This window comes from Zosterops lateralis, assembly GCF_965231275.1.
Source record: "Zosterops lateralis genome assembly, chromosome: 5".
Lineage (NCBI taxonomy): Eukaryota > Metazoa > Chordata > Aves > Passeriformes > Zosteropidae > Zosterops > Zosterops lateralis.
Window position 1 is genome coordinate 36,281,110 of NC_139766.1, and position 72,089 is coordinate 36,353,198.

Sequence of the window (72,089 nt, forward strand, 5' to 3'; positions counted from 1 at the left end):
ACTTTGTTGAAAGGGATTAATTTGCCACGCAGGCATTTGGTGTCCTGAATCCCACTACTTGCAGAGCACAGGCATGCTGTTGATAAAAATGCACCAGTCACCACATGCAAAGTACGATATGTTGATTTTATAGGCAGCAACAATTCTGTTTATCCTTAGCATTTATTAGACAATTACCAATACTCACACTGTCAACTACATTAACTACCTTCATTTTGCTTTTTCATAACTACTGATAACCTTGTTGCCTTTTTTTTTTTTTTTTTCCCATGTATAGCTAGCTGTATTAGCTATGAGTGAAAACCTTACAGAAGGAAATATTTTCAGGGAAAGTTAAGGTACATCATGAGAAGAGGTCAGTTTTTAATGAAGCTTCTTTAAAAACAGTAAAAATACAAGAGCTCTGTCACCAAAACAGCACTGGTCCAGCCACAAGAGTACTCAGTTCAGATCTAGAAGATCCTTTTTCAATGCCTTGCTCTGAAACAGGGCAGGACAGAACAGTAATTTGAACCTGAGCCTTTCACATTCCAGCTAAATGCCCAAAAATTTCCTGCCAGCTCTAATCTATGTAGAAAGAGACGAAGAGAGAGCACATTAACTACGTGTGGTTGCAATGAACAGTTTTATATATGGCAGTAAAACTGTGAGAGTCTTAGCTTAGACATACTTGACACAAACAGTCTAGTTTTGCAAAATATGACTTTAAGAAAAGACAGAAAATATGGACCTGTGCTGTTTTTACAGACCATTCCACAAATTTAGCCCTAAAAACCTTTGGTGAGAAAGGTAAAATCTGTCTTTTGCTGTCACAATACTCTGCTACCATCAATGAATTTTGTTTAGAATAATATGGCCTTAATGCCCCCATCTCCTGTAGAATTGCTCAGACTGGTAGTTGATTAGAGTGGAGAGAGGTGCCAGTATTATCTGTGTTAGTGCTCCAGAGGTCATCCTACACTAACAAGACCGCCCCAGTCAGGGATGACAGAATCCAGCTGTTGCGCCTTCAGCTGAATGAGAAGAATCCACTTAAAGCCAGAGACGTATCTCAAAAGATCAACTATTCTAACTAGTTACTTTCCACCTCTGAAAAACTGTCTGGCTCATCATTATTGTCCTCTTTTTAGCAGAGGCCTGTGGTATACATGAAACCATTTACCTTTTTAACCTCCTGAACTATAAGGCACCAAATACACATTATTTTAAATGGATAAAACAAAGTTCTAACTTCACTGCTATCTGCTCAGAGGTGAGCTCATGTAGCAGAGGGTATCACTCCATTTCAAGGAAATATGCAAATATTTTAGATGTTTAAACAGTGTGCAAGATGTGTCTGCTCCCTCTGTTTAGCAGCATCGACTCCTGATCTGAATGACAAGAGGAACACAACACAAGCATGCCTGCAGTCATTTACTAGCACTGCAAAAATATACTATGAAAATCTAACAAACATCCTTAGGCAGAGGCTTCATATTTTTAAAATACTTAAATAAAAACCTAGTGTTAAATATCTTAGTTAGTTGTTTGTTTTTTTTTTTTTAATAGCACTCTCTTGGTAGCCTGAATTTTTTTTCCTGACTAGCACTTTTTCATATGTTATTTCATGGGGGCTTTGTTTTGCTCTTTAAGAGGATTCAAGTCAATGGCTCTGGCGTCCAAGCTGCTTGCATGTCATCATCCGTGGGAATGTCATCTTGGCTCTGGGGCTACAGATTTATTGCTTGGCCAGCAGAGGGTACCAGAGTTTTCTGATGACTTCACAGACCCGAAGGAAAAAACAATCCTGAGGTCAAAGCATAGCTATTGTTTCCTTCCATTTCCCACCGAAGTTGATTGCTCTGGGCTGGTTTTTGGTAAGGCGGTGGGAGTTTTTTGGTTCTTGAATGTTACATTAGACAGGACCAATCTCTAGTTTTCTTTCATTCAAGTGATCCTGCCTAAAAGAAAAAAAAAAACATTAAAAACTCATTTTATAGTTGAGCGTGGTTTAACATGCAGAGGTTTTATTGACATTAGAGTTCTTCAAAAGTTTCAACACACTTTGACTCTTTTAAATACTTGGCTTCTAGAGTGCTGAAAATGAGAAGATATTTTCCACACTCAAAAGAAAATTTGTGAATTCTGTCATAACTGAATCTGAAAATAAGAGAACAGCTTCTGTTTCCCAATAGGCATTATCATTATAGATTGATAGAAGTCCTATTCCAGAAATAGATTCTATTTCTTTTTATCAGCATTTTGATTTTGCTGATAAAGCTGATGCTTAAGATACCAACCCAGCATAAATTCCCTGATTTATTGCCTGGTGATAACAGCATTAAAGTGAATGCAAAACCACAGATATGCATTCCCTTCAGCTCAATCTTGAAGTGGAATAAGCAAATTAAAGATGGTGGAAATTTCACAGGAAGGTTTTCCTAAAGTTTTGAGAGTTTTTCTTGTTTTGTTTTTTTTTTTTTTCATTAAAAATATAAATCTTGCCTAGATTGTTTACCCCAGAACTCACTTCAGTGGCTGGAGATTTAGTGAAATGACCATGCAAGCACCCAGGAAATGAAATTTGAGCAAATCAGATGTGATTTCATCTTCAGTTATTCATAGATTTTAGTGACATAAGGGATCGTGCCATCATGTAGTCTGACTTCTTACATGACAGAAATCATGGAATTTCATCCTGTAATTCCTGTGCTGTGTCCAATAAAAATGTGGTTGAATTACAGCAGAGTGTTTAGAAAGGCGTCTGGTCCTGATTTTCAGAGTCCAGGTAAAATGTTTGCTCCTAATGCTCAGAGCATTCTAAAATGGGATGAGCACCTAATTCAGACTTTTAATATTTTAGTTCTCTCTTTGAAAAATGCCTGCTGTGATTGGTATGGAGCCATGCCAACATGCAACAAACTCATTGCCTAACGTTGCTTACAATGGTTTTTTTAGAGAGGGGAAACAACATGGACCTACTGAAGAGTTTATAGTTTCTTTAGGTATTGTAAAAATCTTCACCTCTCGTTTATCCTTTCCATATGTAATTTTCATTAGAAGAGATTAATAATAATTTGCAGTGTAATAAGAAAAATAAAAGAAATCTTAGTCAGAAAAACAGTGAAGTATATCATCAACATTTATATATTAAAAATAACTATAAAAACCAGATTAATAGAAGACTCTAAACTTTGCCACTGTAGTAGTGGTACTGTGGAAAAACTGAACACCAAAGCTTTTCAGGTGTGTACCAAGCCAGGTAATTTTGAGAAGAGTATCTACATCCTCAGTGAGAAATTCATATGCTGTGATTTTCCTTTCTTTTTATGTAGTTTCTAATGGTACTTCTGCAGCCTTTGGTCAAAATTCTCAAAGAACTTTCCAGAGCTGTAGTTGACCATGCATATGTGATCAACAAATATCTATGAAAACAGTATCTGAAAACTGAGTCTGGGAAAGGACAAAGTGATATGTGAAAAGATCTGATACTCTTTCTTATCTGCGTCATCTGGCTGGAGGATTTCATGTTGAGAAGCACACGTGTTACACAGTAATCTTTAAATTCTACTCAGGTAAGGGAAAACCTGGCCTTCTTCCTACCACCCAGTTAGGACAGTCATCAATATTCACATTATCAAGTGCCTCTTGTCTGTAGAATGGGACAGAAGATGAGAAGCACTGCCATCAACTTTACCATTTTACTTGCACTTGGTCAAAAGTGCAATAAAAGAATGCATCTTAAACAAGAGAAATGTGTAGCAACATACACACTTGAAAGAAAAATAAAAGGCAAAGCCTTTTTTCCATTCCTGGTGTAGCTGAAGTTGAGTAGAAGTCACTGCTGGTGGGCTGACAAAAGCACAGTGGGAGGAATGGCAGCTGCTTGCAGGGATATCAACTCTGGTGTGCTGACACATGTTGCCTGCACCTAAGCCTCACCTTCCAAGTATCATCTCAAGGTGCAACTGAAGACTTTGAACTAAAAGAGGTCCAATGGAGCCTTTCTAGGGGAGCACAAGGGTCTCACAGAAACATAGCAGGATACACCTGTGTAGAGTGAGGGAGGTAGCAAATGCCCAAAACATTGTCAGATTATTTTTTTGCTGAGTCAAAGCCCTCAACCAATTTGTGCTTTAATTCTCCATCTACGATTGCCCGTATCTAGGACATTCAGTCATGAGAATAACCATGCCAAAGAGGGAGAGATCCTTACAGCAAGCAGTAATAAGAGACTCTAATTTCTTATGTACTTAGAAAGCAGCATGAAAAGAAATTTAAAAGTGGTTGTAGAGGAAAGATGCAGAGAAAGCACAAATGACATTAAAATAGAACTTTTCAATATGTAAAATAAGGTACTAAAATATTCCTACCCACAAACAAATATATTGTATCTATCCTAACTATTGCTTCAAAGTGAGATAAGAACTTAACTTCTGTTTTCCACTGATTGAGGATTTAGCCAGTTATTTTCATGGAGAATTGCTATGTCACCATTTAATCAGAAGAAACAACAGATGGCAGAACAGGCAACGTTTGTTGTTTATTTCCTTAAGACCGGTAAGAATGCAACATGATAAATTGGAAAATTAGACAGTTTAAAATGTTAGCTCGATAAAAGACATCACGTATTGTTTATGGATTGCAGTGAGGTTTTGCTATTATTTTTTTAATTGTTCCTGCGTTACTTGTGGGCATGTGACATAATTTATGCTGTTATGTTGTCAGGCTTCTGATCATGGGAAGGACTATTTGTTTAGACTGTGTAGCTCTTCACTTTAATTCACTCTGGCTCCAGTGTGACATGCTAAAACTACTATCAATGGAAAATCCAAATTTCCCAGAAGGACTTAAAAGAGCACCCTCAGTGAACTGAAATTATCTCCTCTTAAAGCTAATTACCTCAGTATACTTAAGAAAGTAGCACTATAGGAAATCTGTTTCTTTAGACTTTCTTCTCTTTCTTTAAATGCCTCAGGTCAGCATGAATAATTATTGTTTGCTTTTATTGCACTTTTTTTCATTATTCATCTACATGACTCTGAAAGGACATAAAACTAAAATAATCCAACAAATTAAGAGTAATTTTTTGAGACACACATTCATTATTAAAAAACAAACAGAAAATATTTTCACTTTTCAGTTTATTTTATTAGAAAAAAAGTACTGTGAGGTTTCTATTTAATAGGAAGCTTTAAAGCATTAATGAGTCTCTCAGGGCAGTTATTATTGCAAGTAAATATGGAATGTGCCCAAAATTAAATACATTCTACAATTATCTGTTACCTAAGGGCTGGATGTAGGAGAAACATGCATTAAAGGTTGCTTGCTGATGAAAGCAACACAAGATTCTGCTTTGTATGTCATCTTCTTTCAAGACAGTCCACCTAACACCATGAGCAGTGTGGCAATTTTCCCAGTCCACAAGAATGAGTTTGGAGCAGTTTTTTTTATTTTGACTGACCCAAACATAACTTAGGCAATTGTTTTAAAGCCCCACATCCAAGGATTTTATGACCTCACAGGAGCTGCCTTTCATAAGGGCCAACCAGGGAGACAAATCAGGAAGCTCCCATACTCCAAAGCCTTCAGTGTCTTTTTATAAATTTCTTTTTATTTAAATTAGGCATTGTTTTCCCAGACTTATTATTAAGAGAGTTCTTTTCCTATTAATCCCATATTATTCAGCTCATCCTTTGTGCAATTCAGTCATGAACACATGGGCTCCCCTACCCCTATTCAGACTGGAGTTGTGTTCATCCCTCTCTAGATTTGTATTATTGAGACATGGCCAAATGCACTTTATCACAAACACCTTGTACTGATTTCATTTTAGCAGTTAAATGTAACAAACAATTAAGACATGAAAATAAATAAAGAATTATACAGAAAAGTTGATTTATTTGAAATTAATGAACAATAAGTCAGTATTCCTACACCTTTTCTAATCCCAGATTAGCCATATGGAAAATAACCATTGCTCTCTTTCATTGCCTATTTAGTACAAGTTAAGAAAAAATAATAAAATTTTTAAAGTAAGTTTTTAGATACTATCTTATTTTTGATTGTCGTGCAAATAAAGAAAAAACATTGCCACAGCAAATAAAAAATCAAAGCACCTCCTAAAAGCAACATAATTGGTCACATATCTGCTTGTCTGTTCATCACCCCAATATCATTTGTCAAGATCTTTGGACGAGGATTAATTGTTGGCCCCAAAAGCACCAACATGAAACCTCTAAATATCATGATAATTTTAGTGATCCTCCCAGTAATATTACTGCTTATCCTAGATTTTGCTTATGTAGTCATCCTTTTTTCTACACAAAGGTATTGATCATGTTGTAGGGAGCTTGTCATGTTGAATTTCTCTCCCCTAGATTAGCTAGTTTAGAAAAACTTTCTTTTTAAAGGTCACTATTGATGTTCTAGTAGAAAGAGAAAAAATTTTGAAGTAGAAAGTCTGCTGTAGAATAAGACGTCTAGAAAAAAAGGCTCTTTAAATCTATGTTATTTTCAAGTAAGTTAAAGATCAGCAGTCAAAGAGTTGTGAATCTCTTGTTATTTGAGCCCTGACTACACAGGATGTTTTATACAGCCAAAAATTCTCTTAGGGAAAATCTCTTCATGAACTCCTGGCTACAGTGCTCTTGCAAAAGGGAATAACTCTGCTAATTGCATAGGAAAATATTTCTCCTTATCAGTATCCCCTTTTGGTTCTATTCTTGTCTTTTTGGTTTAGGGATGAGAATGACACTTCCTAATAAGCTGTATTTAATATGTTTCTCAGTAGCATGATAATGGAGAAATTGATTGATTTTCTGTGCCTTCCATAATGAAGGCTACCTAGTTTTTATCTTTATGTAACAATGATAATGATAATCATTTGCTTTAAAACCCTTGTAACAATGCCTCTATTTTATCCAATAGCATATAATGATGAGCTTAATAGATTTTGAAATATTTTCTTTTCAGATAAATGTCATCCTTCTGAACAGATTCAGAAAAGAAACTTACATGAATAAGAATCAAAACAATCTAGACCATAAGAAAAGTTTAGGAAACAAAAAAAATTTGGACATTTTCTTGAAAGGCATAATCCAGAAGTGAGACGTACAAGCTAAAATGCTCCCTGCTGCAGACAAGCCTCAAATCTAGTGTGTAATGAGTGCTCATTAATGTTTCCAGGAACCAGTTTGGGGTTTTTGGGTTTTGGTTTGGGTTGCATTAGGATTTTTTGCTATTTTGTATTAATTAGCTATATCCTGTGCTCTTGTAGCAAAATTTTAAAAAAAATCCTGCAGCAAAAGCAGATTTCTTACCATAAAAAAACAACTAAAAACTAGACTTGTGTAAACTAGGGAGTAGGGTAAGTTATTTATTTTAATACATTTTCAGTTTAGCAGTTCAAATATTTATCCTTTTTTAAAAAATTTGTGAGTATACACACAAGTATTCTACATCTATATATCTGAGCAAACATACCATGTGTTCTACTGATTATCATAAGTGTAAGCTTAACGTGTAATATTGCAAAAATGAACTACTGTAAAAATTAATTTAATAAATATTATTGGAAATTAGGATCCATTGGAGTTCTGTATACTAGAGGTTAAAGACATGAGGAATCAAATATATACAGATATTCAAATTTTCAACAGGACTCTGAAGGTTTATTCCTTTTTCCTTTTTTTTAAACAAAATCAAACATTTTAATCACACATTTTAATCAAAATCATACATGCATCACACATTTTTGGGTCTTTTGAAAACGCTTTCCCAAATATTTGGACACCGTGGTGGGAAGGTTTTTCCAAACCAGAAAAGAGCAAAGAGCAGATGGAACTTCAAACCTGAAGTAAAGTAGCAGCAAGAGAGAGCTGGTGACATCTGAAAATGACAGGACTGCTGATTGTCATAAAGCAAGGTGCCTAAATTTTATAGAGAATATAAAACCTGCTCATTCCTTTATTTTGAGGAGTTTCTGACTTATTAAAATGTGGGGGGTTGCATGTTTTGACATCCTGATTTGCAGACTTTAGTAACTTTGCGAAAGACCTTTACACACAATTCTATCAGGGCTAGTTCACAAAAATGTTGGTGTCTTGCTTTGAGGTAATGAATTAATGTCTGACTTTGTGATTCTAAAGGTCCTTAAATGGGAATGAAAGAATAACAGAGACATTCTGGGGTAGCCTTTGGTTGGTCTTTGACTGACCTCTTGGAGAATGACTGGGTTTCTATTGTGTGGACACCTGTGGTTGGAGCTAAAGAAATGGGAAAGTCTGAGAACAGCTGGAATATGGTTCCACAGATACTGTGACAGTATCCAGAAATATCTGTGGTATGACAGAAACAGTGGAGGAGTCATGAGATTATATTATGCACAAGTATTACAGCTCTTTTTTTCTGCACCTCACCTTAATTTCTTGATGAAACAGACCCTGGGGATCCATTGTTTTGCAATATTTCAAAAAGTAAAATACAGAATTAAACATCAAGTTTACCATAAAGAAATCTCTGAAAAAAGATCTTACAGTCAACACAGGAAACACTTTAAAATATAAACTTTATAAGTCCTATTTAAAATAACTTTAATTAGAACATTGTGGAGACTGGATTCACTTGTATCCATTCTTCAAAATTTTGTACTGATGTTGATTTATTTAAATTTAAATGCATAGTTGAGCACAACTAATACATTCCCATATGCTTAATTTTCAGCATCTTGTCCAATCACTTCAGGTTTCTCATTCTCCAGTCTCATGGGCAATCAGAGCATGCATCATCTGGTTTCCTCCAAGCTTGGAAAAACCCAGCAGCTTCTCAGTCCTTTACGAATTCTTCTAATCCCATTCAATAAAGAAGTGCCTGGACCACCAAAGGCAGCAGTATTTGAGCCCAAGTGCTCATAGCTGTGCCAGTGACGAGCAAGACCAAACCTTTGTAGCCCCAGCAGTGTTGGTGCTGCCAGTGCTACAAGATACTTCTGTAAGCCTTGTTCAGCTGAGGCTCCTGGTACAATGATAGGTGAGAAAGACCAATTGATAGCTCTCTCCACCTATATTTGCATATTTGTGTGCTGTCTTTACTATAATTAACTCACATCCCCAAAATAATGAGGTATTACCTGCTGGGCAGGTGTCCTTTACTGAGGTCTCTAATAGTCTTTTACACTGTTTTCTGCAGTCGTTCTATCCAACTTCTGTTTGATTTTCAGCCAGTTTAAACTACATTGTCCTGCACTGCCACAGCATAGAAACTGGGAATTTCTAGTCTACATCTGAATTTCTCATTCTCTACTCTTTCTTTCTCTGGGTTGAACAAATTCAGGATAAATCCTGTGAATAACATTATCGATCTCAGTTCATTAGCCTTACCTTCTCCTCAATTTTTTACTGATTTTTCATTATCTCACTTAGGCTGATGAATTAACAATTATTAAATTCCCTCAGAAATTTCCTGTGCTGACAATTATTGAAATCTTCATTATTTATAAAAGAATAGACCAATATTTCAGTCTATCCAGACTATTCAGTCAGATTTGGAATCTTCTGCTAAAATGGTGAAGCTTTACTTTTGGCTGGGTCCTTCCTCTAGATTTGTGTCAAATTTATATTCAATCTATGACACTGCGATATTATTCTGAAATTATTTAGTTATTTCTAATACCTATAAAAATCTAATGGTTTGCAGAACTTTTGTTCTATTAGTGAAAAAGAAAAAAAAAATTAATTACCCATTCAAAGAAAAAGAAAAAATAAAAGGTGTTCTGCTAAAGGGTGTAAATGCCACAACTTGATGGAAATTTACTTTGGTAGGTGTTATACAAACCTCCCAACAAGTCAATTGTGTTGCTAAAAGACACTGCCTAAGTTCTCATTAAAAGATTTGGCCTTGGTCTCTAAGGTCAGGTCCCAAGAGGCTATTTGATTCCAGATGCAAATGTAGTCTAACCTGCATCTACTCACTCCTTATACCCCTTTCCAGGAAAAGAAATCTGATTTCAGAATTTTCAACCTCTAAAAAGAATTCATCCATGAATGCAGTGAAGAGGGGGGTCAATGTGATGCACAGTATTAAGAGCAGAGCCTTTGTTAAGGAGACAGCTGTACACCTTGACAGCCCTTATCTCTGCTGACACCATTGTCCAAACTTGAGTCACACATTATCACACACCTGACCAACCCAAGCTTTTCAAAAAGTCTAGCACAGAAGTGAGCTGAGAGGTATCAAGGTGCCAAGGTGCCAAGGTGCAAGGAAATGGTTGGAAATGGTTTGGAAGAGGTATCTGTGTAGTGTAGGCTTTGAAGATGAACAGATTAAGTGAAAGAGATTAAAGACAACGCATAAACAACCAGCTTGGAAACAGGGGAATTATTTTTATGCTATTATTCCAGCAGAACCTAGTGTCTCTCTACTGAAGACTCCACAAACTTACACTTCTGGCTCATTTTTTCCTACTCACTAGGCTATATAACTTTGCTCGTGGAACTATTCCCAGTTAATCCTGTACTGTGGCACAGCTACTCCTTCCTGTCTGGAAACAAACATTTTCATGAGCTGTGGATGCCAAAACAAGAGGCAGGAAAGGGTAAAAATGGATGAGCATGCTCTGGGCTTAGATTAGGCCTACTAGAAGCAGGCAGAGGATTTTCCTAACTCTTACAGACAACTTTCATCCTTGGCCATTTATCATCTGAAGACACCTTGATGAAAGTTCAGGCCTGCTCTTCTAAAAGCAGCACTGGTCTAGTCCTCTAAGACTGAACTCTATAATGCACAACTCTCACAAAAGCATAAAGTTCTTGGGCAGGTTGAGAAAGAGGAGAACTATGAGTCAGGCTGGATAGCCAAAGGAATGAACTGCATTTTTCATTAGGAAAAAAAAAAATCAATAATAAATCCTGCCTCAAAGGGTTTCTGAGCTCTGAAGCAAGAAGTGCAGCTCTGCTGTTCTGTCTTGTGAACACAAGTGTCCTTCTGTTCCACACTCAGGTGCTGATGGTCAGCTGGACCATGTCCTGTTATCGGAATTTGGCCAAGTATAAATATTTCCTGGAATTTTTGTTCTAGTTTTAATACAAAGATCGGCATAAGAGAATAGACTATGCATCAGTCCTTTTTCCTTCTGAATTAAAGCTCCTTTCTTAGTTTGCAAGAACTTGACCATGTAAGATTTACTTTCCGTATCTTCGAAGAAATGGCTCTCTGAGTTCTCCAGCTGACTAATCTCAAAGAAACTCTGTCAACTTACTCAAAACCTGTGTCTGACCAAACCACAGCAAACTGTGCCCCCTACACCTTATGAAAGACATGCTCTAATAAAGGAGAGGGAATATTTTGTCATGTGTAAGCATCAACAGAAGCCTCTTCATTGATACTGGAGCTTTCAGTCAGCATTATATCAGCACCTGGAACTAACTCCACTTGGAATGCAGATCTCAAATTGCAACTGCATTGAAGCAAACAGAAAATCAGAAAGAGGCTGTTAGGGAAATAAGCTCCCCTTACCTGCCAGCTGTGTAAGAGCACATGTTGTACCTGCACCATCTGTGGATACAGCTTCACTGTAATTTAAAGTGTAAAAGCCATCATATTTTTCTGTCAGGATTCAGGACTCCCTAGTGTACACTAATATGTAAAACACTTTGTTGGTATAAGGTCCAATTGCATGTGCACATATGTCAGCCTTTACTGAGGCTCACTAAGTCATTGTCAGGCAGATGTTGTTTTGCCAGCTGTGCTTTTGTAGAACTGACATCTGGATAACTTTCCCTGAGAGGATTTTTAAATTGGAGATGGGCAAAGTCAAAAGGTTTAGAGATTCAATTAAATAAGCATCTAAAAATCTGGATTATTATCTGAACCAAATCAAGATTCCCTAAATAAGGGCATAGGCCTTATAGAATAGACAAAAATTATATTATTTCCCTGCCATGATGAATTTTTAAATTTGTAGATTATTTTAAGTCGGATTTTTGCAACCTACAAAGTTTCGTTCAAGTCTTGCATAATGCTTCAGGTCAGTTTTATTTTAGCCAAATCATTTTCCTAGTCCATCATTTAGACCTTGTGAACCATATTGCATTCCACTTAACCTAGGTGGAAAATTTCCCATTATTTTGAATAAAAAAGGAAGCTTTGAGCTATGCATCTTACAAAGTATATCTAATGCAAAAAAGCAGAAACTATATAGAAATAAGACTTTAACTTGCCCATATGTTTTGATGGGAGGAATGGGATATTCCTACTAATACCAGTGGCTCAAGAGTCACTTTTTTGTTTCTTTGTGAAAGCACATTACATGTGAGAGTTCAATAAAATGTCTCACTTTTCTAGTGTAGAAAACTAACCTAAAATGAGAAGTATTTGATAGACTTGGGCACTTTGGAAGGCTGGATTCTGTTTGCTGCAGAAATGTTTCAGGGTTGGTTTTTCCCCCACAAAAGTAACGTAATTCTTTCCCTTCACATATTAAACATTTTAAAGTTCTTGACAGTCAATAATAAAAGTTTGACCTGACAATTGGATTTGGGAAAATAATTAGAATTTTCCCCCATTCATTACCTTTTCATTAAATAGGTATGGATGATTTCTTTATCTAAAAATATTCCTTTAGAGGAAGGAAAAATTAGCAATGAAATTTTCTATCAAGGCTAATAGAAAATTCTTTTCAAATCAATGAAATTCCTCAAAGTAATTCACTTATTGGTTATTTATAATTCTGTGATGGTAAGGTCTAATGATACTGCTTTATCATTAACGTAACTTATTTTAAAAGTCCAGCATTTTTTCTGTGACTTGTTTTTCTTGTAAGTAAAGTTTTTCTGACAGAAGATATATTTTTAAAAAAAAAATATGTGAGAATTTCACAGAAAAAATATTCTAATTCACAGAATACTTATTGTGATATATTACCAAATACTTCCAGAATATTTTTGTAGAATGAAAGCAATTAAACTGGAATGATTGCCAATGAATCCATTGGCTTGATTGGGATATATAAAAATACAATGATTTCTACTGATACAAAGAGTCATTAGGAGAAAATAATCTGGAAGCCACATAAATGTGCAAACAGGAATTCCACAGTTCTCTGTACTTTTGACTACATTTGTACCTTTACAGTAGGGCATAAGCAGACATTGTGGGAGAACCTTTCTTTTACTCCACGTGTTCTCAAAGTTCTCAATGCTGGCACCTTTCAGACCATGTACAGATCGCCAAGAGCTCTGCAGGCTCTTCTCATTTGACAGCTAGACTTTATGTTTCATTATTCAGTACATTAATGCTGAAAAGATGTGAAATACGGTGGAATCACAGAATTATATAGGTTGGAAAAGACATCCAAGATCGTTGTGTCCAATCTCTGACTGATCACTCCCCTTTTAACAAGACCATGGCACTAAGTGCCACTATTTTTCAATCATTTCCTGAACACTTCCAGGGATGGTTCCTCCAACACCTCCCTGCAAAGTTTGTTCCAATGCTTAACAACCCTTTCCCTGAAGAAATTCTTCTTGATGTCCAACCTTAAACTCCTCTGGTACAGCTTGAGGCTCTGGCCTCTTGTTTTGTCACCTGGGAGAAGGATCCAACGCTCACCTGGGAGAAGGATCCAACGCCCACCTGGCCTTTCAGGTGATTGTGGGGTGTAATAAGGCTCCTCTGAGCCTCCTTTTCTCCAAGCTAAACAAGCCCAGCTCCCTCAGCTGCTCCTCATAACGCCCTTCACCAGCTTCACTCCAGCCCCTCAATGTCTTTCTGGCAGTGAGGCATCCAGAAGTGGACACAGGATTGGGATGTGGCCTCGGCAGTGGCAGACACTGGCTCATGTTCAGCCACTGTTAATCAGCACCCCAAGGTACCATGTTGTCTTGAGCTGCATCAGAAACGAGTCCTATTAGTCAAGTCTTCATCTAGCAAGGTGTTTTTAGGGGTTCTGTTTGCATGTTTATTGGTTTACATTTATTCTTGTAGTGTTTCTCCTAAAGACAGACTTGTGTTAAGCAACTTAGGTAGATCTCCTTAAGCTTTTTAAAGGAGATTACCATTAATGCCTCATGCAGGAGGTTCGCAGAAATATCTTTTTCTCTCCTGAATTTCCCACTTCTGGTCATTCTCTAATTCCTCTCTTGAAGAAGTTCTGTGGAACAAAAAGCATAAAGAGGTACAGAGGAAGTTTCAGCAATTAGTTCACAGAAACATCTAAGAAAAGCTCTGCAGCCAATAAATACCCTGAATATAAAAAAACCAAAGATTGTAAGATTTTTATATAGTAAACTAAAATTATTTAAGATATCTTAATTACAATAAACCTATGACAAAAAATTTAGAAACAAATATTTAAGTTTATAGTTGACCAGGTGTGTATTTTGAATTTATGATAAATTCCAAACCAAGAAAGTATCAAAATGTTTCATTGGCTTTTTAAGCCACCACTTTGTGGTAATTCCTGATTAGTCAGGATTTGAGCTTTGGGATTATGTTCCATGGGCTGCATTTGGTTCTTATATTTCACTACCCATAATGTTAATGTTATCTCATAATTTTTTCTGCTTTTTCATGAAACATCAGTAATAAAATGTGATGCTTAGGTTGGTGGCATAGTGTTAGCTTCTTAACGTCAGGTTGTAATAAAGTTAAAACCTAAAAAGTGAAAATACATTCCTGTAGAATAAATGTGCTGTGATCAATTGTGAGAAATAGATACCCTTATTCATGAAGAAGCCTAGATAATTTTCTCAGTAATTATCTTATTAGTTCTGATTTATTAAAACTACCCCTTCTCCAGGATAATTTCTGAATTTCTGAATCCACTGATGAAATGGCTTGCCTGCAGGGAAGTCTATTCTGGAACTTCAAGACTAGTTCTCTTTTATTAACAGCAGTTTCATCACACAAAGGTAAGCCTATTCATAGGGAAAAAAACCCTAAATTATATATATATATATATATATATATACACACATATATACCCCCCCTAGTTGTTATGATAGGTGCAGGATTGACAGCTGTAGAAAAAACCATGCCTGTATTCTACTGAAAAAATACACCAATTGCATTTGCTTCCTTTGCAAAATAAAATATTGTTTGTTTTTTTCAGAGTTTGCCTTATTCTTACATGAAAAGTGAACTTTAAGATAAGACTATATTTTCAAACATAAAAGGGTTTTCTTTATCTCTCTTCCTGACACTCTGCTTTAGCTGCTTTTTCTTTAAAATAATCATTTGACCTTTTAAATTATTAGAACTGCAGATAAAACATCATAGAGCCTTTGGAGATGACAGACAACTGACCAAATAATTTTCAGTTGCTCTATCTATATCTTAATATATGAGTTGCAAAATCTAGCCACATTTGAACAGCATCAATCTGGCTTTCTGTCATTTACGTACAGAATATTTTATAGTCACAGAAACCCTTGGCAAAACTGACCAAAAATTAGTATCTTTTTTCCAGATTGTTATGAGAAAAACAAAACACGGGAACTTATCTCATTACATTGAAAATTAGTTGAACTACAAGTCAGTGTGCACCTGTTAAAATAATTGTCTCTTTTTGGTATTTTCCATATAATGCTCCTTCACTGTGCAATGCAGTGTAGGTAAATCAGCTATCTTTTAAGTAGAACTGATGGCAATTAAACTTGATGAATAGCTGCTGTGATCCCAAGGTATTAGTCTTTTCTTCTTTCAACCTTGCTATTAATATGAATTTTCAACCCAAAGGTAATTTTGTGGAATGATGTGGAATCTGAAGACAGCCAGAAGATGTTTAAGAAGACAAAATGAGATTATAGGTCATAGATATCCTTTTAAAAAGTTGAATAAAAATGAATTGAGGTTCAGGAAGAGCAGACAGAAGAGCTCCATCTCCTCTTTTACCAGACCTAGGGCTGAGTCTGTGTCATGCAGTGATAAATTTGATTAGATATGCTGGCAGTGTGGCCAAGATGATTAAGACCTTCTTGTGACAGATTCCTATGATTTATGTTACATGCAAAATTCTGGTCCAGATAAACTTCATTTAAAAATGCAGCTCTACCATTTAATCATGCCAGATACCTGCAATGTGTGCTAAAAAGCACTGCAGAAAGAGCATGGACCACTAGAGGTCTGAGCATGAAGTCAGATGTGTTTTGTTGTCTATCCACACAACCTCCAAAGAAGTTTAAAGGAAACACCTTGAGAGTCGTGTGGATTTTTATTAACCCTGCCCTGTGAATTGATGGGGTGCTGGGGAAAAACAAGCATAGGCAGAGAAAACATGAGGGCTGCCCTGCACAAGAGCTCTTTATTGATAGTTTATGACATGGGCTTGGAGTGGCCCAATATTGTTCTATGACCTTTGCCTCCCAAAACTTACAGGGGTTTTGAGACTTTGTTCACCCCGTGAGGGCCTTGTCATTGCAACTTTCTTCTCAGTGTTGTTCTGAGGATTATTCACGAGCACCAGAGACAATTACAAGTGCTTTTTGCCATCCTTTGACCTAAATTTCTGCCAGCTTCACTTTCCTAATCTGCACACAGACTTAGCTCAGGATTGTGACGAATTATACAGGACAGATTAGTAACAAGGTCTACAGTTAAAAATTTGAGCTGGCACCCAAATTCCACCCCTATATTGGCCCACATTCAAATGTTGAAGGTTGCAAGGCTGCAAGAGAGGAAAAGACATGCAGCCTTTACTTTTTTTTCTTTTGGTCTTTCCCAGGTGTAAGGAAAAGTATTATAAGAAATAAAGCTGTCGTGAGATAGTTTGGTTTTCTATGTTATCTTGCTATTAAAAAACTAAGTTAAGCATGGCCAATCAGGCAAAAGCCTATAGATATATATTTTTAGTAAAGAAAAAACTAGTACAGTTCAGTTTGTTACCTATTTGAGTGTCAAATTTGTTAGGTTAGGAAAGGTACCTCCCTTGATCCCAGTATACCCTTCTGTTAATATTTTTTGCATTAGCTTTCTTCTCAATTTTCTCCATATCTTATAAAAAAAGCTGTTAAGAAAGTGGACACAGAAAAAAAAAATTTTGTCTAAATACTCTAAAGCCAAGAGCAGACAAAAATATAAAAGATCAAGATGAAAATTAAACTTGCTTCAAAAGAAATCCAACATTGCTACCAGGCTTCATGTTATCTAACAGGACTCATTAAAACAAAATTGAACAGAGCAGTAAAATAGATAATAAGTACACACTAAGTTCTAGGGCCAATTTTTCTGAGTGATTTTGTTCTTCAAGAGTTTGCAGAGATTAAAAGGCTGCAATCTATTTTCCTTACCAGAGTCCCACTGCTGCGTCTTGCCAAATCTGTCTTGAGAACTAGAACAGGAAATACCCTCCCAGAAGTTGTATCTGTAGATTTCTCAACTTGGGCTTTTACTCCCAAACAACATTCTGCAATTCTGGGGCATGGTCACCTTTTTTGCTTCTATTCAAAAAGTTCTCAAATACATCACTTTGGCAGTAGGATGTTAAATATCTGATGTCATTCAAAAGAGCCAAAAAAATGGAGAATTTCAACCAAGCTGTTAAAATATGACAGCCAAGAAAGGAGAGTCGGTAGAAAACAAAAACTTTTGAAGTATCAATTCAAGCACAATAATAAATCCATACAAACAGTAGTAATCTTGTTTCTGGTTTTTTTTTTTCTTGCCTTCAGCTTCCACATTAAAATATTTGCAATATAATAGATTTTTTAAATCGTTAAGTAGATATTAGGTTGTTAGAACAAGCAAAAATCATCTGTCAGGCAATTCTGTGAAGTGAGCAATTACAAGAAAGTACTACATACACTACTTATGGTCCATATAGGACACTTGGTCTCCAACAGTGGAACACCTTAAAATCTTCTGAAAATGAAGATAAATTCAGAATCTGTGCGCTTTTTTTGCTTTTTTTTTTTTTTTTTTTAATTTAGGGATTAGCTAAGAAATTGTTTCTGTATATGTAGTCACACCAAATAGTTGCTTCTGGAATATGTCAAACTTCTCCATAAACCACAATTTTTTTCAGCATTTGTTATATTCTTTGGTAAAGAGTTCTCAGTTGATCTATCCATCTGCATTAAGAACCTCTTCTCTGTTTGGTTTGATGATCCTTGGTTGCAAGGAAATAACAGAATAATTAACAGAAATAACAGAATAATTAATATCTTTTTAACTTCTTCATGCTAGTCTCAAGCTTATTGGTCTCTTTCATGTTCTGCCTCCCCCATTCTATTTCTTTCCCAATTTTTTTTTCAAAGCAAGAGTTTCTTTGAGCTGATACAATCCTGTCACCCCTCTCTGAATATTTTCCAGATCTACTTTATTTGGTTTTAAGATTCAAGGTATCAGCTGGATTTAAACAGTTGTATAATGAAGTAGAGGTTGAGATATCTGTGCAGAACCCTTTATCCATGGTGTCATCTGAAATATGGGAAAATCATACTACAATACCAAGATATTCCTAAGAACTACAAGAAATAAGGTTAAAAAAATTTTTAAGTCCAGGTTTTCACTTTGGGCTTTGTTTTTGGGGTTTTTTTTTTAAAAAAACCTTTATTTGCATTGTTCTTTCCTATGGAGGTTCAAAGTACCAAATTTAAACAAAAAACTTTGAAATATCAGTAAGTGACTGTGAACCATTCCCATTTGGAGTTTGAGAAACTGCATATTTTAATGATTTCTGCTCATATAAGAAAATTTCACAGAATTCAAGAAACTTCCACTAAACGTCCATAGTAGTTCATTTTTTTTTTTTATCTCTCCCAAATCATGCCATTAGCTTCTGAGTAGGATGGTAAAGCAAACTCCAACACAAGCCTCAGTTGCTCTTTTTATAAGATGACAATCAGGAAGTGGTTCAGCTGATAAGTGCCAAAGTGTTCCAGAAACCCACAGACACAAATGCTTTGATTTTCATGCAATTTAAAACACAAGAAAAACCTTGCTTGGGGAACAGCCCTGCTCTCCAGACTGTTTAATTCTACTATTGCTGCTTTCTACTGGCTGCATACCTCAAAGGCAGCAAATTAATCTTATGTGTGAGCAGATAATGGCTGAGAGTAAAATAAAAAATAAAAGGAGTTTTCCAGAGCAGCCTGTGGGAAGAAACAAAAGCTTCAATACAGGAAGACAGAAACAGCAGGCAACAAAGTGACAGCGGATGTGGGGTAAAGAGGAAGCAATGAAAAAGTGGATTTGGAAACATGAAAAAAAGGCAAGGAACCAGAGAACAGAGCAGGAAGACTCCATGGAAAACAGGAAAAAATTTATAAGTAAAGAGATCCAGAGTCAAGATGTCAGAAGAACTAGCAACTTGGCCACCAGAATAAAAAATGGGGGAGATGAACATCCTACTTCTGTAAAAGATGGAAGCTGGGGTGTAATTGATTCATAGGAATCTTGGCATACATGCAGGAGTAGTTACTGAAAGGAAGAGCTCCTGAAAGGCATGCACTAGGCACAGAGATATGAACTCTGATGAATGGCAGGGAACATGGGCAAGGCTGGCTTCTCAGACAGCAGAATAAATGCACAGTTCCTGTGCCATCACTCTCTCATGAAGTCCTGCAAGTTCTAATCCCAACAGAGACGAATATGTAAATTGTTTTAGAAGGGATGGAAGGTGAAATAGAGCCCAATGATCTCCATGATAAGTTGTCCTTCACTGCTCTGTGTCATGTCTTCTTGGCATTAGGAACAATTGGAAACTCTACAGTTAATAAGGTAATTTTATAGTAAATGCTTCAGCTTGTTAAATAAGGTTGTAGGTGAGCAGGAAGGAAAGTCCCACACAGCACACAAATTTGTGTTCCTTGTCAGCAGCTGTGGGAAGATGACTTAGGAACGTCGAACCTCTGCCAGTTTGTGTATAAAAGCAGATGCCTAATTTTGCAGCAGCACCCAACTTCTCAGTACTCAGTGTGAAGTGAGACACCAAAGAGCACAGAAAGTGCTGACAGGGACAGCACCACATTCCATGCTCCTCATGCAGCAGGGCTGGTAATTTCACATGCTAATGAACAATTGCATAATTGGGAAAATGAATAGGATTGCCTCACCACAGAAGTTGCACTAGAGATGGTACATTGTCCATTGTTTGTCTTGTCATTGTTTGGTCCTTATCCAGTCACCTGCATACCAGTTATCTCCTGAAGCTTCTGAGACATGAAGTGCCAGACAGTTGCCTTCTGCTTCACACTAAAAAAAATTACACTGGAAGTTATTGAAAAGTATAGGAACCAAAAATCCCTACCAGCACAAAAACACTACTTTCATATTATATAATTAATTTTCACTTTTCAAATCTTCAAGTTCCATCTTGAGGTCAAGCAGCCTACTGAACTTCAAGGCAAAAAATACTCTTCATGACTCAGAAGAATTGTGGAAATGCAGCTGAAAATTTTAGACATTGCAGTTCCAAGTAGCTGGACATCTTGGGCAGCTGGACAGCACTTACGCACTGCCAAATGTCTTTATTGAGTCACAAGATACAATTTTAGGAATTATTATTACACAAGCTGTTAAACAAAGTTGGTTATGGACAGTTCAGTTTTCCAAGCGTTGCTTTTAGTGACCTAAAAATGAATGTTTATAGCCTATCATCAGATGCATACATTATGTTGGCTTATAAAAGTTCTGGAAGAGTCTACTAGAGCTAAGCAGAATTTAATCATTAGGAAAGTATTTCAAGTCATTAAAAAGAGCATATGTGTCTTGGAAAACTTGATATGTAGAATTCTAGTGGAGGGAGGGGGAGAAACAACAATATTTTACTCATTAAATAACTCCTCTGGTGTTGTCTTCTAAACTGTGCATGGATACACAGCAGTTCACGGAAAACACATTTGCATCAGATTCCAGGAATTGGATTCTTTTTAGCATTCTTTGATGGAAAATGAAGGCTTGGCTGCTTACCAGATTATTTGCTCTATGATAAATGTACAAGTTTTACAAGCTCTGAAGGATTGTGGACAATCATTCCTGAGAAATTTGATCATCACTGAGGCTGTTGCAAAAACTGGAGATATGCTACCAGCTCAGTAAATCCTATAATTGAGATATGGATGTAGAAGTTGCACGAGAAGACTAATGTAAAGCATACTTAATAACAGTGAATAAGAAATTCAATTGCATACCTCCACAGCAAACAAAGTCTTCTGGAAATATCATGAGAGTGGCACACTTTCAGGAGATCAGTTGTATTCAAGCTGAGCTATCAGTTGCCTTGCTTGAAGTACACTAAAATGATAGAATCTCTAGAGACAGACTCTACAATCTCTACTGACTACTGCCAAACTTTTATTTGCACCTCTGGTTATGTCTCTGATACCCTAATCTTTCACAACAAGCTTAAATACCTTCTCTGGGATGTTATTTTAGCGTCACTGGTTTCAGATTTAATGTTACTGAATGGTATCAGCGTTTCCAGGTTTCTGCAATGTTACATAAATTTGGACAGTTCATTCCAGTATTAGAATTATTTCATTCTTCTTTTATGCTGATTTCTGTCAACATGCTCTCATAGACATTCATAAAACAGCAGAATTACTTTGGGATGGAAATCTTTGCACAATGCTAGAAATACAGTGGGATATGTGTTGCAGAATCCTCACAGCAGTACTTTCATGAGTGGATATTCTGAAGCTTCATGCTGAAATTATTGCATCAGTGGGACTGATAAAAGACTCTGTTTCCCTACCCAGACACATATTTTGACAAAACTGTGGGGTTTTTTTCCTCTTTTCTCCCTCTACAAAATTTTGGGTAAAATGGAAGTTAGTGAAGAAGTAAGAGGGAAGGGCAGGGTTTTTTCTTACAGAGATACAGACACAAAGCATAAGTTAATAAGACGTTTCCTTAGGAAAATTCCAGCCCCTTTATCTCTCACTGAGTCACTTTTTCCCAAGAATGTTTGTGTTTTCTCTGTAAGCATTTAGGCTCTGTTATCCTCGTATCTTTCCTGCAAAGATTTACTGTCACAGTGGAAATTCATAGAGGAAATAGGCACCCAGAAGAGAGAGTTTTTCAGTGGAGACTGCGTGACTTCAGAGGAATGGTTTGTAACAAGTTGTTTGAGCTTAGAAACACACAAAGTGACCAATTCCTCTGCTGAGTCATGATAATAGTGCATGCTAGAGCCCTGCACAGACAAGGCAGCAGCATAGTGGGGGTTCCAATGAGATTGTGGAGGGGTTATTTTAAGTAAACTTAATAGATAGATCCGAGGTCCAACCAGAGTTCAAGTGGGTTTAACATGTTTCACTCTGGGTCTTACTGGAAATAAAACAACATAGACCAATTGAATCGAAGGAGCAATTATTTATAACTAAGGACAGTTATTTTAAAAGTCTTGAAATTCATGTGTTCAGTTTTTCTCACCACACCTGCAAAGAATTCTAGCTACCCCCAGTGTTTCTGACACAGTTTCAGTCTAGCCAAAGAAGGTAATAGTATGCCTGGCATCCATGCAGCATGGATTATCATCTTATGGCAGCATAGCTGACATAACTAAATTAATTTGACTTAAGAAATCAGAGAAGTCTTGAACTGTTGTCTTGTAGATGACAAACCAGTGCCTTATCAGCTGAGCTACTCAGATCCAGTCTGCAGTACTCTTAAGTGTGATTTCATCTAAGTAATGTGTTGCTGAGTCTAACGTCAAATAGATCTATCACATTACAACCTTTTCTAATTAAAGGAAAAGAAGATTAAATGTATATGATCAGTCATTTAAAAGGCTGTAGTAGATTAATAACCAGCATTTTTTTAACAATTTCAAAGTGATTTTATTATTATTCCTTTGAGCAGAAACAAATATCTTTTACTAAATTTTTGCAAACTGCATGAAGATAGGGAAGAGCCTATTATATTTTCTTGCAAAAATAAACTGCAGCTCAATGTATAAGTCTATCTGTTTATTTCACTGGTTTTGTTGGAGAATCAATGTTCGAATTGCACCAGTTTAATCCTCCATTAAATCTTAGCATTTCCCATTGGCTGGCCACAAGCCAAATGATACAGAATTTAGACCATTATATTTCAGTATTTCTTAGAAATAGGTTCTATTTTTCCTCACATATATTTGTACAAGAAGAAAATAAGACTCATCTGAACAATTTCACTTAAAGCCATGTCCTTTGTTTTTTTCCCTTTTTAAATTTACAATGGCCTGTATCACTTTATGGTGCCAACAACTGTGCTTTCAAGAAAAAGTGCCATGCAAATGCAGTACACATCCTGAACTGCTGGCTTTTGGTCATCTCGACAAAGTCAGTGCCCAGATATTGTGGGTCAGACCATCATTTAGCATCAGAATTAAAGACTTCCATGACCTAAAAGTGCTTGTTAAAACTATATGTAACCTATGCTTTGGTAAGTGTTGCCTCTTTCCATTGTCAAAACCTTAATTCCTCTCTTTGACCTAAATCCTATTCCCAAGAGGATCTAGGCACTGGGAATTTTACTTCCCATTAAAACTTATTGGGTTTATGCTTCCCTGTCACCCCTGGCAATGTAAATGTTTCCAAATCACTTCAGCATCAGGTATGAGAAGCACTCTGGAAGTCTTAGTTGTGGATCTGAATCTCATACCAGTCTAAGATGGGTCATAGTATAATAGATATATCAAGCATTAAGGCATCTGTGCAAGGAAAATAACCTACCATATTCTAACTTTAAAAGGAGAAATTGAACAATATTAGCAAAAGTCGCTTGTTCAAAACCAAAATTGGGGCACAGATTAACAATAGATTTAAGAAGTGGAATTATAAAAAACATTATTACGTCATTCCATTTATTCCATCGTAAAGAAAATTACTTTACAATATTTTTCAGGCTGGTCTGTAAGCTTTCAAAAAACATCAGGCTAGTCAGTATGTTTTGCAGATTACTAGGTACAGTGGTAACCTTTGTGGATTGCAAAAACCAAAGCAGAAATAGTGGAATTTATCCCATCTCAGACCGATATCGCAAATTATTTTTCACTCTACCTGTTGAAAACTATCTTTTTTTTTAAGGTAGCAAGAATACCTCAAGCCTCATAACTTCTTTTTTAATAAAAAAGAAATTTAGACCTAAAAAAAGACTGATTGTTTATTTACATGTAAAAAACAGAAATCTATTCACATGCTACACAGATATTTAATTACTTGGTTTTGGCAAATATGTGATTAATTTAATTTCTTAACTTTTTTCTTTTTTTTTAATTTCCTCCATATTTGCATTTCCTCACACAGAAAGGGTATCTTTATGTTTTGCTGAACTGATTACATCTCTCTTTGGAGCCCAGTATATTTTTAATTACTAGATTTTCAAATATTTTCAGAAGATTCCCATTAGAAAGATCGTCAGCCATTTCCATCCTCGTTCTCCGAAGGAAACTTTGAGCAGACGCTCTCACCCAATGGTAACATTGACACATTAACTTTCCTCAGCCACCTCTCTCAGACTACTTAGGCTGGCTCCACCAGGGCTGGGAGCCTTGATCAGATATCATACTAACGAAAGCTATGTCAGTAATGATGGCAGATGAATGGTGGTCACACTGCAACAGCCTCATTTGAAGCAAACAGTGCCACACTTGTTTTTAGGCTACTTTATGACTTGGCTGAAAAATGACTTTGTTCACAACAAAACGCCACTAATGTATGAGCTGTTACTATAGGATTTTAGCACGTCTACTATTTTCTCAACATTCTTTTAATATACCTAACTGGACAAACAGTGTAAATATCATTAAACTACACATATTATCAAAGTCATCAATCAGCATGTAAGCTAACCAGATGAAACACTGGCAATCACTTCTGGCATTTTGAATCCTCAAAGAAATGGTATTATGGAAAATATATAAAGAAGAAAATATTTTAATTTTGCATTTTGATTTGGCTTATATCAGATTCACACGTACAGAAGAATAGGGAGACACAGTCAGCTCTCCTGCTAGGTCCCAGAAGTTTTTTCTTTCCCTGCTCTGGATGTCAGTGGGCTGGTGGGATATACAGAGGGCAGAATAATGAGACTGCGGAGAGAAGAATTTGCCCTCTGGCTCCACTCACACTGCAACAAAACAGAAGCCCCAAAGTCTCCTGTCACTTATACTCCCTTTCCTTCCCTGGTTTCTGAGGTAAAAATGCCCCTTGCTATTTCTTATAAGCACTTCAGTTAGTGCTCTTACTCCCAGCATGGGATTCCAGGCAAGCATGACTTTTTCATTGGGAAGCACTGGAAAGCCCACTGATTTCTCAGGAATTCTGACCATGCTTGGAAGCTGACCACACCAACACAGCAGTACAGCTTGGTTAAAAATTAAAGCTTAAATAACTGGTCATAGACACTTGCCCATAGACACTCGCCCCAGCCCTGTGAATGTGTGTCACTGGCTGTGCCCCAGCCCTGTGAATGTGTGTGTCACTGTGCCCCAGTCCTGTGAATGTGTGTGTCACTGTGTCCCAGTCCTGTGAATGTGTGTGTCACTGGCTGTGCCCCAGCCCTGTGAATGTGTGTGTCACTGGCCGTGCCCCAGCCCTGTGAATGTGTGTGTCACTGTGCCCCAGCCCTGTGAATGTGTGTGTCACTGTGTCCCAGCCCTGTGAATGTGTGTGTCACTGGCCATGCCCCAGCCCTGTGAATGTGTGTGTCACTGTGCCCCAGCCCTGTGAATGTGTGTGTCACTGGCTGTGCCCCAGCCCTGTGAATGTGTGTCACTGTGCCCCAGCCCTGTGAATGTGTGTGTCACTGGCTGTGCCCCAGCCCTGTGAATGTGTGTGTCACTGGCCGTGCCCCAGCCCTGTGAATGTGTGTGTCACTGTGCCCCAGCCCTGTGAATGTGTGTGTCACTGTGTCCCAGCCCTGTGAATGTGTGTGTCACTGTGCCCCAGCCCTGTGAATGTGTGTGTCACTGACTGTGCTCCAGCCCTGTGAATGTGTGTGTCACTGGGTGTCCCCCAGCCCTGTGAATGTGTGTGTCACTGTGCTCCAGCCCTGTGAATGTGTGTGTCACTGACTGTGCCCCAGCCCTGTGAATGTGTGTGTCACTGTGCCCCAGCCCTGTGAATGTGTGTGTCACTGGCTGTGCCCCAGCCCTGTGAATGTGTGTGTCACTGACTGTGCCCCTCCCTGTGAATGTGTGTGTCACTGTGCCCCAGCCCTGTGAATGTGTGTGTCACTGGCCGTGCCCCAGCCCTGTGAATGTGTGTGTCACTGACTGTGCCCCTCCCTGTGAATGTGTGTGTCACTGGCTGTGCCCTGTGGGTGTTTTCAAGTTTAATGTATTTCACAGTTCTTTGTACCCCTCTTAAAATGGCTTCCAAGTTTCTTCCCCTTGGGTTCCATCTTGTTGTTTGTCTCCCTTTCGGTTATTTTTAGACCCTCATTTGTTACTTTCCCCCTTGCCGGCCCTTGGAGATGGCTCTCCATTGGCTGTCTCTTCCCGCCACCTGCCCTGTCCATCACCTCTACCCCCCATGCCAATCACCCTGAGGCCTGAGCCTAGGGATTGGCTGGACCCTGACCCTCTCTCCTCCCCGTTCTCAGTAATTGGTCCTGTTGATGAGTTTGCCACTCCCTGCTGTGTTACCATTGGCTGTGCTGCTTGTTCCCGCCCCTGAGTTAGCCCGGTTTAAAAGCTCGTGTTTCGGACCATTCGGGGTCTCTCATCTTGAGGGCTCCGGACAGAGAATAAAAGTTCCCTGTTCCACCCTGCCGAGAGTCCCTTCTCTTTCTTTCCAACCCCATTGCGACTGTCCCTGGAGGTGGAGCGTGGCAAAAGACCCCACAACACACGGTGCTGTTCGGTGTGCCAGGGCTGGCCGGGTGAAGAGGTGCACCGCAACAGTGCCCCAGCCCTGTGAATGTGTGTGTCACTGTGTCCCAGCCCTGTGAATGTGTGTGTCACTGGCTGTGCCCCAGCCCTGTGAATGTGTGTGTCACTGTGTCCCAGCCCTGTGAATGTGTGTGTCACTGGCTGTGCCCCAGCCCTGTGAATGTGTGTGTCACTGTGCCCCAGCCCTGTGAATGTGTGTGTCACTGGAGCAGACAGGGATGCCAGGATTGAGGATGGGGTGCTGGAGGCAGGGAGAGCTGCAGTGCCTCTCACTGGCTTCCTGGGATGGTGTGGTTTAAATTCCCCATGAAGCTGTGGTGCTGGCTGGCAGTGAGAGCCTGAAATCCAGCTGGGGTCACAGGTCTCTCTGTCTGGTCTGTAGTGATTATTGCATTTAAATGACTGATGAGGAAGGGAAAGAATTTGTGCTAAACCAGCCACGGAGCAGGAATAACAGCAAAGACAACAAAAAGAAGCTAAAAACCCCCTGAATTTAGGACAATGAGTGGTCAGAAAAATTTGAAAAACCATTTCACTAAAACTCTATCCTGGATGACTGTGTGGAAATGAAGAATCCTCAAACAGAAAGAAAGAAAAAAAAATACTCAGATATTTTCCGAGAATAACTCAGTTACTCCTACCTGCTAGTCTGAGAACAGGGACTAAGAATGAATGCTATAACATATTCTATCTGTAAGGGAGGATTTGAATTTTAACTAGTGACCCTGGAGCCTTGTTGGCATAGACTTTGGATTAACAGATGTTCTGAAAAATCTGGTTTTTAATCCTGAAGTTCCAACAAACTATAATAGATTCTGGGCACAAACTGCATATCATTCAGACAGTTAGGCCTTTAGCACTGCTATTATTTTCTGTTGCCTTCTGGCACCACTTAGTTAATTCCAAATGACTGAATTTTCTATCCACTGATATATAGTGGGGGGAGAAAAATGCAGACTCTCTGCACTAAAAAATAACATGTATGCTTCTCTTACCTTCCCCTCTCAGCTCCTCTGCAACATAAATAGCTCTCAGAAAGATGAACTGATTTCACATTTCTAACAAAAAAAACCCAACACTCCCCCCACACCCCTAATTGTTACATTTCTATGGGGCATTTTATTTTTAAACACATTTTTACAGAGCATGCAAAATTTTTTGAAGCCAGAATAAGATCAGTCTTTCCCACCAGGGCAGCACAGATCCTACTTTAACTAGGCACATTGGACCTCCTGGGCTGCACAAAGTACTCCTGGCTGAGGAAAGTACTGTGGAAATCAGGAAAGAAAATATGTGAACTAGAAGAGAAATAGCAATTTATACCTCATGTAGAAGAGTTTAAAGAAGGCATAAGGTGAAATGGAGCAAATGTCATCCAAAATCTGCCCAGAAGAGGTGAGGTCTCACCAATATGGTCAAGACATTATTGTGAATCCATATGAGCTTTGAAAGGTTGTGATCCAGCTCTGAGAGAAGGAAGATCACTTACAATTCCAATAAGGTTTGCTTGGTGAGTAGTCTCACAGATGACTAGAAGGAAGAGAGCTGCAGTGACTTCTTGTTTTTCTTCTTCTTCTTCTTTTTTTTTTTTTTTTTTTTTTTTTTTTTTTTTTTTTTTTTTTTTTTTTTTTTTTAAGTTAAACCACTAATCAGCTAAACTGCTAAAAGCTAATCAGCATCTTCTCTTAAATAAAATACTTTAGTCATCCATTTTTGGTCCTATATTTGGTTCTATCCTGCAAAGTTAGTGGCAGCAGCTGCTTTGGAACAAAACAAAACAAAAACCATGATTTTTTTTTTTTTTTTTTTTTTTTAAAGGGCAGGAATAAGCGCATGAGCAGCAAAGTTAACCACGTCAGGGCAGACCAGAGGTTTACACTAGCATGGGATACTGATGCCTGGTAAAGGAGATAAGAACAGGCATGCACATGATGAATAATGTCTCTCCAGAATAATTTTCCACCTTCCATTAAAAAGATTCGTACATATGGTAGATAAAAGATGGCAAAACTTCACTGAAGTGATGCAAATGGCAGAGGAAAAGGATACCATTAGTCCATCTTGCATTTGTTGCTCTACACATACTTTATACATCCCATTGAACTTGTGTAAATTGCACAGCTAGTGAAGTCTTACAGGAATTATATGCTGCCTATACTGAGATTTTTCTTCCTTTTTTATTCTGAGAACCATATAACAGGTTTGAGATTATGTTTATGCTTACACAATGAATATAGTTCAGTTAAAAATCCACAGAATATTACTGATTAACAGGACCAGTATTAAACATCCTTTTTATGTGATCACTGGCTGTTCTCCTTTACCAGTACACCATATAAAAATTATCTTTTAATGGAAGAATACTGTACAGAGACCAAAATAGAAACTGCTAAAACAAACAAGACAATTATCTAAATGTTATAATATCACTCATAAAACGTCTGCCTTTTCCCTTTATGAGCTTGATAGATTAAATTTAGGGCAGATGTTTCATATAATTTACTCAGAAAACAGGAAAATTATTTTTAAAAAACTCATAAAACCTACAAAAACACAAATGACACTAATCTAAAACATGTGCAGTCTACAAATTTAAGGGAAAAGTTAGTTGTTCCTGAAGATATGGATAAGGATTCTTAAAAGATAAAGCCACCTCTCCCACACATTTTACAGTATCAGATATTCTGAACTGCTTTGGACAAACAAAGGCTCCTCTAAATTTAGGGTGCATGAGGTAGTTCTGGCTACTTTTCCAAAAACAAAGAGGAACTTGCAGAAACACAAACCCTGTTCCCCAGTGCACAGAAGCCAATCTGTGTTATCTTAATTCAATTATAGATGTACCTGCTGTAATGTGAATGTTATGGACCAATACCAGCTAAAAGTATTATGTATTATCTGTTTATGCACTACAAAAAGAGGAAAAGGAGCAGGTGCAATGTCTTTAATCCTCCAAATAAAAAGATCTTCACTGTCAAGAGATAATGAAATCAAATACTCTTTTAAATGGAAAGTATTTATTGTCAGACCAAGACATATAGAGGCAAGTTTCATGAACATTTTCAAAGATTTTGTTTTGAAGGCTCAGAAATCTCCACACCACAAAACTCAATTTTAAGAATAGGTCAGCTATAGAGATCCCAGGGGGAAAAAAAGTATATGGTGTGCTGTCTTGTTGCAAACTCTTTTAGCCCAGACTCATCTGTCAGAACATAGTTTATTTTTATCTGGGTTTATATATTAACTGTGTTGTGAGATCCAGTTAAGAGAGCGTAAGGTCTGGCAGTGCTTCTGTGAGTGCTGTTAGTGGTGGCAAGCAACATTTTGTGTTCCTCTGTATACGGACCCTTAGTTGCTGTCAAAGGTAAAGGACTCTAATTTTTTGCATGTGTGACTCTTGTAATGCAGGAGGAAACAGAGATGTATTTTTGAAATAAAATTTTCCCAGTGTAGTGCTGGTTCCTGTGCTTGATGAAAGCAGGAAAGGAACTGAAGCACTATACCCAAATGAAGGCTTCTGAGTTATGTCCTTGGTTTTCAGGATAGAACAAATTATTAAGCCAAAAAAAATCATAATAGAAAAAAATATCTCTTCTAAGATTATCAGAATGTATAATAATTTAAATCCATCTGTATATTATTATTTGCTTAGATGTTAGTAAAAAGCACTGAACCAAAGAATCTCTGCAACACACACAAATCACAGGAACAAACTTTAGGCATAAAAGAAATACAGCTACTATGCAGACAGTAGTCATGGATTTCAGGATCACAAGAAAAGCAATAAATATTCTAAGCCAAACTATATTCTTTTAAAATACACAAAACAATAGGTAAAGTACCCATTTCTCAGTCCCCCAAGTTCAGAGAGAAGGGATACTGTGGTGGTTCTGCCCAAATCTTGCCCTGCATTGAAAGCAGATGAGCTAGAGAGCAGATCCTGCTGCTGCTGCTGCTGCTGCTGCTGCTGGGTATAAACACTTTCTGTGCAGAAGCAAAGCTTTCCTTTCCAAGACTTTACCCCATTGCACTTTGTTCCTGCTGGCAACACATCACAGCCTGTTTTTGTGAGCTTGATAAAGAGGATTTGGCATTGGAGATACATACTGTGTGTGAGATACCAAATGAAAGTAGCAAAGGAATGGATGAAAGCTACCAAGTGTTGCTCAGCCACCCTGTGTATCATCTGAGAAAGACAAGCCAGCTGCCAACAGAAGAGCAAACAAGTCTACCTCAGACTCTTGGGGTAGCAGCAATTAACTCAATGAACTAAAATGTGCTGTGATTCCCTCTTACGAAACAGAGGTCCTTCAAAAGCTAACAATTGCCCTCCTAATCTTGAATCAAATATTTTCAAACGTGTCACCTTAAAAAAAAGCTGTAGGACAATTCCTCTTTCAGAAAACATCACAGGTTACAGCAATGCAGGAAGAAAAGTGCAAATGGTTTATGATGGGTAGCATCAAAGCAATGCAGAACAAACTAGCTCAAATACCTGATTTGAGGCAGGAAAAACAACAAGTTTGCATTGATGTGGCATAAACACATGATCTTGAATAGATATGGCCAAGGCTCAAAAAAAGCTGCAAAAATAGTTAGCTTAGTTCACATGTCAGTTCTTCCACAGACCATAAATAAGCTTCAAAGAGTTATAAAACCAGGCAGTAGACACCAAATGCATGCAATCTTGGAGTAGTGCTAGTAAAAGTACATCACCACCTCTCTGCTGCACAGAAAAATTAGGTAAATACTTCATTCATATATGCATACACACATTGCACTCACACATTCACTTCAGAGCATTTCTATATTTTATTAGGTACTGGCACTAAATAAAGTTTTGTAAACATTTTCATTTCATGATTGTTAGTGGTAAAGAGAATATTTGTGGTGCATGGTCACTAAGCAAACAGAGTGAAAATACTTTTACAGGGAATATAAACAGTTTTATGGAGTATCAGAGAGCAAGAGGAAGCTGCAAATATAGAGCACCAGCAGCTGTTCTGGGGCAAGGCAGCTGCTCTGGATCCGTCTAGTAGCAAACTGTATTTGGGCAAACAAGTGGGTGGGGGAGACTGTGTAATGGAATATAGCGACTTTTAAAGTGGCATAACTCATAAATGGATGAGAGGACTTCTTTCTTTTTTTTATTATTTTTAATAAGAATTGGGAAAGTGGCCCAAAACTGTTCCTGGATAATCAGTTGAAAAAAAATACTGGATTTATTTCAGTGTTATTGACACCCTTTCTCAATCTATTTTCCATGAATATTTAGTTTAATGGTAGGAAAGCTTGAAAACACAGACACCAGAGCTGGTGCAAGAACATATGGCATTTCCACATTATGTATTTTTATAAGATCCAAATCCTTAGAGATTTATTTGTTCTGCCACAAATAAATAATAAAAAACTGGAAAACTATGCATGCAGGCAAATTTATTACAAGCACTGAAGATATATTTCCCAGCAAATACCTGGGAAAGAAAATATACTGTAGCTTAGCCATGTTGGCTTGTGGGAAATGTATCAATTAAAAAAAAATAGATTATGTTCATAAAATATCTTACTCAGGTCCAGTCCAACAAATATACTAGACTGTTATGCTGAAGCCAGGGCTGCTCATTCAGCAAGCAGTTGTTTCTTCTCTTGAGGTTGCTAGAGTGACAATTGGTTGCCAACAGTATATTTTTTGTGGTGACTAATGACTACAGGTTTCTTTGATCCTCAGAAACATTTTTTGGGTGCAAGCAGCAACCCCACTGTGTATGTTGCCATGAGCTGGTATTTCACCCTGCATGCAGGGCACTGTCTGTGGGCCTCTGTTCAGAGGGCAGAACTTCAGTTGCTGTAAGTTCTGAGGCCTCTCCTCACCCATGGGTTTCCATAAATGCTTCTGTTTTGCCTAGCAGTAGATTTCTTTCCATGATGACCAGAAGTAAATAGGTTACATGTTCTCCAGACAGCTGCTGTAAGTTATGGTGGAATACAAACCAAACAGCATCAAAGCTGCCCTACAAATAATGTAACTAAAAACTAACTGGAAGGAAAATTGATTTTTAACTTCAGCTAGCTGAAGAGAATGGACACCACAATGACATTTTCTGGTTCCTGCAACACACCCACACAGCTCAGCTGGCCCTTTTCACTTGGGTGAAAGAGGTGCTGCACTCTCAGGCCAGTCTGTCATAAGTACATCTGATCCAGGGGATCTCTCATAATGACTGTGAGAGAAAAATATGCCTTTGATCCATCCTCATGGCCAGATCTCTCTGATCTGAAGCTTTTTATCCATCTGGGAGTCTGCCTTATTTTTTGACATGACAAAGAGAGGCTGGTGGTTCTAATTCATGGCAGCAGCCACTTTTACAGCAAAACCATCTTCATTTCTTTCTTGTATTTACATTGTTGGTATGGTTTTATTACAGTACATTTGTAATTGTGAATAATTATCTCTATGCGTGAGATGGGCCTTTGGGGATTCCTTGGAGACAGCTTTGCAAAGAACCCAAGATTCATAACTGTCATCAACAAAAACCAGAAATAGTCCCTTCCACCATTTGCTCATCTGAATCTTGCATAACAAATGGCCACCACACTCCATAGCTGATATCTCTGGTTATAGGGATTTCTGCCAAATCTTGTGTTGTTATCCTTGGCCCATTTGCCTAGAGATATTAAGCTCAACCTTTTCAGTCCAGTTCTGCTGTATTCCAGTTGGAGAACAGTGATTCATTCTACCATTTCTCTCAGGAAGAACAGGTCGGCTATGGGTATCATTTACAAAACCTAATGAACTGCAGATCTGGCTTCTTAGACTAAAGCATTAATTATTTCTTTTTAATCACCCGTTTCTCAGTAATCAACAGATTTCTTGACAATTGGTATTGAGTAGCAGCACACACAGACTTATGGACAGCACTAATGCTGTACTGAATCTGCACCATGAAAGCATCCTTGTGCTGTGCTTTCATAGCTGTCTTTTATTCTTGTTTAAAAGAGCACAACAGTCAATAATGATTTGTTCTGTACGTGCCTATATAATAATGTATATGAAGCCATCATTATGGTGTTCACTGTGGAAATAATGCAGTCATACAAAAGACACATTGCTCAAAATAAAACCTAAGATAAATAAAGGAAGCTATAAAATGCTCTGTTGGGCCCGCTTCTGGACCTATTTAAAGTCAATGGCAAAGTTCCCACTGACCTCAAGCAGGAACTAGCCCCTTTTTCTCTTTCTAGATTTGTTTAAAATATATATATAATGACAGACTTGAAAGGTGAGATTAAATATTTGGGCAGAGGGAGAGAAAGAAAAAAAAAAAAAAAGGAAAAGAAGTCAAAAGTGGACAAAAGGAAAAGAAAAAATATGTATTTTTAACACTGCATAGGATGTAACAAGAATTTCTAAGGATGGATTCTTTCAGATTTTCCGTGTTCTGGTTTTGCCAGAATATTTTAATATTTTACTGCTTGCATTTCTCTCCCAGCTCTTTCCACCCTCTTCTCTGTGGGCACTTCTACTGGCCCCAAAAAAGCATGTGGTGCTTCACAAAACTAAAAATGTGTTTGCCATTAAATATAATGTGTAAAATCTTACAATGCTTTCAGAAAAATAACGCTCACATATCCAAAATGAGGGGGAAATGGTACCTAATCATACATATAATTCACGACATTTATTTCACCGGTAATGAATGTTGTCAGGTTTTTCCTATGTTGAACAGCCATACCTGAGGGGCACAGCGTTAAAGGGCACATTCACTGCTGACATAAATGGCAACTCCGGCCACTTCAGTGAAGTTATCTCCAATTAAACCAGCCATTACATTCACTTCAAGGTATGCGATACATTTTAAATGATAGAAGCAAGTCCAGGAAATGCTGAGTACTTCTACGAACCCTCTTTGGTGTGTGACTCCCCCTGGACTCAGGCTCCTTTCCCAAATCCAGTGGTTTTGTGGTAAGTGGCGCCTGAGCAGAACGCGGCGATGGTCAGCGCTTGTGTCCTGTTTACCGTCGCAATTAACAAAGCGGCATTCAGCGAGAGACACCAAAGAGCCTGCTGCACTTAAAGGGCTAAGGAGAGGTGATAACAGCCCTGGCTTCGTTAAGGCTCGCTGCCCAACTTTACTGAAAATGTAGTGACAGATAAAACATAAATCAACATCCTTATCGTTCTGGCTTCCTTGCCTGCCAAATGGGGGTTTAGTTTATCAGCGACCTGCAGGCCCACTGGCGGCCTTTACACTTAGAGCTGGTCAGCGGGGTGGGACAGGGTGGGAGCTAAATGGCTGCTCTAAAACGCCTTGGTGTAAACAACCCGGGGAAGGACTTCCTTGAACTGCCAGTTACCTGAGTGTGATCCATCTCACTAAAGTGTCTGCCCCAAGAGGCGTAGTATCACCCAGAAAGAAAACAAATAAAAGGCACCCAGCATGTCGCAGTGCAGGCAGAGGCTGGGAATGCTGTCCACTTAATGGGGTGAGGGATCCTCAACAAGGTACACTTCTTATGGCATTGCTCAGGAAGCAGGCAAGTATTTGGGAAAAAAAGGGATTCATCAGCACAGATTGCTTCCTCCATTTTGTGACCAGAATGTACAGCCTTTACATATATATGTATGTATATATAATATATATGTAAGTGTATATAATACACGGTGTGTGCTTTGACTCCCTGCGAGCCTGATCATGGGAACAAGTCTTCCTAAGGCACCAGTATCCCCCAAGGTTCAGGAGAGGATTTTATTGAGGGCATATTCATCCCCCCTTGCAAGCCAGCTAATTTCTTTCCCTGTGTTACGCAGAGGTTGCCATATGCATAAGGACTTTAAAGCTATTTGTCCCAATTCATTGTGTCACAGTTACATTTGCATTAAGTTCAGCTCATAAAACAAAACCCATTTAAACTGGGCCTTGCTCGTGTGGAGGCTATGAGTTTGAACAGGGGAGCCCCCAGCTTTTGCTAGTTATGAGACTACACTGACATAATCAAATCAGCCTCATGGGTTGATTGGGTGAGGATGAAATTAGCATTTAGGTCAGTGATTTATTTCTCCCATGAGATACACTGCAGCAAGTAATTTCTTAGGAGTTTAAAGTGAGGCAACTGTAATGGTGGGTTTATGTCACTATCAAAGGAGTGTCAAATGCAGGTAGATTTGACAGACATTAGTGCAAGGCTTGTGGGATTTTTGTAACTAAACTTGAATTTATTTTAAAAGTGGTTTTTTTTTTTTTTTTTTTCCTGTCCTTTAGCTCTAATGAGTCAAGCTACAGCATTTCATTTAGATAACAAACTATTCCATATTTCTTTGGGTTTTGAAAACCCAATCTTCTGGCAACAACTCCATAGAAAATGATGTGCTGAACACAAGAAAATCACAGGTGGAAAGTGAAGACACAATGTTGCACCCACACTGATGTGCAAAAAAATGCAAATATACACACTGAACAGTGTTATATACATTGGAGCCAAACCTTCTGGCAAAAGAATGTATGTTTTACAATAGACATTTTGCTTATTAACTCTTTTTTCACTTAGAAACATTTTCTAAATGTTTCAAATATCTGGGATATAAAGAAAGATATTCTCTTCTTTGTGTATTTGTTTGTTTAGCAGTGTATTTTGATAAGGTTACCAAAGCAGCAGCAACATACTTGCACCTATATTTAACCAAAAGTCTTCACAGAAGCCCATATTGTACACGCTCAGAGTGTACATACAAGAATTAGTTAGTCCCCAAGAAGTCCGTCAGAAGAGCATGTTTCAGTCTAGAGCTACAAGGAGCTGAACAAGGAGTTTTTTGAAGGAACAGATAGCAAAAGAGCAATCTCTGGAAAGGACAGAGATGAGAGCAAAGCCCTTCCACTCTCAGCACATTCCAGACAGAGAGGCAATGGAGTAAAAGAAGCAGCCTGCACAGCCAGGACAAGTAGAAGGCATATTTGGAAATGCATCATGTTTAGAGGAGTTGTAAAGATGGGAGGGGGCAGAAAAGAGGGTGAGAAGGGAATGAAAGGCAGAAACCAAAGTTGTAGTCAAAAAAAAAGAGAAGGGCCAAAGCCAGAGTGTATGAAAGGATGAATGCAAGACACAAGTGGAAGTAGAGGGAGAGTGTCATTTTAAAAATGCCAAGAAAAGAGGACAGAACCAGAACAAAAAGTTGGAAATATTGGTGAATGTTCAACTTTAGTTAAAAGTTTCCAAACTACCTCTTGTACTTATAAAAATGACTGGATTTCCTCTAGCTGCTGAAAATAGCCTAAAAAAGGCAAATCACCTTCTACTACAGCTACCAATCACCATGTGGCCAATAACTTGTTTGTTCAAACACAGCACAAACTAGGTTTGGAAAAAAAATCTGCCGGTGGTATCTGTTGGTATTTTATATCATTCCACATGACAGAACTGATTCTGAGATGGGGCTTTTTAGTTATTTCTAACTTAAAAAAAAAAAAAAAAGGTAAAAATACATTTTAGACGTGACCACCCAAAGTCATAAATCTCCAGTGTCCAGATTTTCCAGATGACTTAAATTCCTCTCACTTATTCCCATGTTTCATGAGAACATGTCCCTATCATTTTTTCCTCTGCAGCTTCTTCACACACCCAAGTGTAACAAGAAGGACCCTGTTGTGTTCCAGGGGCTAAGGATCCCATGATTTGGAAGAGGCCAGGAAATTTTCTTTCTCATGGAGGCCCAGCTTAGCACAGGATCTGCTGCAGACCACAGACCAGCCAAGCACTACTAAAGACAGCCCATTATGTTGGAATGCAGACCACAGTTTGGAAACCACTGGAATATGAAATTATCAGGATAATATTTTAATCTGTACTGTCAAGCACATTTTTCTCGGAGGACTCTCGGGGCTGTGTAAGAAATAGGGTCATGTCCATAGGACTGTCCTAGAAGCTTATCGGAAATACAGTGAATTGTGTTCTTCCAGACATCATCAGAAACATAGACAACTGAAAGAGAATGGTAATTTTCCATCTACAAAGCCTGCAAAGGTGATTCAGATGTTACAGCCAGAATTCTGGAGTTTTGCGTCATTAAAACCTTCGTTAAAAACTAAAATGTACGTCAATGTATGATAACCAGTACCGCAAACTATGATTTCACTTCTCACATGAAAATGTCTCTCTGGATGTGTCACAGGCATGACCACTACCAAGTTACTATTTATCATACATCTAAGTATGAGAAATTAGTGCCAAATATTTCAATATCATGAGTTTGAGCATTCATATGTGAACTTCTTGACTTTAAAGGTAAGGAAAGAGAAGTTATTATAGCAAATGGAGACATTTCCTGACAAAGCCAGAATTACACAATTTTGAAAGATAATATTTAACCTTTGGAAAGGCCAAAATTCTTTGGACTGATGCAGAAGTTATAAAGACAGATCTTGCCAGATGTCGAGTAATTTTTGAAGAATTACTCTTTTTCACAATGCTAATACAAAAATCCTTGGACATAAAACTGAGAACTCTGGAACAGGAAGGAGAAATGATAGATGATTTAAAAAAAAATCCATTTAGGAGCTATTTGTCTGAATTTTGTAACGTCCAATGACAATAATATATTTTCATTCTTGACTGTATTTTACAAGTTCATTTCTTCATGCACAGAAATCCGTGTATTTAGCCTCTCAAAATACATGTTTTAAAAGTGGATAGTGATTGCTTGCTTCCACATTTTATAAAAGAAAATAAAATAAATAGGATGCTCTGAGAAATAAAGCAAATATATACACTTACAGCCACACGTATAAACCTATTCATATATTTACATTGAAATTGATTAATACAATTGTGAAGAAGTGGAATTAACAATGGAGTTTTTCCTTTTCTGCAATATCCCAATTTTAGTATAAGGAACTCCGTATATATTTGCTTCTGCAGATGGTTAGCTATGCTTCCTCTGAATCAGATCTTCCTATGCAGAGCTTCTGCTTATAGAAACATTGAACACAAATAATCCTCCTATTAACTGAATAACTTCTTTTTGGTTTTGTTGCTGTTGAATGATTAAACCATGACAAAAGCTAGAGCACTACACATTAGTAATGTGAAATCAAATTCTGCACTCTAAACTCCAAAAACTCGAGATTTTCTAGGGTGCTTGCATTCAGGACATGTTGAGGAAAATTACACACAAATGAAGAATGTCATAATAGCAAAGAAAAAGAGAGAAACAGGGAGGAAAGAAACAGCAAATACTGAGAACACAACATCTGTAAAATGCACCAACAATTCCAAGCTTACAATGGGCTGTCACTGCACACGCAATGAGGAAATTTCATTTAAAAGTTACAAAAATGACCTTGCTTTGAACCAAGTGAATGTGATTATTTCTGAACTGAACGGAAAGTAAAGAAGTTTGGATTAAATGTTTTACCAGTGCCAATGTCCCAGAACTTTCTTTGGCTCTATATTCTCTTTTCCTATGTTTGTCAGCTGAATCTAATGTTCTCTTCTTTTTGTCTCCTGGTCTCTTTGACCTTAATGTGACATTTTAGTTGGGTGATTAATTACTATTAAATGGCACTGCATTTATTAAATGGAGTCCTTGTCTGTGTAAGAGCACAGTCACAATGCAACGATTCAGTTTGATAAGCTTAAATATACACAGTTAGATGTGGTAATATCTAATTTGTCAAGGATCTTGCGGCTAGCTTTTTTGCCACACAGCTAGAGAGCCCATATGATTGCACAAAAAGCTTAATATTCAGAGCTTAAATGTTCTCAGTAAATTGATCTTCTCCATCATGTAATCTTATTTCAGAGTGTGCAGGAGACAGCAAAGTTCCATACAAGCCTAAGTTGCCTTAATAATAGGCCTGAGGGTTCCTGACCATAGAAATAAAAGCTATGTGACAAGATTTGTATGTCTCTTTTCAACAGACAACATCTGACTTGCCTTGCCAGAAGCTTTCTTTCTGGGTTAATTGAATAAAAATAAGAACTAATGTCAGTAAAAGGATGAAAAGTTCATTGAGAAAGAAAAAGTACATCTAGAGTTTGGACACCTAAATGAAAAAGAGATGGTGAATATTTAGCTTAGTAGGTGAAACACCAACACCTAAACTTGTAATCAGCCAGGTTATTACTCTGACAGTTATGTACTCTGAACACTGCTTTACTCTGAACATTGCTTTACTCTTTGCTTATCTAACAGCTGATTTGGAACTTGTTTTCAGACTACAATGAATCATCAAAGTGGAACTTCTCACAAGCAAAAGGTTGGTTTTAACAGCTGCTAGGGAAAAAATCAGGCTGTACAAAATAAAAATGTGAGAGTGACTTTCACAAAAACTCAGGAGTTCTAGGTACTCATGGGAAAGACAGACAGCAGCTGGGGGTAGTTGCTGCCTGTTTCTTATATCAATTCTTTTCCCCTTTGGTTAAACACAACTAGGCCAGCAAAAAGAATAACAGAAGCTTTTCTCAGGTTTCACACTCAGCCCTCATGTCTTCCACTTCCCAAACATTAATTCTCACTCCTTCATCTGCAGAGTCAGTGGCTGTCTCTATAATGCTTTCCTACTACACACAAAAAAATCTAGAAATTAAAATATGAAACAGATCAGGTTAATATAAGAAACAAGAGGTCTTCAGCCTTATCTCAAACCTGCAGGTACTTTCTCACAGTGCGAATTGTAAATGCTGTAAGAGAAGAGTCGCATATCTCATCTGAAATTAGGAGTTTACAGAGATCTTGTATAGATATTGTGGAGTTGTGGGCAATATTTGGGCATGCATTTCAGACCTTCTTTAGATTTGAGATGAATACCTACATATCAACCACAGTGGGACTCCAGATGCAGAGACACATTTACACATGGTCAGGGAACAGCTCCCACCTTTCTGCTGGAAAAGTGAATCACAAAGCATCCTCTTTGCATGATGAAGAGTCAAGCTGAACTCCATTCACAATAAGATACTTGAACTTGTATGTTCTGCAGGTTGGCAGACACTGTGCCACCTGGAGATATCAAAATAACCCTTCCTTCAGGCCAAACAGCAGTAGTGAAGTGAATCTAAATGAACTGAGAAAGGCCAAATCTTGACTGCCTCTAACAGGATTATATTGTTGTCTTGACTACTGATGAGAGTCTAATGATAAGATTTCACAGGAAAAACATGCTTACAGTTCTCATTAAGGATTAAGTCAGTTGCTCCTGCACAGGTTTGTTCACCTCCATCTTCCATTATCAGCAACAGGGAAAGAAGCACATTCATATTGTCCAGAATCTTATGGGCTCAGGATTACAGACAGGAAGATTCACCAGATGTGTGCTTTAGCAGACTCAAAATATAAATCTCTTCAACATTCTGAATGCAAGAGATATATCAGGCATGTTTTCCTGAAAACTTTATAGAAATTATAATCAACTGCAAAAAATACCCTTTTAGTCTGGGCATAGAATCTACTTAAAAAGCACTTGACTCTACCTTCTTTGCAGAAATATATTTTTATTGGTTTAACTTGCTAGTTTTAGGAAACAAAACAAAGGCATTTAGTAGTCTGTCCTCATGATCCTCAGAACAAATTTCTAGAAAACATTGAGCAACTTTGTAAATACAATTATTTAGTGTCAAAAATAGTGTAACTATTTTCAAGTGACAGATTTCTCTACTTCTAGAGCCAAGTTAATCTTACTTTATATGATTAATAAAAACTGATTAATAGCAACACGATACATTTCATGTTTATCTAAATGAAATGTTTTAATTTATCGATCCAAAGGAAAACTTTACTTTGGGGAAGTATCAGAAATATTCATACAAGTCATGAAATTCATTTTCAAACAATGCCTAAACTTTCAATTTGGCAGGTGATGAAATACTATATTATCTTCATTAGAACATTTATGGGATTTCAGGCTATTGATAAAACATATGCAGAGAATTTACCATATGTGAAAGAAGTGGTAAGAAAAGGTTTACCTTATTCACTCAAAACATAAGAACACATTTCTGCTATTCAAATCACAAGACATATTACTTAATAGAGATTAAACTAAAAGCACAATCTAACATACACTTCTTTCTATATGCAAGGATTAAACCCCCACAGATTCGTAGTATAAACTGCTGATCAGCATGCTAATTTTCAAGTCATAGTTTAATGATCTCCTTGTGCAGGCAGGCAATCAGGGAAATAACTGTAAAGAGTCTGTAAAATGGAGGAGTATAATATTATATGACAACACACCAGTAGTGGTTTCAAATTACAAGCAAATCTGAGCAGGGAAAAAAAGTCTTCTCCTCTTTCTCCCAAATGCATGCACAATTTCCTCATGAAGAAAAACAAGAGAAATAAATGCATTGCTTGCACTTTCTCAAAGGTATATCAAATGCTGATGAATTCTAAATCATCTGAATTGTAATGCGACCATCAGAGCAAAATGTGGCCTTAGAGTACTTTCCTGTAACTCAGAGGGCAGTACAAAAGTGACTGTGTTGAAAGAATTATAGCCAAGGACATAACTGTAATGAAGTATTATCACAGACATATAATATTATCAAAATATCAAACTCTACACGTCAACAGTCACCCAACGTGATTAGAGGCAGATCTGGTTTTCAGTTTAGGTGAAAGTAGGCAGTTGTTTATGTTGGCGGATCGCGGGGAAAGGGAGGAAATGAAATGCCCCCATCCAGGGTGCCATGGCCCCACAGCCTGTTCCGAGGGCCCTGAGAGGAAGACAGGCAGGGACAGGAGCTGCGTGCCCCACCACCAGCAGATCAGCTCAGAGAGGGAGCACAAGGTTAATGCTTCCCTGCCCACCAGTTCCTAGTAAATCTGCTCCCTCCCAATAAATCCCTGCTTTATTTCTCCAGTCCTTCACATTTACCTCCGGGGATGGGGCAGGAAACAAAACAACCCCTCTGCCCACCTCCACCTCCAGACTGGTGGCGGCTCCCTGGAGGCCACAGTCAATTCTTTTCAATCCCCTTCCCTGACAGCTGCCACTAACCCAGAAAAGGTTTGTGGCAGGTCCCCAAGGCTGGTGACCCCCTCACAAATTTGCATCTTCTCGCAGAAGCTGCCATAGTGCTGCCAGGATTTGCCCCAATTTTTTTTTCCTCCTTTGCCCAGTGGATTCTCCTTGGAAGGCCTTGCCTACCAGCCTGGGTGTTGATTCACCAAGCAGGCAAAATTAACTTGAAACACACCAAGCATTAAGCATGGCTAAAGGTGAGCATGTCAAGGAAAGGCAGTGTCTGCTGTCAGATTACAACCCTTTTGAACTGCAGCCTCATACAACTGTCCTTTACTCCTATTATTTATGGGGTGAACTGAGGATATGACAGCCTCGTCTGCTGATGTGACAGAAAAAGCCTATTGTTCCCTTTGAACCTTGCAGAAACGTGGAAAGCTTTCTTGCACTCCTTTCAGCATAGCCCCACTCCAAGAACTATATTGACTTGTAATAGCTTCTGTTTATGCAGTGCAATGAGCTGAGGTCAGTGGGAAAGTGTCAGCTGCAGCGTATGACTTTGCTTTCACTGCATCATGGAACTTGGCACGGCCCCGCAGTGACAGATAACAAACTGCATTCTATAGCTTTCCAAACCCTCAAAGGATATGTGGCTGGGAAAGGCTTGCAAATGCCTTCTCTTGATTAATAGTCACAAAACTGAAGTGATCATAATTTAGTCCTAGCAAGGAGATGTACTTCTTTCCAGAGGCAATAAAGAAAGACACAAAAGCCCACAAACCTACCCAATATAAAGAAATTGTCTTTAAAGAAATTCACAGCCATCACGCCAGACACTAAATGAATTATTTCTCTCATTTCTTGTCTCACCACAGTTTCCTCCCACTTGGACACACATGTTAGGCATTCAGTTAACCTCAAGCATAGCTCTCCTGGCCCTATCACTGTATCTGCACTCCCCATCAGGAGGGTATGCTAGCTTACATTTTTGCAATGTAAAAAGAGTGACATCATTTTTTTTCTTAAAGTAGCTTGTCTGTAAGAACACTTCAGCTGTACTCAGCTCGGCTCAATCCCAGAATATGCTTGTTCCTGTGCACTTTCCTGTCCTGTGCTCAGCCCAGTGTTCAGAGCTGCTCTGACTCACAGCTCTGTGCTATACACCCCATTCTGAACCTCTCAGCTGCATTTGCTTCCCCATCTATAACTTTCATCGACCTCCTGCTCTTGCACTGCACTTCCTGGGAAGTGTTTTGTTCAAGGACCCAGCGGAGGAATATGTTATGACAATAGAGTTTTAAGGAAAGCTTTTTGTTTTGTTGTGTCATGCACTTTATCCGTCCCATTTTGTCATCTGGCGGTTTTCCTTTCTTGTTCTAGCACATATTTCATTGCTAAAGCTATTTCACAAGCGGTCTTGGAAGTCAATCCTTTTTCAGATAACAATTTTTTTCAGCTTATCCACCTTCATGTGTATTTCCAAATCCGTCAGAGAGTACTTTATTTGGCTACAGTCCTACATTGTACACTGGAATATTTATAGAATAAACTACACTGCCATGATAATCTGAATGAATCACAGAATTTTTAAGTCTTTTTTGCTTTCTTTCCAATCAGAAAATTCAGCTTGGGATACTAAGACTGAACTTCACTGATTGAGTAGAAACAAAAAGCTGAAAAAACCTCAGACTACACGGGACCTTCATTTGGGAAAGAGTTACCTTTCTTTCTTCAGAAAATTTTGAATTTTGAATTGTTTGATCACTTTTTAGATTTAGTAAGTGTCTTTTTCTGATATTTTAAACATTCAAGAGAATATACTATGAAAATTTAAAAATGGATTAATTTCTCCTTACAGAGCCTCTGGTCACTTTTTGGAATCCCATGTTACAAAGTGCCATCATTCTGATTTCACTGAAAGAATTTCACCTGCATTTCACAGCCTTCCCCACTTATTGTTTGGTCTCCTCTTAACTGAACTGCCTTGAATATTGGGTTAACAAGCCTCAGTGAAATTTCTCTTCTTTCCTGTATCCTGATAATATATACAAGTAACATGTGGCTTAAAGTCTAGAAAAAGTTTTTAATTAAAACCAAGTGCTAGAATTATTCTGTCTTCGGGTTTCCTCATGTTTCCTGACTTTTTTGTGTCCAGTTAGTAGCAAAAAAAAAAAAAAAAAAAAAAAAAAAAAAAAAAAAAAAAAAAAAAAAAGTTGAGAGCACAAATTTTGTTGTTACTGGTGTCTTGTAAATACCTTGATACATAAACTATTTGTTTTGTTGTTTATTGCAAGAGTACTGTTACAGATGTTCAGTTTTAGGATATTTACAGTAGGAATGGGAAATTTTCATACTTTTAAAGATACATCTGATTATGAAATTACCATTGAAATACATAAAAATAAATACTACATTCATTGCCTTTTTTCTTCTTTTACAACATGGATTTTGTTTTAAACAGGAAACAGCAAAAACCTGAAAGTAGGTTGTATAATCCAATATGCTATATTTGCCTTCTGATAACCCTCACCAACATTTAAAAGTAGTCTTTTGACTCTTAATGACAGTCACCATTCATGTTATATCTACAATTTTCCTTCTTAAAAGAGCTGGTTCTCTTTCTGTTGGGATACCACTGCTTGTGCATGTACAAGGACAGAGAGGGTGTAGTTGGCCTGGATTCAGTTCTTACATAGCGTCTGCAAGGATTTAAACACATCAAAGTGTCAGCTAGATAGAATGAGGCAGAATCTATTTTAGAGTAATTGAAAGTTTGATTTCCATTTGCCCAAGGTCTCTATTTATTTTAACTTTGCTAAAATTTCCTGGGCATTATAAAATTAATTACAGTCTTGTTATCTTTCCCTCTTTGCACCCACTTAATACAGCAGACTCTGAAATGTTTCTTGCAAAAATCTCAGCCCTAAATACCTGTTTTTTGCAACAAAACAGAGGCACCATCTTGTATGTAAGTTCCTGAATTTCCATGTTCAAATGGATATAATTCCTGCTTATTCTTCAACTCTTGGTCGCAATAGGAAAGCCAGGAAGAATATCTCTCATGGAAGCCTTTTGAACAAATTAAAAAATAAATTGCATTTACTTAGAAGTAATTTAAGAAAACCTCAATTCCAGTTTTTGGTCCTACCACATGTTTTCAGGCCCATGACATCACCTGAAGAGCTTTCTTTCATTAAAAACCTCATTGCATTTTTTGAGATGAGATTTATATCTGCCCAGATTTAGAGAACACAAGGCTGATCCAGACATGATGTCCATTCTTTTCTACCAGAAAAGAATGTAAAGACCAAAGGGTACTTCAGTGGCACTTTGGCATTTCCATCACACTGCTCAGAGGCTGGGCTTGTCTTCTTCACCCATTGCTTCCTATAATCTATCACCCCCTCTTTAAGAGCACATGCACCCAACAGGATGTTTCTGCAAAATCCTTTGATAGTCAAACTAAACTCCCTTGATTGCTATGAAAAAGAGAGAAAATAATTGGATCTTTATTCAGTTATTCTTATTTTAGGAAGTGTATAGAAACAGACTCTCATAATTAGGGGACTGGCTGAAGGCCAGCCCCTGTGTGAAGTTTGAAATTGTCTTGCCAAATCTCACATATAAATTGGTAACAATTTTAGCAGTCCATTTAACAAGTATAATATTCAGGAAGACCTGGATTTGTATTTATTTTGAAACTAGTTACCTATATTTTAATATCAAAATATATGCTTTTGCCTTGCCGGTATTCGAGGTCCCTGAAACTCACACGAGCATACAACTTTCCTGTCTTCTTCAACCCTCAGCAAGAGAAGTTTTAGAAATACTGCATCAGTGATTCAAATACTAAATATACACAAGAGTAGAAGATATGATAAACAGTCCCCAAAATCCACCAACTAATTAATAAGTCCTTCACCAAAAAAAAAAAAAAAAAAAAAAAAAAAAAAAAAAAAAAAAAAAAACCACAAACCCCCACCTCAAGAATGAGAAAAACAGAAAAAATTCTGCATCTGTACCAAAAGTCTGGTCTTATTCCAGAAGGCTGAGAACTATGCTTTTTACACTGGCTTGAGGATATTTACAGGCCAGCCTCAATTTTGCCCCATTAGAGTCATAAGGGCTCTAACAAGCCCTTTCATGTGTTGTCAGGGCATAGGCAAGTATGTTCAAAAATAAACAATGCCTCTGAACAGATTACCTTCTTCTTCACCATGCTCTTCAAGGCCAAGAATGTGTGCATAATAGGACTTCTGTATTAATGGAAGCCCAAATTTTAATTTATCTAATGGAAAATTATGAGAAAAAATGGATTATTTAACTTCTCTAGTTTGTGTCTTTTTTTTTTGCCCTTAAAAACTCTCATCAGAAAACAAACACAAAACCTTGCTACTCATACAGTAGACAATGTCCCCTTCTACGTCTGCTTCTAATAACATGAAAAATATTATTCTCTCCTACAAGCTGTGCTAAGAATTTCTTTTGAGAAGTAATGACATCCTTGCATTATTAATAGCTGATTCAATCTGACTTGCTGTTGTAACAGCTTTTACCATTGTGAGATTAGGTTCAACTAACAGCCTTACAAATTTCAGCATGTCTTTATCTAGAAGAGTATTATAACAGTGTCCTTCTCTGCCCAAGAAAAGTAGCCAAACAGAAACCATGCCTGCCTCATATCATCAATCATGAGCAAGCAATTCTCAACTACACTTATCCCCCTTTTCAAGGCATTATTAAGGAATTACTTTTGAATCTCAAAGTAAAAGACTAAACAAACATTTTTATGACTTGTCCTAATTTTATTCTTTTCTATTTCTTCAAATATCTCAAAGTATGTCTTCCTGCCTCTTGCTAAAGAATATCTATTTCTCACTGACTTCCTTGCAGTGCATTTTTCAATCTTTCTCCACCTTTGTTTCATTTTTCCTTTGAGAATATATTTATTCCTCATACTTCCACCCACTTTTATCTTCCCATTCATGCTGTAAGAATGCCTGTAATACTATTGAGCAGATATTAGGACTTCTTTCATAGATTTCTAACACTACAAGGGGCAGGACTGGAAGAGTGACATTTTGACCTCTGGTTTACTGCCAGATGAGCTATTGGGTGTTCTGGATACATTGGTTCTCCTTTTCCTGTCAGGGCAGCCCATTCTTTTGCAGGTATTATCTCATCAGTCTTTCAGACAAGTGTGCACACTAAGCTGGTCTGCTTCATCAGTGATCATTTGTTTTCTAATTTTGTTCATCTTCTTCATTAAGTGAGTTTAGATGACAGAAAAACTAAGTTTGCGGGCAATGAGGATTGAAGCACTTGAGTTTACAAAAGGTTGCTGATTCTATACAAAATAAGAACTTCTAGAGAAGATTTAGGAGACAATTTGAAAGAAACAGAAATAAAAGTAACAGACAGATAGAAACTAGAAAGAACGGGAGCTTTTGGAATTGTCATTTTCTACTCTAAGCCTTATTGGCTTTATTACTGACACTTTATTTAATCTTAGATGCACATAAAATTTGTAATTTTATTTTCTTTCCTTCAAGGTGAGTTTTTCCTGTTTTAGAAAAAATAATGAGTGCCTACCTTTAAAGCAAGAAAATAATTTCCTGAAAAGATGAAGAGAAAGAAATACCTAAAACAGGATGACAGTATAAGATGAGTACTAAATTGATTTTAAAACATCACAAAATCAGTCTGTTCCTCAGAGAGTCTGATCAGGATACAAATTATGGTTGGCAAGACAAACAAGGAGCATCTGCTGAGCGGCTAAGCCAAAATCAGCCAAACTAAATTCAGACCAACAGCATAAAATTGAAAAGGTTTCCAACACTCCTCAGATCTCAATCACTCATTCACATTTGCCTATTTTTTGGTTCTAACTGTGTGTAGCTGACATGTTGATCTCATCTTTATAATACTAAGGGGTTTTGTTTAAAAAAGCAGAAACTGACAGAAAAGTTCCCACGACATTGTATCTTTTTCCCCATTTTCAGATTATCTTAACAACCAAGATTATTATGAAGAATGTTTTTGGTTTTGCTCAGCAGTATTGATAAACAATTAGCCACATGTACTCCACAATAAAATACATTAAAATATTGAAAAGTTGTTTAAAAAAATCAGGAGAGATTATACTGCAGAATAATATTTAGATTTTTCACATTCCTCAGCATAATCAGAAAATTATTAAGACAGTGTTTCAGGTTTCATAGTAAAGCTGTTTTTGGGGAGAAATGAATTATTGCAGGCCTAACAGCTCTGTGGCTGCTGAAAGACTACCAACCTATGATGGTCCCTCCATTCAGATGAGTGCTCAAAACCATGGTAAAACCTTAATATTGAGCTGTAAAACTCCAGGGAAAATATATTCACATGAAGTGATTATCTCTTATGTTTCTAGACGTTCTAAAGATACATTACATTCTCCTAATAATACCTGCCTTCTTTTGGATATGATATTTTAGAAGAACAGCTTGCACTTATAATCAGCACAATTTATCACCTATCCCCAAAGTACCCTGCCGTTGAAATGCCTGACATATATATTAGGTGTTGTGGATTTAGCAAAAATTGAATTATAAATTGCCTTGCCAGCTTTTGCCTCTGGAAATAATGAAAAAGTGAGCTAAAGAAATGTCTTCCTGAAGGATTTATTTTTAGTGGCAATAAAGAAAGAAGAAACAAACATGGATTGACCAGACTTTATCATTTTAAGAATTGAGTATCTTTATCTCAAAAAAAAAAAAAAAAAAAAGAAAAGAAAAAAAAAAAAGCTTTTTCTTTTAAGAAAAAAAAAGACTGCACTGAGATTGCTTGAATGTCCTTGAAAATAACCCATTAAGTAAGGAAGAAAAAAAAACCAACCCTGAGAAAACATTGATTTGTATTCAGTGAGCCCTCAATTTCTCAAGATTCTCAGATCCTGAGAATTTCAAGATCTCGTGCCCAAATGAAGTCAAGTTAAATGTCATCCAAAATACTTTCTTTTCTCTTCTCTTCTGCTAAGTGCTGTTTCTGAATGAATGAAATTATTTGCAATGGCCTTTCAGAGTTTAACATTATTCAACTCCCCAAAATAATAGCGCCTCTAATAAGTTATCCCAATTGGCATAGTGATGCAGAATCCATTTCTAGCAATATTTCAGTATCAAATGTGCATAGTTAAATTATTATAAAGATAGTCATAAATACAGTAAGCTTTTAGTATTCAAATTTAAACCAACAACTAACATTTCTTTGTGAGGTCTGTGTTGTCTCTTAACAAGTTCCTGCCAAGAGAGAGAAGGAACTTGTGTTCATCCACAGTTACATAATTTAAAGAAAAAACAATCTGAATGAGCATATACACAAATATATATATATATATATATATATAGCCTGCACTCTTTATTTCAGTGAATCTAAGAATAGGCTTTCCACTTATTAAGTTGAAATTTTAGCTCAATTTGTGTCAGTTTTAAAGAACTTATGATTTTACCATCTTATTAGGCATTTTTGCTTTAATTAAGTGATGTTTCAGCATAAATGCTGAAAATATTTGCTGAAATAACACCCATCATTTTTGGATGCAATTTTTTTTTTAATACAAATAATACAACAATACAAAACCATGGACCTGGGGAGAAGGGGGGATGAGAGGGTGGGGAAAGGGTGGATGTGTTTGCAAAAAGAATTTAAAAGTGAGTACTTATCATTTAAATACTGCTCTTTCTTATATTAAATTTCCTGTTAAAAAATGAGCTGACCATAAAGTTTCAATGTGTCCTTGGTAGTATTGGGCAAAATCTGTATGAATTGCCTTTTTAAATTTGCTAAATTCTACAATATGACTTTCAAATTACAGCCGCATGAAATTCACTCAGCAGTTTGACTGCACAGATTAATAAAATTTAACTGTTCATGCAATGCTGAGAGGAGTGCAGGCAAATGGGTGAATTTGTGCCTAAATCTGGTTGAGAATATAAATTATATAAATGTTCATTCTCTTAATCTCACAAATTCCTTAGGAAATGATGTAAAGAAACTACCAAAACAAAAGAAAGCAGAGTTTTAACTTCTGAGAAGGTAGATCCTTAACAAACACAATGAGTAGGATCCTTACTATCAAGTAAGAAGACAAGAATGTCCAACACTTTGAAGGACCAAGTGAATAAGTTTAGTAAAATAAAAAAACACGTCAGAGAAAGGTGCAAAAGAAGTTATTTATCATGAAAGTAAACTCTGCATGGAAGGCTCTACCTACAGAAGTAGAGTGAACAAGTCTTCATCCTTTTCAAAATTGTAAGTAGTAACAGAATTTGGGAGGGAAAAAGCAAAACACACACAAAAATAGTCAAAACAAAAAAAAGAAAAAGCAGCTTAAAGAAAGAACACAAAATAGGAGAAAGGGTGAGTTTTTTCTAGTAGCTGTATTTTTATTTTGTTACATTCTTGTTAGAGGGTAAGCTTTTAATGCCTTGCCATTTATTTTTTTCTTTTAAATGGCTAGGTACTTGGTTTCATTGGTCACTGTGAGGTTGAGGAAAGAATTAAAAAAATACATGCAAGAGGTCATAATTTGCTTGCATTTTACAAAATACATATATAAAGGTTTACAAATCAGGCAGCATGCTGAAGAAATATGTTGTCATCATATAGGCACAAAATATCCCGCAGATTAATCCTATGGTGGCCCTGCATGACACCTGTAGTATATGTGGGCATTAGGTCAAAATATTAACTGGAGCTAATGATGGGCCCATTATGACCCTCCTTAGTGCTCATTACTTAGGGGACCTTTTGAAGGTGCTCTGTATCATTCTCTGGCTGACAGGCCAGTCAGTGAAGGTTAGGAACTCCCTCTGAAGTCCTGTTTCTCTGTTGCAGCTAACAACCTACTTGGGGTCATGGAAGGCACACATGGATTCTTCACCTAAGTGACAGAAATCCTATAGGAAATAATTAACATCTGCATGTGGTACAAAGATTTCGAAGGAAAATAAATTTACTGGTTTTCGAGGTTAATTTTTTTTTTCTGAATTGAGCATTATCAGCACAACAATGAATCAATATTGTTAGCTTTGCACTCAGATCAGTGGCAACGTGAGTGTGCATGATGTGTTCAGAAGCCCAGTGGAGGAATTCTACACAGATGTGCATTGTGAAGGCAAGGGGTTAAAATAATATTGCCCTAATTGTAGATTACAGCACTGATGAACAATGAGGTTCTTCACCAACAGCCCTGACGCTTCAGAGCTTCTTTACCTTAGACTGGTCTTCCACCTCCTTTTAAGCCTCCATTACAACATCCTACAGTTCATTTTTATTCTGCTTTTCAGCTTTAGTGATCGACATTTGATCCACAATCAGCTTGGTTTACTATAAGCCTGGAGTATTATTGTTTAGTTTAACAAGTGCATAAAGTGCAGGAATAATTGTGCTTTTCCAACTTACTTTCTATTTCTTGCATATCTTATTACATAAAAAATAATAACTCTTGAAATTTTCTTTCTTATTCCTCCCCCTGAAATGATTCTAATATCAAAATCCCCAACATATGCAGGGTTAGAGGCCTGTTAGTTCAGTCTTTTTTTAATCCCTAGTTCTGAATACAACCTTGCCTTTCCTCAACTTACATAACAATTCCTATCAGATATCAAAACTACTTTTAAAGCTGTCATATTTACTTTCCTTGAGCCCTTGTTTTCACACTGATATTTCACGCAGATTTCTGAGTGATTATTTGGTGAATTTGCATACATATTTATTCCATTAACTTCTTTCAGTCCTTTTCGAAATACAGAGGAAAAATTATATTTACTGGCAATGGATGCTCCTCCTGCATAAATGAAAGACAATTTGGTGAAATTTATGCTTGTATATTTTCTCCCAGAAAAAAATAAATCTATTAGCATGTGCATCTTTTTTTCTGGCTAACACCTACAAGCAGACAGCAAGACATAGGCCTGATGAACAAGACAGTGTAGCTGTGAACAAAAAAAGCATGAATAATAGTGCTATGGAAATATTGTACCTCAAAACCTGAATACATTCCAGCAAAAAAAAAAAAAAAAATGCATCACAAACTGTGGAGCTGAAGACAACCATATGGAACTGCTGCATACTCAACTATCTCTCAAAATGCAGATTTACAGATTTCTCAGAAAAAATAAAAAGAAAAACCAAATTAAAGACCTTTGAAAGTTTAAAGATTTTATCTGCCAAGTTTTAGTGCAATATAACTCAGGGCATCAAGCAAGACATTAATTTGACATATGAAGTATTCAGGTAACTCAAACTGAAAAAGTCAACAAAATATAACAAAGTTTAAAACACTGGAATTTAAGTACATTTATTGTTCAAGGAAAATTTTAAAAGAAAAGCAAAACTAAAGGAAAGAGACATCGTCCAGTGTATCAATAGTAAAATGAAAATAGAAAAATGTGTCAATGTGCCTTGTTACCACCAAAAAATCCACTGCAAAGCTACAACAAAATAACTTGCATGTTCATTTTTTTTCTACCATATTACCCTTTTCTTACCCCAATGCCACAGAATCCCCCTCATTTACATTATTTTCAGTACAGTAGAGTATGGTCGTGGAGAAACATTTCAGGCAGTTCTTCTAGAGTTCAAAATAATTTGAAAACTAATTCATTCCCCACTCCAGTCAAGCAGTCTACAAAAAAGGAAATGATCTGTTTCTAACCTGAGATGACATTTGGCAAGTTTCAGAGCAAATATTCATGACAAAGTCAAAAGCCTTTGTTAACAGCGTTTTCCACTGGAAATGCTGACAGGTCCTTAAGAACAGTGGTGTGAACAGCACCTCTGTAATAAGCAGTAATTTAAAGGCTGTGCACTAGTTAACTATTAGTGCTAGTAAACAAGTGACCCTGATGGGATTTCAAATTAGAGCTTCAAGCAACTCATTTGATATTTAACCCTCGTGCTTTCCCGCCTCGTGGCAATGGAAACATTTTATAGGATAACAACATTATTTAGCTCCCTCACTCACTTGATGGAAATAGAAATCTGATAAAAGCAGATAAAACATTTGTGACAATAAAAAACACCATATTTCAACAAATTCATCTACAGCCCTGGTCTGTGTTGGCCATGACACCTAACAATGAGGGAATAGTGTGCTATCCTATTCTGCCAAGCAGCAATAATGGATCAAGACCAATTTGAAAGCAATCATCTCTCCTCTGACAGGGAACCTGGGTCATGAAACACACCAGAGTCTTGCCACCTCGCTGCTCTGTGCCCTTTGGATAGACCACTGCCCCCCAAGAAATTGCTGCATCTTCCAACCAGAAACTAAGAAGCCACAACTGACTTTCCGGGGAATGCCAACGACATACCTAAAGTATGGAAGAGCATTTGATTTGTAGTCCTTAAATCAAGAACTCTTCTAGTGCCCAAGCAAAGTAAAACATTTGAACGCATTTTTATATTACCCCAGAACATCAGAGAGGTCTTGTGTCATATTCTCAGCCACACATGCTGTGGTGCTGTACCACATGGGCTGTAAACAGCCCTGAAAATTCAAGGAGGGAATTTCATCACTGTCGCTTACATTGACCTCCCGCAGGTATATAAGGAAACCACAGCCCCTCCTCCCCCTGTTTCTCCCAGTCAAATGCAGTAAGTTTTCACAGAGAGGTAACTCCTATATGCTCTTGACTGAGAAGCCAGGAAGTGACAGGATATATATTCATTTGATCATAGTCCTGTCCAGCTCTTAGGCCCTTTAACCTCTGAGAAATTGTAAAACAGAAGGATTTTCACAACAGCCTTGCCTTTCCCATTTAGCTGCTCCTTCGATATTACATCCATCACTGATGTCTTTGAATCCCAAAACTATACAGAAGCCTTTATTTTTCTTATATTTCAACACAACTTACAGACAACAGTTTTTCTGCACATGGTGCAAATATAGTTCACTTAGTTCTATGTGTAAAAATACATTATCAAAGAGAAAAATCCTATAAAATATAGGACACAAAATATGTTTCATTTACTGAAGCACAGCTACAAGAAGAAATACTAAAGAGAAAATTAATCTCTTTAAAACAAAGTGTTTCTACTCCCTACTGCTAATATTAAACAGATGTTTAAGTACCCTTAGTATTTTAAAGACAACTTTTACAATGTACTTTGGTCTCTACAGATAGTTTCACAGTGGCATTTCTAAAAAAAGTTAAATGTTCTTCCAGCAAGGTACCATGAAAATATGCATCATTATCTGGTATGACAGTCATTTTCAGTTATAAGCAGATTTATTATGACTACAGAAGGAAAAATCAATGAAGCAAATAATCTCTAAAAAGCAGTAATCTTATCTTCTTACCACTAATTACAAAAAAAAAAAAAAAAAAAAAAAAAGGAAGAGGAAAGGAGCAGAATTCCTTTACCTGGTCAGTGTGTATTTGCATTTTCCAAGTAGGCACTAATATATCTTTATAATCAAAACAAAAAAAGTACTACTATATCTTTCCCAGATTTTGTACCACAGTCATAGCAAGTCTATGACAGGTCCTTTAATTGTTAGTCAGCAGTAATTTCTACACTAGAATCTTGTCATAATTTACTATGATATTTTTTATTTTCCATTTGGTTTGACCTTACTGTGCTGTTAATTGCCCTTTATTCTATTTTTAATAAGTTTGTTATTACAGAGTAGTGACATCCAGAGGTATTGTGCCCTTCTTCAAGGTGATATTCTTGCAAATGTTACTATAAATTTGGTATTTTCAATATACTTTATTTAATTCTTTGCAATTAAGTATACCTTAAGAATAATGCATGGTACATTTAAGTACCATGCATTATACTTACATTGAAGAATTCACCCTCCTACATTTCCTTGCAACACCAATTATTTCTGCAAGAGTATTAGACTACCTCCTCCAGTTCTTTCTCTACCTCCCTTTGAGATAAAAAGAAAAGACTCAGAAAACTTCTTACTCTATTTCCTCAAAATCATTTTTCATATCATCGTGTAACAATGAAAGGAAAGAAAACAAAAAATTAAAGATGTTCCCATGTCAGTTCACCAAAAGGCAAAATAACATTTCTCAGAAATTGACTCAAGCATTTTCTCATAAAGTCAGGTACTTTTGTTCTTTTTTTTCCTCACAGACATTTACAGACTTCCCCATAACATGGTGAAGTATCAATCATTCTAAAATGCATAAGTTCTAACTGAAATATCTAATCATTACAGCACCAAGTCAGCATCATTGCAATTTGACACAATTCCACTGACTTCCTCCCTGTAGCACATGCAAGTCTGAATTTGCTTCAGAAACTTTAGGCATACACTTCTCCAAACCAGGGAGATTCATTCTTATTTTTGCATTGAGCTGCTGAATTGGTCAAAGACATCCATATCCAGAGGTCTCTACCTATTTGCAGAAAAGCTACTTCCAGCACAAGCAAGCCAGAGCAGTTATACATTTCTGCTGGTCAATAGGGTTTGATTTGAGCTATGGACAGCACAGTTCAATAAGCAGCACAAAGAAACTCTCCAATATGAGCTGTAGCATCACTGGTTTGATGAGACACAGGGATTTGGGAGCTGCAGCTGTCCCACAGCAAGGCACAGCTCTCTGTGCACATCCACCTCTGCAATGTGTTTTATCAGATACACTGGAGAAGCCATACGTGCTCCAGTTCCTGTCATTTTAATCGGTATTTCTGGTTGCTTTCTTTAACATGAATTTTAAATTTGAGAGGGCAGAATGGTTTGCCTGTCTTTTGCTTTTTCCTGGTCCTGTCAGACCTAGTTCTGTTCATCCTCCTGCTGGTTCCAGATCTCTGTTGTGTGAACCTCTGCCCTCTGTTCTGGCATGCCATTTCTGTGTTGTGTCTCCAGAAATTTCTAGTCTCATTACCAAATGAATACACTTAGCAAAATTAGCATTTAACCCAGCTGAATACTTTTTTTTTATTTTAAAAGTGCATTTGAGTCAGTTTACAGCTGTAGTCAGGTGTATTGGATCAGGACACAGCAAAAAACTTTGGCACTGTAGCATATTTCTTTTACTGTGTTGTCTGACTAGCTTGAAAGTAAAGTAGTTGCCATTTAAAATGTTTTAGAATAATAAGCCAAAATGAACTTTCATAACCTATAAAAACTGCCTTTGTTTCTCATTCTTCAGTTTCTTCAGTCTTTGTTTAGCTTTGGGGTTTTTTTGCATTAAGGTAAAGATCTAATCCCATGAGGAATTGAGCAGGCCTGAATGTCATTAGCAGAATAGTCATTAAAAATATTTAGGCTCTCCTTCTGTCATTGGATATGGTCTTTTTTGGACCAAAAGGAAAAAAAAAATAAATTATAAAAGCCAAACCAAAAGCACCAAACAATCCTTGGTTATTTTACATCACTGTTGGACATCTTTAATTCTTTTGGATAAAATAGGTGGGTATTTTGGTTTGTTTTGGCGTTTTTTGGGGGGGATTTTGCCCGCAATGTTTATTCTAAAACCTCCATTTCTCTCTCCATGTTTCCCTAGACTTTTCCCAAGTTTTCTCAGACTCTGTTGTAAAATGCACGTGACTGTTTAGTTCATCAAAGCACACTTTGCAGAATGAGATATTCATTTACAGGATAAAGCTAGTCACTAGTCTCTTGTTTATAAAGCTAAAAAAAATAAGCATCTGCTCATTTGAAAGTATCAGAAGAAATCCCAGCTATCATGACACATGACACATTCCTTGCTTATTCTGTTTGTGGGCTATTTACACTTCTGTCACAAAAGTTTGTTTTCAACATGTGCTTTCTATATAGCCTACTGGTGTAAAAAATAATTATAATGTTTATTAAATTAAAATAATGAGGTTTATATGAACTTTCAATAATGCAGACAGGCAGACTATAACTGTAAACCACATGCTATATACTTTGGACTTTTATGGCTTTTAATTTATCAAAGGAAATAATTAGCACACTTTGTGGCAGCCAGTGATGGAATTTATTCATTTGGAAGCCATGGGTTTCCTGTCATTAAAACTACATCATGTCCTTCCTTTTCTATTAAACTTCAACTGAGGGCAGTAAGAAGTCACTAAAAGGAAATGAAGAGTTTTTTTGGCAACATTCACATGCAATGATTTAATACTGCTAAAAGATAGCAAGCCATAATCTATGCCAATAAGGGATAAGGATTCCAATTACCACATTATTTCCTTTATTTGCTGCTTTGTTTGTGGCTCAATTAACTGTGATTTGCAAACTCACTTCGATATTTATTTTCTCTTCATTGACTTACTGCATTTTTCATTCCTAATTGCAAGTGCTTTTTTTTGTGGCAAATAAAATTATTTAGATCTTGAAAAAAATATAGATTTATGTGTAATAGGATATTACTTTTTTTCCTTTCATGGTGATCAATCATCTCTCATTAACTAAAAATCCATTTTGCTAATATTAACACTTTTAATTTTCTTTAATTTTTTTTTTTTCAAATATAAGTGGCAAAATATCTGGAGGTTCTTCAAGTTGAAGAGGAAACAAAAGCACCAATAAATGTTTCCCTTCTCCTTCTCACCTACACACACACAAAGGACCCTCTGCCTTATGCACACAGCTATAAAGGCCCCTGAAGTAGAAGTAGCTCAGCCCAGAGTGAAGCTGACTGAAGGACACACAAACTTTTTCTTCAAAGGAGGTCTAAAATAGAATTAGCATAGAGACAGACTTACCCTCTTTTTTACAGGAGTGGGTGGTCCTTCCAGGTCATGACCAAAGTACCACCACCATGCTTCAGCTACAGGAATTTTATTAAGTGATGCCAGGAAATTCTCAGGAATAGGTGATACAAGTACTGTAAGGTTTAAAACATATAGATATAAGTTAAAAATTATTCAAAATATGTAAAACAGCCAGGCTTACTCCTCAGCAATTATGAAAAAAGTCTTCAACTGCTTCACAGATTTATAAATTCTAGTGCTTTATGTTTGCTGTACTCAATTCAGAAAAATTTCAACACAAGTTACAGTTTGTATCTTCCAGATGCATATTTGATTCCTATATCTAGGATCTACCAGACAGCTTAGCTGAGACAAACACTAGATAACCAGAATATTTATTATCAGAACCTATAAAATTGGGGGAGAGGAAGTCTTTAAAGCAATGTGCAGACAATTGTAAAAAGCACCTTTATTGCAGGTCAATGGGAAATTGTTTAAATTCAAAAATATTTCCTCATATCCCCTAAAGTTGGGCACTGATATTGCTGCTGAGTTTTCAAATTAAGATGTAAGATCAGAGCTAGGTAAGATTGTCATATTGTCTCCTCTAATTTGGAAAAGTAGAAGTAGGCTAGAGAGAAACCCATAAAAGAGACTTTATGACTCTCTTCAAGGCTGACATAGAAGCCAATGCTCCAATCCTTTCTCTCAGCCTCTTGCAATTACATTTCCGCAGGAAAAAAGAAAAGGAATTAGAAACAGGATAATGTAGCTTTAAATCATTTCTCCCAGTCTTTGCCTTCTAGTGAGCTTTTTTAACATGCTCCTTATATTGTTTAGTGTGACATAACAAAAAGCACAACTTGTTTGACCCTTCATCAATAAAAAATCATTTTGTTTTGATATCCTATAAAAAACTGTGCATGAGCCTACTAAGCTGCAGTGTCTCCTCTAATTGACAAGGAGGAAGCACTGTAAACACATCCAGTAAAAATCCCTTGCAGACACATTAAAAACAAGCCTGACAAAGGAATACATATCATTGATACTCCACGTTAACAGACAAGTATGTGCTGCTGTGGAAAACAGTGATGCTCACAAAACTGAGAGTTATTTCATCATCAGATTTAAAGTTTCTGAGTCACCAGGGTTATCTTGATTAGGTTTTGTCACTTGTGTATATGAGCAGGTATGACAATGCACAAAACCCCATTGTCACTGCAATCCAAACCTGAGAGTGCATCATTATGGGCAGATCAGTATCCTAAGGAAGAGCAGTGTGTTAATACATTTGACCTGAGAGCACTAAAAAAGGCTGAAAAGTTTAGCTGACTGCTTATTCCTCCCCACCAATACCTTTGAAACAGTGGAATCCAGGTACAAACTTGCTAAAGATCACAGGAGTTGTTGGCAAATACTGTAGCAACTGTATTCTGAGCAAGAAGCATGTAGAAAACTTTATGTTTACTGAAAAGACAACTCCTGAATAAAGATACTGTGTAATATTTTCAGTACTAGTAATTGTATTCTATTCTTGATGCTCTTACTGCAGTGTTACAAAATCCTAATGTCTGCAGAAAGAAATTAAAATTTTCCTGCATTAAATATCTACATAAATTCCAACCAATTAGTTTCAGAATTATGATTCTTCAGCAGTTTTATTTGAACACATTTCTACTTTTACAACAGTTTTTCAAGCAATTTTTACTCCAGTAACATGCTTAAATTTTGTAAGTCTTCTTAATGGTGATGTTCTATTATGATGTCCATTGTTAAAACCAGTAAAATGGCAAAACAAACAAAAAAAAATACCTAAATTAATTTTGGATGTCCAGTGTGAGATATCTAGGACCATTCTCAGACTGCATAACGTGAAAACTATTTAGGGAAATTAAACAGTGGAAAATTTCAACTTCAAAAGTAAACAAAATCTGAAATATTTTGGCTCACGATTAAAATACTTCAGTAATGAAATACTACCATAATACCTCAGGCAGCTGTAGTTCATAATCTTACAATTCCCATCTTCCTCTGCAGCACAGGCTTTCTGAGCAAGACTAGAGAAGAAGAGGTTGCTTTATTATACCTCTTTATATAATATATATGTAATACCTATATTATACAGTCTCTGGTTGTAATGTGGAAGAACACAGCACCCCATGGAAGTGGAAAGAAAAGGGGGAAAGAATTCAAAGAGGAACAAGGAGGGGAAAATTGAAAAATAATAAAATGTTCCTTAAAGATATTGTGGATGGCTATCCAAACTGAAATATTTTGGTTCTCAGGTATTTGATTTTAGGAAATATATAAACAGCTGCTACACGTAAGGCCAGCCTAGCTGACGTTTTCCCCTTTTCCTAACACAGGAAAAGTAACATTCCCTGAAGCTTGTACCTCCAAGGTCAAACTCCCATCAGCTTCAGGAACGTGTGGTACTCACAACTTCAGTAATGACAATCTCAGAGATTCAAGTCAGGTGTCTTGAAAATAAGCTCATATGGTGAAAGCTGGGGTGAGGCAGAATAAGGAGCCATTTCTCACCCCAAAGCACAGTCCTTCAGAGCTTTCTTCACTGCTTGCACTGCTTCCCACGCTGCCTGTCTTCAATTAACACCTCCATCCTTGAACTTCTGTCTCTTAAGGAGTGAAAAGAGCATTTTCTGCTTCGTTTTTGACTCCAGGTTCAAGAGGAATTCCAGGCTTCTTAGCACCCAGATGAATGAGAGGACACAGGGATGAGGTGCTCTCTTCAGCTGAAGCACTGTTAAGGTTTCAAGGGGTTTTCTTGCTCGCAATGAAGACAGAGGGTTTGAACATGACACAAGCTGTTATAGTGGATGAAGGCAAGTGTGTGTGCTTTCTTGAAGGAGATGTTCCCAACTCTTCCAGGGCTCTCCTTGCTTCCTAAATTAGACATAGTTTGAAGTAAACTTGCCCCAAGAACATGTGTGTTAAATAGCCCAGTCCTCAGCTCTGTTCCAGTTTGATCATACTACTTGCTAATGTGAACATACCCTGAGAGGACAAAGCATCCCCAAAAAGTTTCATAGAAGAGTGACTGTGCCTTGAGTAATTTGTAACAAATGAGTGAATTGAGAGAAACCATCTGCTGGACAGAGAAATTAAAACTGTTATGCAGGTCTGTCTGTACAACTGATGGAAAATCTTTAAAGGGATCAAAAACCACCAAAAGCCGGATTAACAAAGATTTCCCAACTCTGGGAGGGCAGGATTTGTTTCTCTAGCATCATTTGTGGGAAACTGAGGTGGAAGAAAATGAAATAAAGGGACATGATGACTGCAGCTTCATTTTCTGCAGAAAGTGGGGGTGGGATAGGCTGTGTAGATGGCAAAGAGAGCAAATGTTTTGTCGGCAAGATGAAGAAAACCTTTACCTTTTAGCAATTCTTTATTTATTTATCCTTTGTGGTGTGTTCCCTGGCTGCCATTATGTAATCCTGGTAAGAATGAAGCTATGAAGGAAATAGGGGGTCCCTTCAATCCCACAGATACCTTGGTGGCTGTAGATAAAGGTGTTCCCTAAGCTGCCTTGTCTTTGGTGTGTAGATTAAAATAACAATGCTTTCAAAAGAAGGAAATCTCCCCAAAGTCACTGCATGTGAAATCTGTGAGAGGCACATCTTTTTATATCTGCAAGTACATCAGCTGATGGACAGTATAGACAAATCTAGAAAAAGAGCTTTATGTATAATACGTAAGTCCAAGTCCACCATAAACCAGTTCTTTTGTGAAAAGGAAGTCCTCTGCTCCACTAAGTGAATAATTCACTATTAATTGCCTACAGAAAATTACACAGATCCACACCAAACGTATGAGACCAATCACTGGAAAAAATAGTTTAAAAAATAGGCAAAACCCAGAATTATCAATCTGATTATATTCAGGACTCATCAGGAGTTGTTTGGACTTGTTCCAGAAATTACAATAGAGATTTAAAGAAAAATGTAGGGCAAAGAAAATTCAGAGAAATACAATGAATGCATGAACGTAATTGTCACTCCAAAACAAACTGCAAAATATTCAAGAACAGAAGAGTATAAGAGAAGTGACAGGATTCAGCTGTAGAAAAACATGCACTTTACTTTACATAGTCCTTACATATCTGTAATAAAGCATAAATATGCATTGCAATGCTGGAGGTAAAGTTCCTCGTTTTGATCTTTGCCAATATCCCTCTAATAATGTTATTTTTGAGAAAGAAAAAAGATAATAGAACTTAATCCCATTGAGTATCTTTAGGCCAAAATATTGTGCTTGACTTACATGCTATTACCCAGTAAGTGACAAATTCTAAACACTTTATCATGGGGACGATGTTGGCACAGGGCTTCCCAGTCTGCTTTCTCTGCACAGCTGCTTAAAACGTCTAAGTGATCACAACTAGGTGGGAATGTTAACCTCCTTCATGCCAGATCAATTACATGACTGATCAGAAGAGTCAGCATACATCACATGTAGGAATGACTTTAGCAAAATCCACACCAAAAGTAACTTATAAATTCATGATCCATTCCTTAGCTCTACCACTTTGTTGCCCTGCTGCAATAATACTTTACAAGATGATAGTGCAGTATTAGATACTGTTCACATAGGAGGAAAGACAGTCTATATGGAGGAGACAAATTTGATACTGCTGATTATTCATGTAGATCTTTAGCAGTTCTCTATATTGCAACCAGGTCATTAGAATCAGGGATAAACAAACCTCTAGGAATAAAATTAAATCTAGATTAACTTCCCTTTAAAATATTTTAAAAATTCATGAGGTTAGACAAGGCAAACTTTTTTTCTTTTTCTAGTGTCTATGTGCCTTTTTACTTTCAAATTTCATGAAAAGAAATGTCAAAACATTTGAAAACTGAATCTTGAGCTATCTCCAAACTCCTCAAATCGACTTTTTTATCTAACTAAACATCATATAACAAAAACTTTTCTCAACCATAAGTAATGGAACTTAGAAAATACCCATTATGTATACATCTGTACATGGTTCTTGTTTTGATCTAGTATGGCTGGGTTTGACATTGTTAGATATTATACTACTTGATAATTTTAATAGACTGTGGTCTTTTTCAGGTTTAATGTAGATGGATATTTAGCGCTGAAAAAAGAGAAACAATAGAATTTAATTTTTTTCTTTTTTTTTTTTTAAAAAAAAGATGTGCTCACTCAATAGAAATCCAACAGGAATGTGCATAGAAAGGGTATTCATTCCTATAAATCATGTGCCCTCAGTCTAGTCTTATTAATATATTTCATCCTGTTAAAATAATGACAGAGAAAGCAGAAATGTAGATCTGAAATATGAGAACAATGTCAGTCAAAAAAGAAAACTAATTAAACTAGAAAGTAAAAAAAAAAATCAAAGCAATAAATTAAATGGAAGCTTCCATTCCTTGAATTACACAAAATGCTACAATGACATGATGACAGTAAGACATGAAAGCATCTCTACTGAACAGCAGAAGGAACAATGGAAATTGCTAAAAAAACCCCAAATACAGCTCATTGCACTGAGGAACACAAAGATGGAAGAAGAAAACTTCCAAGAAAACACAATTCAAATGCATTTATATTAGCAAACCACAAATATGAAAAATTTAAATATTAATAAAATTCAACCTACCCAAACTTCATTTATTTTCAGGCTATAATATATATTTTTGTACCAAAAGCATAATGCTATATGTGTGAAGAATGGTACTATAGTGTGACTGGGCAGCAGCTCTTCAGACAGATGTAAATGTTTAAGCAGGGTTTTACACTGTGAATTGGAGAGCTTCTTTAAATTCTTCTGATAAAGAGCATCAGAACTGAACAGCTGCTTATCAGCCAGTTGTTCTCAGATGCAAACTCCCAAATCACACCACTGCAATAATGTGATACTACACAAAAAATACTGCAATTGCTCCACAATTACGTGCTGATGTAGCTTTGCATTTGAAGTAAAATCACATCATGTGGAACGTTACAGAATGATGAAGGAACTTATGTGATATTGTGCATTAGCTTAAATATTTTATTCATTCTACCATGAGGACCATGCAGATTATATTCACATGAGCAGTTTATTTGAATTTTGTATCTTAGTTAATTCTTACAGAAAATCTCTTCTGTTAGTCTTGGAAGAGGGTGTGAGTAGTTCACACAAAAAATTCAACCTCAAGTAGTAACAGAAGCTAAGATATTTCAGAGAAACCTAAATCCTCGTGGCATTCAAAATTATTCTCAGAGTCTGAATAACCACTTCCCATAGAGGAAAAGCTCTTGGGAAACTCTTTTTTTCCTCTGCCATCATATGATTCCATTCAGTACATGGTGCAAGTACAAATGCAAGCACAAGCCAGTAGATTCTGGATTCCATGTTCACCTACAAGGCAAAGAGGCCCTTTAAAGAGCACAGTAGGATATAAATGTGTATATAAATCAATTTTTGCCATACAGATTAAAATAAACATTCCCAATAGAATCTGAACTTCTGGTCTTTTATTGAACCCAAGAACCTTAAGTGTGCAGTCTTCATGTGGAGTCAAATTCAGCGCCTGACAAATATATTTAATCTTGGTTTAGATCTAGTTATTTTTGTTGGTAGAAGAATTGGTGCTAAAATCCTCACACATTCCAGTTTTCTCATTTTGTTCCACTTTAGTATGTGTATTATCTGAAAGGATGTCCATATACAGTTCAATGAAAATTAATGGGTCAAGCCACAATGTCCCTGAAACTTTACTATTCAGAACTCTTTCAAACTAAGTTTAGAGAATGCCGGAGGTACTGAGACACTAGTTTATTTGTTTAGGCAATAATTGTCCTCTGCCTCCAGAGAAGCCCTAAAATTGCTTCTATGTTTAGAATCAAGATTGGTCTGTTAAGGCTGCATGTCACAAAGTTTCACCACTTTTTAGAACTGTTTATTCCCACTACCCTATTTTCCAATTTAGACCATTATGGAGTTTGATTGATGTATCTGCCTGACACAATATAGCAGGAACACTAGAATCCTTTATCAGATGCCTTAGGCAGTACAATTACTATTTAGGGGTTACAGTGACATTGTTTGTTAAAGGTTTATTGCCTGCCTTTCAGAACAAACATTATTATTTGTAGCTATTGTGGTTTTTACTGTCTCAGTTTGGAGGAAAAGTCTGTGTGAAAATACATCAATATAAGAAATAGGTAGAGACTCACACCCCCACATCCCTTGGCAGACACATGACATTCTGCTGGAAATTAGTGCTGTTAGTGACATTCTTGTATAGAGGGAAAACAGAAAAATAGTTTCTGCTCTTGTTCCATTGACTACAATAAGGAATGATCAGCCTCTTCAGTGATGGAAAATTGGGTATTACTGCTTAATAGCCAGTACTACAACAGATACTGTCTGCACAAGAGGTCAGTCAGAGCAGCACAGAAAAATGGACTGGTAAAGGGACTTGAAAAGTCGTCTGGTCTATCTCTTGCTCCAGGACATGATCAGCTCTAGCTGTGTTATTCTTGAAAATGTTTGTTTGGTTTGTACCTAAAGACCCACTAGAGCTGTGATGCCTCAAATTTCCCTACATAATCTCTTTTTGTGATTAACTCCTCCAAACTCACTACCTAGTGGTAGAGATTGAATCTTACTGTCCGAATTTCAGGTCTGCTCGCTCTTGCCAAAGCTCGCAAGGACACAAGTTATTGCTCTCTTTTTTTTGCAGCTCTTCATTCAGAAACAGGGACAGTGTTATTCCTTTGGTTCCACTCCAGCTCCTTTGTGCCTGCAACTTCCTGCAAGGGGCTACTGCACAGTTTAGGAAACATAGATTAGGGATGGCCATGGTGGAATGGAAGAGGAGCAGGAGAGGAGATAAAATCTCCTTTATGACTGAAGACAGCCCTTTAGTTCTCTTCATCTTGCTCATTCTATCCCTTTGAAGTACAAAGTTACAGTGACTTCAATGGCTTATTCCTGTAGATAACTTCATACCTAAAGATCTGGCTAAAAGAGCTACAGGAACATTAACCCTCATTTAAACTAAAACTGCAGCCTTTGCAAATATTAAACTAAACAACCAAAATAATAAGTAAATTCACAGATGTGTGCATACATAGCAGGAATCTGGTTTAATTAACATTTTGCTTTTTCTAGACACTCTTTAAATGTCTACAAATTTCCATTAATTTTCATTATTTTAATAGTTTCTGGGAGTACAAGCATTTTTATTATCCATTAAAAATAGGTAAATATATTCCATCAGTGCATTTATCATATAGCAGTTATAATTTGACAGGCTTCAGAGCTATCTTCACAGCATTTACCAGAATCCCCTGCTTTGATGACTAGAAATTTTGTAAGTCTTCATATCAATGCAAATGATTTAAACTCATAATCACTAAACTGCGGCCCATTCTCAAGCACTATCATTGCCATTATAATAAAAGAAGATACTCTGTGCTTTGCTGTAGAATAGTCCTAGAAAGGCTTTCTTTAAAAATACAGTAGATTAGGCAATTAAAATTGTTTATCAAGGTAGCCAAGATGTATACCAACTCCTATACCACTGTCCGCTGCTGTCATGTAGGTTTGCTCTGGTTTTTTGGTGATTGTGACAAAACATAATAATGTTCTCATTGTGGCTTTCCAATTTAAATTAACACACTTTCCTTCCTACAGCTGGGGTTTTTTTCCAGGTCCTATGTGAATTTCCTTTATGAACATGTCTTGGCTTCAAATTTCTCTTACTCTTCCTTTCCTCACTTCTTTTAGGAACTGTTTTTTCAGTCCCTGATTTCTCTCTCTGTCCCTCCCACTAAACAGCACCCTACCTGACATGCTCTCAGTTTCCTAATTCCATTATAAAGTTGGCCCTTTGGCTTTGCTCCCATCTTCTGCATTTCCATTCTTTATCCTATCCATCAGAAGTGTTCCAGTTGTGCATGAGGGGTGCACAGTTCCTAACGTATTTGTCCTACAATTTCATAATAGGTTTTTTGCTGAAATTACTGAAAAGATATTAGAAGATCGCATTGTTTAGACTCAGATATTAAACTTTAAGTCCAAATTTCTTGAGATTTTCAATTTGATGGGATTTGTATCAACATTTCATACAGAACTTCTTCGTTTGCTTTTTTTTCCACACTTTGCACCTTTTGTAACCAAGCAATCCAACAGATCTGCTTCATTTGGCATCTCATCTGGTCTGGCCAGCCCAAATAGGTACAGATCTCTGTGCAGAAAAAGAAATTTAATTTGGCTTTTGTCAAAACCTCTCCAAATTTCCTCTCTCCCACCAGTAGAATTAAACACACAGTGAACATAAAGACAAGCATGAACCTTCTCCATCTGCACAATTTGCAGAAATAAAAGTGATGGTGAGTTCTGTCAGCTGATACAAATCATCATGGTTTTCCCAGAGGTGTTAGAGCCTCACTAAGGTGATAACAGTAGCAGCTAAAGAGTTGGTTCCTGTATTTGCAAGATAGTTTTCAGATTAAATCTTACTGGATATAAAAATCTGCATTGTCTTTTCTGTTCTTGCCTTAATCTTTTTTTCCTGCCAGCTGTCCATCCCACCACAGTCAGTGTGGAAACCTCTCACTGGAAACACTGAGACCAAAGGATGTGCTATAGTCATAAGATGTGTGTTAGCAGAAAATCAAGATGCTTTGTTCTACAGTTCCAGCTCTAGGTGGCTGAATCTTTGCAGTCTTTCCAAGAGCCCTAAGTTTCTATTTTCATTAATGGAAACAATTTTCATGTACCTGAGATTTCACAGGTAGCTTAGTGTCTCTGTTCATAGGTAAAACAAAAGGCATGTTTTGAATAACTATTTGCTATTTACTAACACTGGAACTTGTAGAAAATGTTACTGTTGCTGAGTGAGATTCATCATAATTTCCTTTTCTTTCTAGATTCAACCCCTACAAGGAAAGCTGTTAGAAACAACAGTAGCAGGGGAACCATGCATTAGATGCATGTGGCTGTTAATGGTACTAAATTTTATGCCAATTCATTTATCTTTATGAATTTATTTCTGGAACACTATGCCAAATATTTCAAGTCAAATTTTTATGAGGAAACTCCTTCACATTAAATGTACCCGCTTCATAAAGATTCTTGACTGACCTAATTTTGGGTTCTATCTAAAAAACCCCAATTTATTAGGGATATATAAAAGCACCCATGAATTGATTCATGCATCAGAGTTAAAATGTAAATTCTGCCTAATTTATAGTCAGAGAATCCAAGTATATCTGGAGTTAGGAAGAAGATGTTAGGATCATCAAAATTCAGCTCTGAGGCCTCCACAGCACTGCCCCAAGAAGTCACTCTGTGACTGAGGGTGGTGTCCAAATGCTTCTTGGTGCTCTGGTCATTTCCCTGGGAATAGAATATTTCTGTGAAAATTCCAAAATTAAAGAAGATCCAATGCACTAAAATCTCATTTTAGGTAAAACTGTCCTTTTATGTGTAATTCCTTATTCTAACATTGTTTCTAATGTTGCAAGACCTTCTATGTATAGGTCACATGAAAATTCTGTGCCATTAAAATATTTTCTTTGAACTTTGAAGTAAAGCTAATAAAGCTAATGTATAGTCCTGTGCATTCTAAAAGCATTTATATTCTAGTTCAGATTAATTTGCTGTAGGTGCTGAACATGCATAAATATATTTTTTCATCTAAATTTTTGTAGTTATAACACTGCATAAAAACTTAAGCTGGTGCAAAACCATGTCAAATATAATCTAGACAAATATCTTTGAGAAATCAAAATAGATTTCTCTTCTACTTGCAAGAAAAGAAAGCTACTACATTTAAGAAAGCTACAGGAGGTATTACATGGGTAGGTTTTTAGATCAAAACTTTGATGTTTCTTTAGATTTCCAGTAAAAACTTGTGGAGTTCTGCCTGTAATTATATGAACTTCTGAAAGACTTCACATTAGATAAATACAGAGTTTAGATTCCTGATGCACCATTTACATCCTTTATGGATTCAGTTTGTGATCCTTAAGATCATCTTCAAGCATCCATTCCTTCATAAACACCAGTCTTCAAAGGATTCTGTTTTGAAATGAGGATTATTTGAATTTGGGTTCTGCTTCTGTTCAAGTGAGGGGTCATCCTTCGACCTTGCCCACATTTAAGTGAAACTAATTTTCTGGTCTTTCTAAAGAGATAATAATCACATCCTACTAAGAACAGCTCCATTTTTTAGCTTGAAGTAAGGAACATGATAATACTGTTTCACTTTGCTACAGTCTTCTCTTTCTTTCATTTCAACTGTCGTTTATCAATGTCTCAAAGTACTACAATTCAGTTTACTTGTGTTATTAGAACTCCTCCCACGTAGATCAGGATAATAAACTTTAGATGATCTATTTTCAGAAGCAGACATACTTCTGCCTAAATCTAACAGGGAGGAAAAACCCTTGTAAAAAAGGAAAAACTCTTGTTTTAAAAGGTCCTTTGCTTTAAGTGCTGGCATAGTTATTAAAAAGGTTGAATTTATGTTCTTTGAATTTCCCTAGACATATTAAAACTTTATAAACAAAGTTCAACATGTTTTCAGGAATTCATCTATTTGTTTGACTATCACATACCATTCAGCAAAGAAAACAGCATTTCTTGCTTAGATGCTAATATGCTTCTACTTTCAGAATTTACAGATTTAAACTGGTTTGGTTTTACTTTTTTTATTATCATTTTAAGTAAGATTAATGCATGTGCATGCTGGAATGATAATTATTGTATTAATTCTATAGTTGTTAAAACTCTTATCACCTCATACAGTAGGATATTAGAGTACACTTAACACACATACAGCCACTGCAAGATTTGGGTTTAATAAAATCAAGCTTTGTGTCCATGAAAAATAATCCTGAAACAGATTTCTTGGACAAAAGGCTTTGCATGGAAAAAAAAATGTACAAACGCAATTGTCTGTTCTCTTAAGTAATAATCATCTTTCTAAAGAGGAAAACAGTATCTTAAGCAGAATTTTGAGGGGTGGAAAGCAATTTCTGACCTTTCTCGACTCTCTTTTAGGGAGTCTGCTTCTCTGCCATGGCAGATAAAATGAAGGTAAAGGAACCCAAAATAGTCCACTAGTTCTTGGCAAGAAAATTGGAGGTTGAGATGTTCCTGAAGGTGAGACCAGTGTATGAAGTACAAGTAGTATATATACAGATAGCAGAGAAAGTCTTTAACTTTCCCTGTCTTCTGTAATAGTTTATATCAACTCATCCCTTTTCCTTTCCAAGAAACAAAAGTAATGGAATTCCTATGGAACATAAGATCAAAATACATTCTTTAACTAGAATGTTGTTTTGGAAAGCAGGAAGCTTAATCCAGTTTTTAAATAATTTTCATAAAGTAGCTCTCCTATGCAACTTTTCTTTAGATTTACATCAGTGCTGCATTCATTATGATTGAAATTAAATAGAAATCAGAGGTAGGACCTTTATCAAGCTTCACACTCTAGTCAAACAAATATGCACATTGAATTTCCTCTTTAAGTCTCATGGACACTTTTCCTTATCTTTACTCTCTCCCTGCCATCTTTGTATTCTATTAGAAATGAATGGATTACCTTGAAAACAGCCACCTGAACTTGTAATTTGTTCTTTTTTAGTTTAGAATTCCAGGTTAGGGTCAAGGCACTCCGAGACCAGAGTAGACTGTAAAGAACACCCCCAATGGATTAGTCCTAATTTATTTGACCCAGGTGTTCCTGTAATTGTGACGCACTGAAAAATTTCACAGTGCTTTAATGACCCTTAAACTTGCATTTCCACCTGCTCTTTCTGGCACTGTGGTATTGCTCACGTTCCTTATGTTCCTTTGTTTATTTAGGTGTGTTTCTTTGTTTCTGTATCTAATTTAGCGCATTTTTGAAAAGAGGGAATAGTAAAATTTAAAAGGCTGGTAGTGAGAGTTTCTCACATTACCACCACATGCACTACTAACACACAGGTGTTCACCAGAGGAACAGGTAAAGTACAGTGTGAATGATATTCATAATGAATGCTTCCCCAGATGCAATTAAACATCTGTTATATACACTATGTAGCTCATTTCTTTCCTGCATCGCTATCAGAATAGGCTAAAACAGAACCCCCCAGGGAGTTCCCTAAAATTTGTGTGTATCCACCCATGTCTCTTTTGAATGGGTGAAAGACAATCTCCTTTCACTGAACAACCTTATATCTGAGAACTTCAGCAGTAAGAGCTTTCAAAATCTGATGCTAGAACCTGCTTATTCTGTGATCTGCTCCAGAAGATCTGCCACATTTTGAAGATTGTTCAAGCAGTTCATGATGTGCTTGATGTAAACAACGACACTTCTGCCAGGAAAGCAAAGAAATCTGGCATGAAGAAATTCAGGAACAGAAGAGGGAAGGGTGGCAAACTGAAGTCTAAAACACCCACATTAAAATGCTTTTTCATAATAACTAAGAACCAAAGGGTCTGAAAGAATCTGCTGGTCAGTGTTCTTACTGAATAATACGGCAAAAAGTAAGTCTCTGTGTAATCTAACTACAGCTTGCAGCTCACAAATGCTGGAATCTGCTTATTTATAATTCTCTGTACCTGTAGTTTCCCCAAAATAGCAAAAAACCAGCAAGAATCAGAGTTATCTTCTTACAGA

At 36.9% G+C, this 72,089-nt stretch overlaps 1 long non-coding RNA gene across 2 annotated transcripts; it reads right to left on the reverse strand.

The window, feature by feature from the left end:
* Positions 1 to 13,929: 13,929 nt before the first annotated feature.
* On the reverse strand, positions 13,930 to 34,895 carry LOC310909888. Of its 2 annotated transcripts, none has more exons than XR_014590205.1 (3): positions 34,697 to 34,895; positions 20,031 to 20,169; positions 13,930 to 14,128 (listed from the first exon to the last, which is right to left on the reverse strand). It is a non-coding gene; the product is annotated as an uncharacterized lncRNA (long non-coding RNA). The 2 variants fall into 2 exon arrangements; XR_014590206.1 differs by lacking the exon at positions 34,697 to 34,895 and adding an exon at positions 28,284 to 28,785.
* Positions 34,896 to 72,089: the final 37,194 nt, after the last annotated feature.